The 71,487-nt window shown below is 46.4% G+C and overlaps 2 protein-coding genes across 6 annotated transcripts; both read left to right on the top strand.

The window, feature by feature from the left end:
• The first annotated feature begins 3,242 nt into the window (after positions 1-3,242).
• On the top strand, positions 3,243-30,563 carry atp2b2 (ATPase plasma membrane Ca2+ transporting 2). 3 transcript variants are annotated; one of them, XM_062459443.1, is made up of 23 exons: positions 3,243-3,435; positions 6,381-6,638; positions 6,833-6,958; positions 7,544-7,672; positions 8,213-8,245; positions 9,556-9,645; positions 11,473-11,514; positions 12,665-12,829; positions 13,055-13,269; positions 13,589-13,831; positions 20,439-20,680; positions 20,789-21,023; positions 22,961-23,140; positions 23,274-23,361; positions 23,584-23,690; positions 24,629-24,820; positions 25,285-25,498; positions 25,818-26,029; positions 26,305-26,412; positions 26,561-26,743; positions 27,562-27,654; positions 28,227-28,276; positions 30,426-30,563. In XM_062459443.1, the coding sequence occupies exons 1-22, from the start codon at positions 3,384-3,386 to the stop codon at positions 28,266-28,268; spliced, it is 3,249 nt and encodes a 1,082-aa protein (XP_062315427.1). In that variant the 5' UTR covers positions 3,243-3,383; the 3' UTR covers positions 28,269-28,276; positions 30,426-30,563. The 3 variants fall into 3 exon arrangements, with proteins under 3 accessions (XP_062315427.1, XP_062315419.1, XP_062315411.1); XM_062459435.1 differs by having other exon boundaries at positions 27,562-27,736; positions 30,426-30,515; XM_062459427.1 differs by lacking the exons at positions 28,227-28,276; positions 30,426-30,563 and having other exon boundaries at positions 27,562-27,855.
• Positions 30,564-42,222: 11,659 nt separating this feature from the next.
• Positions 42,223-56,215, top strand: slc6a11b (solute carrier family 6 member 11b). Of its 3 annotated transcripts, none has more exons than XM_062459456.1 (15): positions 42,228-42,494; positions 42,979-43,203; positions 43,653-43,787; positions 43,898-44,038; positions 44,213-44,294; positions 45,677-45,809; positions 48,528-48,662; positions 51,461-51,564; positions 51,918-52,042; positions 52,555-52,667; positions 53,255-53,392; positions 54,295-54,397; positions 55,240-55,340; positions 55,547-55,717; positions 55,939-56,215. In XM_062459456.1, exons 2-15 carry the CDS (start codon positions 42,993-42,995, stop codon positions 56,083-56,085), a joined length of 1,839 nt encoding a protein of 612 aa, XP_062315440.1. In that variant the 5' UTR covers positions 42,228-42,494; positions 42,979-42,992; the 3' UTR covers positions 56,086-56,215. The 3 variants fall into 3 exon arrangements, with proteins under 3 accessions (XP_062315458.1, XP_062315440.1, XP_062315449.1); XM_062459465.1 differs by lacking the exon at positions 42,228-42,494 and adding an exon at positions 42,578-42,643; XM_062459474.1 differs by lacking the exons at positions 45,677-45,809; positions 48,528-48,662; positions 51,461-51,564; ... (5 more) ...; positions 55,547-55,717; positions 55,939-56,215 and having other exon boundaries at positions 42,223-42,494; positions 44,213-44,298.
• The last annotated feature ends 15,272 nt before the right edge of the window (positions 56,216-71,487 follow it).

The raw sequence follows: 71,487 nt of genomic DNA on the forward strand, positions 1-71,487 counted from the left end.
TCAATGGGAGAGCCGGCTCGATCCTCACACAGAGACAATTAAAAGGGAATTTTTAATGAGTCTATTTATAGCCCGTCTGTTTTTATTTGCAACCCGGGGCATTCTTATACGACACGCGGGGACGGTTTCTCTGTGGCCCCTCTGTCCTCCTACTCCCCAGCACCAGTGTGCTTCTCCCTAGCTCGCTCTCTTTCTCTTTTTTCCCCGCTCTCTCTTTTCTCTATCTATCTCTGTTTTCCTCTCTACAGTGTATCTCTCCTCCCCTCTCTCTATCTGCCCCATCTCTCTCTCCTTCTCTATCTTGCACTCTCTCTGTCTCTCTCTCTCTCTCTCTCTCTCTCTCTCTCTCTCTCTCTCTCTCTCTCTCTCTCTCTCTCTCTCTCTCTCTGTTTCAATCTGTGTCTTCTCCCTCTGTCTCTATCTCTCTCTCTCTTCTTTCTCTGTCTCTATCTCTCTCCCCCCCATCTCTAGCCATCTCACTTCCCGCTGGGCTAGCTGGGTGTCTGCTGTCATAATGTTAAGCATTATCTGTCACCACAGTAACACACCCGCAGCATTCCTTCTTATCATCAGTTTAGGAAGCAAATCAGGGGGAAAATCCTTCCAGTGACTCGCCATGCAGAATATAGTGACATACCAGTTAAGGAAAAGGCTGTAATCTGAGATCTGAAAAAAAGGTTTTCATGATTATGATAATTCATTTCTTAGACACGAACAAATGTTATCATGGATGTACCGTCGATGACAATTGTTGTCGTGCTTTCCCCTCTAAAGTTGAAGTACTGCTGAACTTGCGTCTTTTTTTTTCGAGTGACAAATTGGCCAGGGACGAGAGCGTGTCTGTCTCTCTTATGTCTGATGGTATGCAGTAAACACAAACGTTACCAAACTAATACCCCTGATCCCTGAGCTGTGTGGAAGTTAGCAGCTGACATGGATCTGAACTGGGCCTGCTTCCTGCCTCTGGCATCCAGGATCTGGCCCCAGATCAGTAGCTGATAGGATGAAACCACCCAAACAGAACACACACTCCCAAACCCATGTACACACGGTAGACACCCATACATACATATTGCACATGCCTGCACACACACAGGTGCAAATACATGTACAGTACCAGTCAAAAGTTTGGACACATGGGAAAATGTGTCCAAACTTTTGACTGGTACTGTACAAAGTGCACACACACATACACGCAAACACACACGCACACAATATTTAGAAATCCTGCCAATCCTGTTTACCCAGCAGGTGGCTAGTATAAAGGTCTGGCAGCAGATCTTGAGATCTGTCCCAATATGGGAGGCTACTGGGCCGTGTCACTGCTGTTTTCATCAACAAGTGGCAAACCACTGGCATCATTGTATTACATTTGTGTGGACAACAATGTGCTCCCTGGTCTCCAATTACAGGAAATGACATTCACACATAGAAATATTAAAATTTTTACAAGTTATTATAGACAATTCCCAGATTTGTGAGTGTCTCTCCTCCACGGGTGCTGCTCACGGGTGCTGAAAGTGAGAACATTTGCTTATGCTGCTGGCTGTACTGTAAATGCTGTACTGTTCAGTAGTAAATTAGTCAGTTTAATCGTACTTGCTGTCAGGACAGCATCTTACTGTAGCATTGCTGCAGTGTTCCTAAAAGGAACATTGCTCCCTGGGTTCTGTTATGTTCTGTAAGGAAACTGGCAGTGATGAAGTCCCAGGGTAAGAGTACAATACAGAACCTTCTAGATGTTACGGTTAAAGCTAATGAACGGATGTTTTCTTCCATGCGTCAGGAAGACACTCACCATGTTGCTGCTTGTTTACGTCGGCTCATTCATCTTCCTTCCAGGAGGAGTAATCCTGGTTTATTGCTAAACAAATATTTGAAAAAGCAAAGTGTGGAATGCAAAGCATGCCGGAAACAAGACAATGACTTATGCCACGCTATGTGGTCCTGCGGCAAGCAGAGCCGATCTTACGTTCGGATAAATGTCTCAAAATTGACCGACGCTTTAATTTTCGATGCCTTTTTAAGATGAAACAACATTTGCGTAATAGCCATCATCCCCCCTGGAAGATAGACCGTAACACAACCACAGTGGGAGTCAGAAACAAACGCAGAACGGTCGTACAACACGAACAGAGTTGGTTCTGACCATCTGAAGGCGAGAACGCAGCAGCAGACAGTGTGCCGAGGTGATGCTTGTCACTTATGCTGTCAAATCAGCGTGTGAAGATTTCCAGTATTTTAATTAGATTGCCAGTCAGGCACAATGTGTGTCACTGGCGCTATAATGATGCCTGCAGCTGACTGTCATCTGTGTGCTTTGAAGTTCTACCGCCTCAGCTGGCTTTGTCCATTTGTTGATGTTTGGATGATAAACTCGAGCTATCTACATCTAAATCGGCTGGAGATGGGGGAAGTGTGGAAAAAAGGAATATCAACCTATGAATATACAGGCAAACTGTCTTTGTAGAAGGCCCACACGATATGAAAAGAAGCAACAACCAAAAAAACACTTTGTTTGCACGCAACCGTTTATATTCTGACATTTCTCTGCCATTTTGATCCCATCGACGAGGCCATTTATTTGACGTCGGAGCGTTTTTTTGATGCAAAAGGTCAGCCTAAATATATAACGCCTCCCTTCGGAGGCTCTGCCTCTGTCTTTGAGGGATTACTCTGCCATCGCATTGGCACGCCATCAGTGGAGTAGCCAGCTGGATCTGTGGCTGGCAGCGAGGACCGCGTCGGTGCCATGCGTCGGTGCCATGCGTCTGTGTGGCAGCCCCGGCACAGGAGCTGTGGCTGCAGTCTGGAGCGGGAGAGCTCATGTCAGAATCATTTGCACGGTGTGTGGTGCGTGGTGCGTGAGGAGGAGTGGAGGCCAGAGGCCCGAGGCCCGCTTCTCTCTCAAACTGCCTTACGTAAGTTGGAAGAAAAGGCTGTCGGTGACTCGGGCAGAGTAATTGGAGGCCGTGGGGGAGAGGGGGGGGGGTCTGAGGCTCCGAGAGAGATGTTCTGGGTCGTTCTGTTGTGGTGACGCTCCTTTCTCCGCCTCTTCTCCCGCAGTAGAAGGTAGAACGCTAGAACATGCGAGGCCTGTTTGCCGGGAATAGAGGGTGCCATTTTCAGTTCATCTTTTCCTTTTTATGGTTAAAATCCCCCCCCCCCCCGCTCCCTCGTGAACGAAGGATTGAACAAGTGAATGACAATTGTCTCTTCTGTCATTGTTTTCCGCAGGTTTGACAGGAGATCCGGCCGACTTAGAAAAAAGAATAGAACTCTACGGGCAAAACCTTATACCTCCAAAGAAGCCAAAAACATTCTTACAGTTAGTATGGGAAGCCCTACAAGATGTGACCCTCATCATCCTGGAGATTGCAGCCATGATCTCCCTGGGGCTGTCCTTCTACCAGCCTCCTGGAGAGGGCAGCGAGTGTGAGTACCACTGACATCACTTCCTTTTACCCAGCCCCTCCGCTTCCTGTCATGGTTCCAACACGGTAAATGCTGGTAAATATGCTAACATGTTATCGATCTTCAATAAGATGCCATTGGCCTATACCATATCATAGAGGGCCTGTACAATGATCTTATTTTTTTTAGCCTTGGTCATCCCAGACGGAGAATTGACCAGGCAAAATCGAGTCCTTCAAACGGCAGAGGTGACGAGTCACATCCCTCGCCATCCCACCGCTGCCTCTTTGAAGACGTGACTTATTCAGCTGTGGCCATAATGAGTGCGTGCGTGTAGACATCCGCCTCGTAGGAGCTAAACAGCCTCACTTAGGGTCTTGTTAACAAGAATGACGGTGCAGTCTGAGCTGCCTCAAACGAGGCGGGGCAGCGGGGGTACCCAGCGAAGGGAGTGGTTTCCGAGGGGGGGGGGGGGGGTTTAATGAAGTGTGCCACAGAGGAATAACCTTTAGGGGAAGGCCATACATCAAGCTGCTCGGCTGTAAAACGTGAAATGAAGACACAGCCATTAAGCATGGGGGTAGAGAAGATGCTGAGTAAGTCGTATCCATCATCATAAGCGTCGGGAATTCAATTACACATCCGATGGAAAATGATCTTTAGATCTCAACATATTTAGAGGGGAGCACTTTCAGGTTGGCCCCCGAGCTCGGGGGAGAGTGATCTCCTCCGGCTCTCCCCTCTCACTCTGCGTGTCTCTCCAGCACAGATGAATCCTGCAGCGAATGGCATGAATCAGCTCCACGGGCCACCTAAATAAAAGAGCCAAATGCCAATGGAATCGTTATTATGCAAATCGCTGCGTCCATCTGCGGATAGATAATCACAGTTCCATTTTAGTGAAGCGAGACTAACGCGCCGAGTCCGTACTCCTCACGTCGGAATCGAAATCCCCCATGTTTTAACGCGGGAGATTTTCTCAAGGCTTCACTCACAAACGGGAACACGTTCGAATCGTCCAATGATGAACAAGAGTTGAGTTCTTCCGGCGCCACAGGCGTGAACATCACATTTGGAATACATCACGTTTTATTGTCATCGTGAACAGTTCTTGGAACTTGTGAGCCTTGGGCACAGTAAACGTCCAAACCATCTAGAAACGCGACAGGGCGTACCATTTAGTCTTTTTTTTTTTTTTTGTCATTTAGTCAGTACCAGCGTTTTTGTTGTTGCATTGTGGTCGCTGCCAGTGTTGACGCAGGGTGTCTGTGGCCCTCGCTACGAGTGACATTGTCTGTGTCTCCAGAGACAGATTAATGACAGTGTCTGTCTGTGTTTCCAGACATCCCCAATGTTGTCGAGATTGAATTAGAGCCCTCCAGGTCTCCAGGCCTCCAAGCCTGCCTCCCCGCCGGGCCAGATAAGCGAGCCCAGCACCCCTGCACCATCACTAGGAACCCCAGCTGAACGCTCTCTCTGCACGAGGCCAGCGGGGGAGGGGCGACGTGTGGGGCAGCCTCCAACCGCACGCTTTCAAATTGTATTTATAGGTCAAAAGCCTACGAGAGTGAGCGAGAGGAGGATGGAGGGGTGTGGTCGGATTTATTCCGATTTGCACATGAAAGGACTGGCAGTGGTAAAGGAGAGCGTTTTTAATTGTTTTCATATCAAACGACGCAGGGATGAAACCAGCACAGCCAAATAGCCGAATAACTGTAATGTTGATGAAAGCTAAAACAAGTCTCCCCTGTCATATTTGCATTTCAGTGAGCCAAATGGCTGCCAGCCTAATACATTTTGTTACTTACTTCAGATATACAGCATCAGTTGCTCTGGCTTGTTCTGTTTTATAGAGGGAACGCCTGCCTCTGTGTGACAAGCTGTATTTCATCCAAATGAGCAGCAGTATTTAGTGCGTTTCAGTTGCTTGAGTGCGCTGCTATGAAACTTCGAAGCGGTTAGCGTTGGCAGTTCAGGACCACGGACAGCTTCAAATCATCTGCATGGCGTTACACACTGCCCATGTGCCGCAGGTGACGAAGCCGAAACCGCATCCATTTGAATTCGATTCAACCGAGAATCAAGCCGTTTGAAGTAGATCTCAGGAAGATTTGCTCGATCGATTTACTTCAGGTGGCATAGTTTGTGTATCGACTTTGGCAGAATAACAGCTCCCTCCTCTCTCCTCAGAGAGTTGCTGCTTTACTGAAAGTCACAGTGTGCATCCACTCCACTCTAGGACCAGCAGCACACCAGCCTCACTGCTCAGTGGATCGGTAAATGGTTTGGCCACCAGCTCCATCTCAAGACAATTACATTTACAACATGCAGCAATCCACCATGTCCCTGCAGCCAGCAGCCAGCATAGAGAACCAGGACCGGTTAAACCCAGGGGTTCCCCCTGCTCAACTAACACCAGGCCTGGATCCTAACGAGCCTCTCCTTCCCCTCAGTGGTTCCCTGCCCTACTGAGGCCTGCTAGACCCTCCAGAACAGGCCTGCAGGGACCGACACGTGGTCGATCTGGCTGATTGCAGCGGCGTTCCATTGGAGTTAGTGCTTTTCTACTGAGACGTAATGGCTCTACTGAGGGCTGTAGAGCCTGTTCTGCCTGTGTGAAGGCAGAACGCCTTCCAGAGAAATAGATGGAGCAATATTAGCCTGTAATTAATGTTTATCCATTACGAAATAGACTGCAATCTGTCACACAGGACTGAGAAGGGTTAGGGGAAGAATAAAACCTGAAGGTCATTCCTCTGCCGGGCAACGTCAAAATGTTTGGGACCAGTTTTGCAGTATGTCATTGGGGGGAAAATACACGTTCAATCATTCCTCTCGTAGCCATGCAGAGCAGACTGTGGGTGCCCGCGTGTCTCTGTGTGAACCGAAAGACCCGCGCCCCAGCCCTCTCCCAGGGGTCCCCCTGGACGCGCGTGACCCCCCCGTGTGTCCTCTCCGTCCCGCAGTCTGCGGCAGTGCCGAAGCCGGGGCGGAAGACGAGGGCGAGGCGGAGGCCGGCTGGATCGAGGGCGCCGCCATCTTGCTGTCGGTCGTGTGCGTGGTGCTGGTGACGGCCTTCAACGACTGGAGCAAGGAGAAGCAGTTCAGGGGTTTACAGAACCGCATCGAGCAGGAGCAGAAGTTCCAGGTGGTGCGCGGCGCGCAGATCATACAGCTACCCGTAGCTGACATAGTGGTCGGGGACATCGCCCAGATCAAGTATGGTACGTGTGTCCGGGAGCTCCAAATGGCTGGTGGATGATTCCCAAATGGAAGATTCAGTCAGTTTAATGCTGCAGTATAACTGTGGAAAGTTCTAGAAACGGAAGAATTGTACTTTCATGTGAGGATGTCCTTCATGCGTTCCTGAACAGATGCCAGGCATGTCAGGGGCAGCTCTTCCTCTCTTGTTCCCCAGGTGACCTGCTCCCCGCTGACGGGATCTTGATACAAGGGAACGATGTGAAGATTGACGAGAGCTCTCTGACCGGAGAGTCGGACCACGTCAAGAAGGCTGCGGACAAGGACCCCATGCTGCTGTCTGGTAGGTTCCTGCCCTTCTGGGCTGCAGAAGAAAGGGATTTGATTTTCTCTTGAGACACACTGGACAGTACAGGCATGAGGAAAGGAGGTCATTAGAGGGGAAGTCAGTGTTTCTAATGCTCGATGAAGTCTATTATTCCAGCCTGTCATTTTCAGGGTAAAGAAGGTTCTTAATTATGATTTGAATATCAATGCAAAGAGAAACATGATTCATCTTGAAATTCTGTGTTCTATTAATTTTGTTCTCTCGCTTTGTCGCTTTCCCATATACAGCCAGATAATTAATGTATGCCGTAGGATTCAGGGCAATTTTATTTGACATCTGTCACCAGTTATTTTATTCCGGGTGATAATTTTCCTATCTGCCATGTGCTCTAATTGCTATTTTTTTTCTCTTTTTAATCTTACATCGCTTAGCCTTCCAATTCATTGTATCTTCAGTGTTTGTTGGGTTTGCATTATTCAGGCTGAAAATGCTGTGGTTTTATCCTATTAGACTTGTGTCAGTGTTTTAACCGGTTTTCTCTTCCCATCTGCCCCTCCCCCCCCCCCCCCTCCGCCCCCATCCCCTCTTCCCACCGCCCAGGTACCCATGTGATGGAGGGGTCAGGCCGCATGGTCGTGACAGCCGTCGGGGTCAACTCTCAGACCGGCATCATTTTCACTCTGCTGGGCGCAGGAGAGATAGGGGAGGAGGAGAAGAAAGAGAAGAAAGGTGTGTGTGTGCTGTGCTCCAACATGACCTGCTGTTAAGACTGTACACACACACACACATACGTCTTCACAAGCAGGAACGTGTACACTAACACACACTAACACACTCACGCGCACGCACGCACACACACACACAGAAAGACACAACAAACTACTTATGTGGGTTCTAAAAGTGTGTTTCTCAAAGGGTGCTGTGTCGTATCTATAATGCTGTATTTCTAACAGAGATTTTAACCGTAGCATTTTCTCCATACCACCCTATATGAATCTGAAAAGATGACGTTTAAATTCACCAACCGTCATTATAGACATCGACCTTCGCCACGGAATAGTGTTTCCAGAAGGTCGTCGTCGTATCGCGAGAACCGCACGCCTGAGCCCGTTCCCTTTGCTCCAGTGTATCACTGTGGGGGCTGTGGGGGGGGGGCTGTGGGGGGGGCTGTGGGGGGGGCTGTGGGGGGGGCTGTGGGGGACGAGGCCACGTGGCCGACAGGTGGCTTCTTCTCCTTACTGTCTCCTCATTCTGACGATCACTATGCAGGTCAGACAGTGGAGGATGGCCACCTGAACGCAGGTAGAGTATGACGCTCTCGGTCCCTCCAGAAGCAGCTCCTCGTTTCACCGGGAACGGCTCTGTGACCCCTCTACTGACCCTACTAAATCCCTCCTCCTCCCCCGCCGCACCCCGCACCCCGCACCCCACACCCCTCCTCCTTGAACCTGCACCCCAGGCTCTGCCAGGGCCCTCGGGCCGCAACGCCGATTCACTTAAAAAGAGGAGCTTGAGCACCAACGCATCTTTTTAAGTATTGAATGACACATCTTTTTATCCATATCCGACCCTTACATAGACATGCTGAGTGGGGCTGAGACTGCCGAAAAGGCTACGCCATCTTCATAGAAGAGTAGGGTTTACCCAAAGGATAGCAGTCGATGTGAAGACAGCTTGCGGAATTGTGTATTCCCACCTTAACTGAGCGTCTGTGTACTGCCTGTCCCAGTTCAAGCTCTTTGAACAGCACTTTTAAGATGCTGCCAGGCCAGACAGCCTCTTCCAGGGTGCTGCATTATGGATAACAGACCCGACTGCAGTCTAAACAGTGTATGCAGTCGTTTGAAGCTTTTTCGAACCGCACTGGTTCCTTTGACCTGTCATACCATACTAGGTTGGTTTCATGGACACAGATCAGGCCGAGGACTAGACCAGGTCTTTAAGTATAGGATCTGATGATGCTTGTCAGCTGTGGGCTTCATCTGGGAACCATGAAACAGGACGATCAAGTACACTTTACAGCTAACTTGTGTGAGGTGTGAAGTGTATGCGTATGTTAATTGCCAACTAAACAAGCGGATAACCACAATGCTGATTTCTGTTCGAATTACAATACCTCGGTTATGATTTTCTAATGCTGAATGACATGATATGAATAACATGGTTGAGATAAACGAACCTAATCGATGTACTTTGTTGATATCTCTTGGTAGTACTTTGAATGCGTCAAATATACTCCCATTATGACATGGAGTTGTTGTCTTAATTTAAACGTTAAACCTTTTCACTTTAATCAATCTCCAGCTAAATTTCCTGTTTTAGTTTTTTTGGGGGGGAAAATTGGTATTCATTATCTTTCTGACCTATTGATCATTGTGTTATTTGGGGTATGGGGATTTAGTTAACGTTTTGATCATAAACCTTTTTATTGTTGCATATTGAATGTTACAACATAATCCAGTACCTTGCATCCCTCATGCCCATACAGCAGGAAGCAGGATGCTACAAAAACATTAACTGTGGTCTCACTGAACCATGTTATAACCATGTTATTTATTCACTGTTGTGCCCTGTATTTTATTTTTATTTTTTACCCATTATGACTTTGCTAGACTCCCATCCCTCTACCAACCCCATCGCCACTATAACTACTGATGGTGCGGCAGGCGCAAATGCCCCTGGTAATGCCAGCCTAGTCAATGGTAGGTTGACATGACGACCTGAGCTCCGTTGTCACCTTCTCCATGGGTGCCCACTTCCCTCTCCGACTGTCTTGACCTCCCTATCTGCCAACTCTATAAACCTCACCTAAATGCATGTCTCCCTCAGGTTGTGAACGATCCGCTTCCTGTTTCCTGTCCTGTTCCCTGTCTTATTTTCCTTCTTTTTCTTAAGTCTGAATCACTGAGTGAGGGATGTTGTAGTGGGGAACCAGAACTGATCCTCTGTTGTACAGCGTCACAGGCTTTGTGAAGCGTGTGTGTACACATTGTTCATGAGGCCTTCACCGATGCTCGTCGGGTGATCTGAAACCGCATTCTCGTGAAATCGTGCTCCACGAAACGCGGCTAACGTGTTCTCTACAGATTGTGTTTGTGACAGTGAGGGTTTGCTATCATTCCCGTGACGTAGTACGTTTGCTCACACGCGATCTTTTCCCCTACATGTGGAGTGTTTACGGACGGGTCCATAAAGTTACAGTATACCTCGCCGAGAGTGGGGATTGCATTGCTCTTACGGAGACTCTCTGTTGATCTGACACCTGTGTGCTGTGTGTGGGAGTGCGCTGGGCGCTGGGGTCATTTGAGTGTAGGGTCAGCGGGGGTTAATCCACCAGATCCATGGTCCATTACAGTGTTTCGTGACTGATAACTAAAGGGGAATCATCCGCTGCGCTCGCCCATTGTGGCCTGTTCAGCAGGCTTTTGTAAGCCCAGGGAGTAATCTTATAAAGCACTTTAGAGGGTCAGTGACGGGTCGTTGTTTTGCTCAGAACACCTAGCGCTGTGTTCCGACTGTTTACCGACAATGTGCTGGCGACAGTGATGTGCTAAACGTGGCGACGTGAATGGGCGGATGAAGAAAAAAAAAACGCTCGCATTGCGCGAGCTTGGTTACGAGCGTCGACACATGCTCAGTCAGAATCCCAGTCGTCCCACCTCGAAACTCAGGCTTATCTGGTCCCGGCGTTCCATCCAACTATCGTCCCTCTGGCTTTCCCCCTGACAACGTTTACATTCCAGCCTTCCTCCCTAACCCCGTGTGTCCCTCGCATGCTCATTCTGACGTGCGTGTCCCTCTGCATGCTGCGTGTCGTTACCGTGTGTGTCTGCGTGGCTCTAGCACTCATTGTTGGTGTGTTGACTTTGTGATACTGCTGTACCTGTGTCATGATACCCCCGTGACAATTTTCTGTGGGTTTTTGTGTACTGTTGATATGTGGAATTTTCCTGTAACCATTCATGTGAGTATGTCACTGACATCAATTCCAAAAGAGCACGCCCACATGTAGAACACATTCAAATACAACCGTACATTATTACAATAACTGTAGAGGACTTCTGACGCACAAAACTGCACACACAAGCACACACACGCACACACACACACACACGCACACACACAGGGAGAGAGTAGATTCCGGCATAACACAATGTCTCACTGCAGTCTAACTGTATACAGTCTATGACATTGGAAATATGACTTCCACTAATCTTATGTTTAATGTTTCTCTAAACATTTGCCAATCACATGACTGTATTTACTCAGTTTGTGAGTTGTTATCGTTTTCTAGTGGTCAGAACCACAAGTACAGAGTACTCCTACACATATTATAACACTGCATTCCTGAAAACAGAGTACCAGTATGTGCAGCTTCTCTGTTATGTGACTGTCACAGAGATGTTGAATAAAACTCATTTTTCTGTCTTCCTTTTTATTTTTGATTTGACTGTAAATGTCCTTGTCATGAATGTTTTTTTGTCTGCTGTGTTTATTTTTGTTATGTGTCTTGTATGTCTCCATCATAGGTAAAATGCAGGATGGCAATATGGAGAACAACCAGACCAAAGGTAACCAACCCACTTTCACTCTTCCCCCCTCTGGTTCCTCCTCCTCCTTTCCTCCTCCTCTCTGGTCTGGCCCGTAGGCTAGCTCAGACCACAGTCCCACCATCCGGCCTGACTGCCTGTCTGTCTACAGTGTCGTCACTGTTGTGTTGTGGCTGTGTCCTGTTCACTGCTAGCTTGTCTCAGTCCCTCAGCTAGCTGCCTCTGAGGCCCCTCCCCCACCCCCCTGATCTCCCCTGATCTTCACTTGTGTTCCAGTGGTAACGCAGTACACCACAGCCTTGGCGTGGAAACCATTTATGTTGTGAGGTTGGAAGTGTTTATCGGTGAAATGGTTAAGTAAAAGGCTGACACTACCTTCATTGCGTTGATCCAAAACAGGGAGAATTACTGTTGATAATGGATTGCAGTCATGAAGCACTGTGTGTCTAAAGTGTTAAAGTGATATAGGTTTGTATTGTTTAAGAGTAAGCGAGGGCAAAATGATTTGTGACTGTTGTGCATTTGTGAACTCCCTGAAAGTAACTGAACGAACATCGAAATTTAGATACGACAATTGAAGCAGGGTCGTTAAAATGTTAAGAGTTTAGCAATACAACCTGTAGAATAGTCAATCCCAGAACAGACTCCAGTATGTATAGTAATGTTCAGTAGAGGGCTCAGTGATGTGAAGATCTATAGCTGTCAGATGTGGTGCACATATCTTTATTACAGTTCATTACAGTTGTGGGGAATTGTTTTCTGGCTGAATGCTGAAATTGACTGTTAACTTGACCACTGGACTGTGAGATCTAGAGCTGTTTGATGGATTTCCACTTTTCTGCACAGGACTCATCTCTTGTAATATACCATCCCTCTCCCAGACTGTAACGCTAAGCACAAACGTATGTAGTAGCGTGTTACTGCCCCTTAAGACTGTTTTATATGTCCTTGAGATAATCGGAAATAACATTTTGATAAAGTATCCAAAAAAGGTACAGGCTTTGGGAAGTTGGGATGTTATGTTACTGTCTGACAGGATCAGCCAATCAGGATCCAATGACATGTCCGGTTCTTCCTCTTTCCCTGTGATCCCGACCCTCCTCGGTCCTCCCCGGTACGATACTCCGGAGCCATTCACAGAGCCAGGGTGTGTGTCTTCTCCTTGTTGCAGTCAAAAAGCAGGACGGCGCCGCCGCCATGGAGATGCAGCCCCTGAAGAGCGCCGAGGGCGGAGAGACGGAGGAGAAGGAGAAGAAGAAAGCCAACGTCTCCAAGAAAGAGAAGTCGGTCCTGCAGGGGAAGCTCACCAAGCTGGCCGTCCAGATCGGCAAAGCAGGTAAAGGGTGGTGTTCTGGAGTTTTAATTACTACGCATGTCTTTGAGAGAGAGAGAGAGATGAGGAGAGAGAGAGAGAGAGAGCGAGAACTTTCTAGTATGGGACTTGGGTTCATCATTCATGACGCTCTTCTGAGACTGTATGACATCAGTTTTTTCCGAGGTCATATGTGCACCATTTTCCCTCTAAGCTACAAGCTAAACCCTCCCTGATTGGTCCTGGCAGGTCTGGTGATGTCAGCCATCACGGTCATCATCCTGGTGCTGTACTTTGCCATCGACAACTTTGTGCTCCAGAAGAGACCGTGGATGCCCGAGTGCACGCCGGTCTACATCCAGTACTTTGTCAAGTTCTTCATCATCGGTGTCACCGTGCTGGTGGTGGCTGTACCTGAAGGCCTGCCACTGGCTGTCACCATCTCCCTGGCCTACTCAGTCAAGGTGCAGCGCCTTTAGCCTCTTTCAGCATACACATGTGACCGTAATTACGCCGATAATCCTTTTTGGCCTTTTTCGATTTTCATTTGCATTAGCTGGCAAGTAACTGGCTTCACTTTTGACGTTGAACTCTCTCAAAGGATCACATTTGATGCATTCCCAAGTCTATTGTCCGGTTTCGCCTACGATACACACAGCCGGCCTCCTTTGGCCATCCTGCCTCCAGCAATCGAAGGAGGCAGGGCAGGACGGCCAACTCCTTCGCGTTCACGCCATCGCTTCAAATTCATTTGTGTTTCCGTCCTTCTCATTTCATCCCCAGAAAATGATGAAGGATAACAACTTGGTACGCCATCTGGACGCTTGCGAGACGATGGGCAACGCCACGGCGATCTGCTCCGACAAGACGGGCACCCTGACCACCAACCGCATGACGGTAGTCCAGGCGTACGTAGGCGACGTCCACCACAAGGCGGTCCCTGACCCCAGCAGCCTGCCGCCCAAGACACTGGAGATTCTGATCAACGCCATAGCCCTGAACAGCGCCTACACCACCAAGATACTGGTCAGTTGAATGGTCCCTTCATTACTGTGCGTGCTGTGGATCCATTTGGACTGATTTTGACTTCTCGGCCCCAGTTTCTCAGAGACGGATTAAACCTAGTCCTGAAGTAAGAGGACATTTCAGTGAATGATCTCCTATGAAAAGGTTTGGAATCTAGGACTAGGCTTAATCCAGGTCTGGGGAAACTGGGCCCTTATCTTTAGGGTGTATCTAGATCCTACGAAGAAGATCTAGATACACTTGATGTGGTTAGTAGTGCTGTGTGTTTCAGCTGGGGCAGGAGCAGGAATATCTTAAACAGGGTCCCAACTGGGGCGCTCCAGCATCGTCTTAATGAAATAAACCTTGTTTGACTACCGTAGGGCATGGACGGAGCCTCTGTACCACCACACAACTTCTACCAACCACAAGTCCTTCACGTCGTTTTAATATAAGAGTCACCCCTTAATTAAACATGGCTCTCTCAAAACCCCATTAGAAAGTCAAATGTATGTGCAGATGCTAATGCGATTAGGCCCCAGAGCTTTAGAACGTTAGAACAGACAGTAGATGAAGGTTTAGCGCTAGCCACGATGCACCGCAACGAGCCACAAAATGGAAGCTGGCCTACATTTAGCAGCCGGCACAAAATGGTGCTAATTGGAGTGATGGTTTCCTCGCCATCTGCCTCCCAATTTAGAGTGTCAAGTCATATACTGGGGAGGCAGAAATCATTAAAAACCCATCGTCCTAAATAGTCTGCGAGTTCCATGAGTGCTCAAAGACATTCATCCGCCGTTCATTCAGTTACCTTAGTGTGAATGTATGTCTTGAGACTTGCTGTAGGCTTATGTTGACGATTTTGAATAGAGACGTCACTTATGCCAGATGCAATTACTTTATCTTCTCCCAGTGGGGAACATGTGTTTTGCAGTCATGATCCATTAAATTAAATATGAGTTAAAATAGACAGAGATTAAACCCAAGCGAAGGGAAGCGTGACAGAGAATGTAATGTGTTGTGGTAGAAGACAACAGAAGGTGTGTGTGGAGGCCTGCAGGTTGGCGGAGCCTCAGTCTTACTTGTCCAGCTGGTCTCAGACAGGTAAGCCCAGGCTGACCAGCGAACTGGCTTGCCAGAATGAAGACCCTCACAGTTCACACGTAGTCAGAATAATCCTCTTACTGGCACTACCCAAATGAAACACACACCATCTGCCTAACTGGCATCTGCCCTACCTTACCTGCTCTACCATACCTGGGTGAACAGTACCTGCTTGCATGTTCCGTACTGTAAATTGGTTTAGAGTGACACCAGCGATTGAGTGTACTCTTCTAGATCAAATGGATTCACTTTACTCTACCTCGTATTTATGTTTCTGGGGGAATTATAAAAAGGAAAACAAGATATTCAGTGTTGTAAAGTCACAAAAACATTCTAGGAAATGTCTGTTATATCATGACACGGGACTTGTAACTGCTGAACTGGATGGAAACAATTGGCTAGGATCAGAGTGGCAGTAAAGAAAGCAGCTTAGGTCCGAGAGAAGGAAAAATGCAAGTGGGTTTAATGAAAGGATTTGTAATTTTAATCTCCTTATACTGTACATACAAAAAGATGTTGCATCATGAAGCTGAGTGGTCTAGCCAGTCCTACAGTAGAGGTATGCAAGGCACAACCTTATGGTTATAACATATACAAACTTGTGCATGCGCTACATAAGGTTTGCCACAAGGAAGAATGTGAGCCTTTAAAATACCTTCAAATGCTTGGTATGCGTGTTAACTGGATTGTCTGGAGTGATGAAGCCAACTGGGAGAAATCGCCACCCTCTCCATGCAGAATGAATCTGTTCACTGTATGTTTTGGTGTCGCACATCTTAGCTGTGTTTTACGTGTGTAGACTCGAGCATCATCCATCAGAGAACAGACGAAATGGAGAATCTCCTTAAGGTGTCCTCTACTCTACAAGCCCCGGCTCTCTCTCTCTCCCTCTCTCTCCATTTCTCTGCCTCTCCCCCCTCTCTCCCTCTGAGTCCTCCCCCCCTTCTCCATTACTCTCTCTCCTCCTCTCCCTTTCGCATCCTCTGTCGTCTTCTGTCTTCCTCTCTCTCTCTCTCTCTCTCGCTCTCTCTCTCTCTCTCTCTCTCTCTCTCTCTCTCTCTCCCCCTTTGTCTCTCTCCCCCCCTTTGTCTCTCTCTTCCCATCTCCCCCTCTCTCCATCCCGCTGCATTGATCCGTTTTGGCTTAAGAATTCAACAGTGGCCTCCTTAACACTCCCCCACCCCCCCCCCCCCCCCTTCCCATCCCCCCAGGATCGCTGGGCTGGGATTACGTAACACCGCTGGTTCTCCTGGGACCGCCACAGAAGCCTTTGATAACCAGCAAACAAAGAAAGGCTTTGATATCTATCTCATTTCAGTTTCCCTCTCATGGTTAATGGAGCCGGACCATTTCTGGGCACGTGCACCCCACGTGTGGGATTGCACCACATGCGATCCCACACCCCTTCCTCCACCACACACACACACACACACACACACACACACACACACACTCACACACACACAGTCTTCTATCCCACACCCCTCCCCCCAACCACACATACACACACACACATTCTCTCCGTGTCTGTCTCTAATTACTCTGTGAACCTCTGCTCACACACAGCTCTGCATGAGCCTCATGGTAGGTAGTGCTACCTCAGTTAGCCTCATCTGTCTCCTGACTGGCCTGCGCGATGAGCTGTACATGACTACGCTAACTGGGATGATGGAAATGACACTAACATTTCTTGCGCTTCCCAAAAATACACCTGCGTTTCCCCCCCCACAGAATTGGTCTTCTTTTCAACCGACTGCGCCGCTAGCATTTTCTTTCTCATCTCAATGCCCATTTCCTGTCTAACATAACTCATGACCTCGAACCCGACACTGGAACTGGATCCCGGCTCTGAGACGGAGAGATGGTGTGGATGTAGCTAAGCCAGCCACCGCGTGTCGTGTTGTCAGACATCACCGATACCATAGGAGATGCTATCCAGATCTGTGCTCTCTCTTCCTCCAGGGCCACTCTCATGTTGCCTCCGCCACCTGCTCTACTGACCTCCGTGGTCACAGGCCGGAAAGGTCATTGCTTCTGACACCGGCGGCATGCTGCCCCGGACCCTATGACTGACTCGTGACATCAGGGCCAGTGCCACTGAGAGCATGTGGTAACAAGAAGCCACGTTGCATTAGTGCTGTTTGACACGATCACTGCACTTTGGTAGGGAGGGCGTGTTTTTGTGCTGTTACCTGAGTGGTGGCTCAGGTTTGGTTCAGTGTGCCTGCCTCCAAGCTCAGGGAGATAAGAGACGGGAGAGGCAGGTGACGCAGGAGAGACAGGGGGCAGGAGAGGCAGGCGAGACAGGAGGCAGGAGAGAGAGGAGAGGCAGGAGAGGCTGGAGGCAGGAGAGACTGGAGGCAGGAGAGACTGGAGGCAGGAGAGACTGGAGGCAGGAGAGACTGGAGGCAGGAGAGACTGGACAGAGGCTCCTCAGTGCGCACCTAGCCCGTCTCAGACCGGAAGACTTAGTGAGGCTCCGTGTGCCAATGGCCAGGCTTAAGATCAGCAGGCTAGCGCAGTCTTGCGGTGTGTAGGATAGCGCTTTGTCACCCTGCCGAGAGAGAGCAGGCGGGGGAGAGGGAGAGACCCCAGGCTTAAGAGGAAGTGCGGATGCCAGATCTCCCCTCGGCATATGTCCCTGCCCGTGGGAGTGCCCAATGACCAGGGAGACGGCAGCTGTTTCCCCGCCTCACCCACGCCAGAGTGGGCCAGCTCTGCCGCTAGTACGCCACGTCCACGTCAACACTCCGACCAGAGGGGCCTCCGGAGGACTTGAACTTGATCTTGAACTACAGAACGTCACGTCAACCTTCCAGTGCTAAGCTCACCTTGTGGTGTGGGTAAGCCTGAATACTTCCAACACTGTCAAAATAGTATTATGACGGGGACTTGTCAGGCTTCCCTAAGGTATTAAAGTTGCAGTTAGAACTTTTTCCGTGAGGAAAACAAAGCATTTGGACCAGTAGTTTACATAACCTACTACTAACAACATTATCACCTTATCACCTTACCGTGTACGCTCTTTGGTAACAGACTTATACCAAAGCAGCCAAAGAGGACACATGACACATAGCCAGTGTATTTGACCTTAGCCTGAGAATAACCCTGATTATTCAGGTAGTGCACACTGCAGCCAGTGAAGCCACCAGGGCATGTTTTAATCTGTCTATGCATCCCTTCAGGGACCGATACAGGCCCACTAATGAAATAACCATAGACCCAATGGTCCAAGAAATCACATCTGGAAATGGAGGGGTAATGACAGCAGACAGGAGAAAAACATATTTTTAGAGTCTGCTTCCTGGACTTAGATTATGCATTATACCTCGGCGAAAAATAACCCTCTGACTTCTCATTGGTCGCGGCCCAGGATTGGCTCTGTGTTTCCATTTGTTTAATTATTGGACTGATGCCAGGATTCAGACTGGAGGGCATTTCTCCATCTCTGTCAGGTAGAGCCCTCGTCCGTACCCACAGTGTCTTGCAGGTCCTCTGGAAGGGGATGTTTTGAACGCCGGCTGTTGCTAGGAGATCCTGCCTACTGGGAACCATTTAGGAGGCGTTCAGATGAGGCCATTAATACGATACTCTCATTAAGGAAAGACAGGTAATGTCTTAATGTAATGCGCTCATTAAGAAAAAGACTGCTTATTCTATTTGCTGCCGCAAACATGTCGTTAAGGATGTGTAATCCTGCCGGTCTGTTACGTACGTACATTCTAACACTATCCAGACACGTCTCATTATAAGACCAGTCCACAGATGATTTGATTTGAATGATTAATGACATTTTAAACAACTCCTCTACCTTCTTGAGCCGGACCCAGCAGCCTCGAAGAATAACTTGTTTTAACACCAGCGACCTGCATGTAGGCTTAGAGATCTCCAAGCTGTTGTTATTCATTTGATATCAATTCCAGTCGGGCTGTGGCTGCTTCCTGAGGAAATGCTCTTTTGAAATCAAGGAAATGAACTAATCTCAGATGTTCAGAGTACAAACTTTCTGTCGATATTTCTGGGGTTCGTGTGATACTTCTTCTAATCAGTTGCTAGGTGCTGTTGTTTCTCAGAAGTACCTTTGGTGTGTGTGTGTGTTCCTGTGTAAGTGCGTACATGTGATTGACCAGAGAGCCACGAAGATGTTTATGAGATAGTCTTTCGAAGTTCCTCCAATAAACCTCAATATTTGCTGGAGCGCCTTAGAGAAAGTACAGTGAGCACCCAATGAGCTCTGTTCCAACCGCTCAGAGTGGGATCTCTTACTTCTCACTTTCTGTCAACCACCAAACATTTACAGGATTATTTGAAACATGCAAATTCAAAAATATATATTTTTTTTTTACGTCCGCAGCATGTAGTGCAGACTGAGGTTGGTTTGCGCAGATTCCTTTTGAGGTTTGTGGTTTGCCTGGTAGCATGATCGTGGGTCCTACAGCCCTGAACATCTATTTTAAGGCCCACAACAGCGGAGTTGTCTTGTTAGCTAGCAGTACGTCAGAACCACACGGCTCGCAGAGCTGACAGGCTGTGCTTTAAACACAGGTGAAAGACACAGGCAATTTTGTCGAGAGTCTGCAGTAGAATGGTATGGAGAAAAACATGGGAAGGGAAGGAATAAGGAATTTGTACCACTTACATCGGTACAAATGCATCGAACATGCCTGTAACGATTTTTCATGACAGAATGTCGCATGGTCTACATAATATGATATCCCCCCGATAAGAGAAAGGTAGTATGGCTCTGCAGTATTACAATGCTACCATGCAATATTATGATGGGATAAGAAAGATATAAGAGTATCTTATAAGACGATCTTATATCTTATAAGAGTATATGTGATAGAGGAGTAGAGATTCAGGGGAATAGGTGAGTGGAATAAAAGGGCTAGAGAGAGAGAGATGTTTGAACGAGAAAGAGGACAGAGGGAGGACAGATAAAAAAAAAGAGAAGGCGAGAGGAGTGAGAGAGAGAGGGAGAGAGAGAGAGAAATCCTCTCACTGGAGAGCCCCCTCTCTTCTCCACGTCACTCTGCGGTCGGCCCGGCGTTTCCACGGCAACGGCGGAGTCAGAGCGCCGTTCCGCAGGCTGGCCTCGTGGAACAGCCCAGGAGAAACTGGAGTCACATTCTCCACCTCCAGCCTCGTCCCCCCCCCGTCCCCTGTCCCCGCCCCCGCCTCCTGATCGGCTCCCCGTCCCGGCAGACGCTCAGTTTGAACGTGTGGACGTACTGGAGATAGATGGCAGTGTTCCGCTTCGATGACGGCGCGGCAGTCATCAGTGCCGTCAACAGTGCAAGAACCATATGAGTGGTTCATCAGTGCCGTCAACAGTGCAAGAACCATATGAGTGAAATGAATTAAATGACCACAACCGTTTCTTTTTGACTTCAAGGAGACACCACATTTTCCAGCTCAGAGTTCCTCCTCCTCCTCCCACTTGCCCCCACTCTCCCCGCTGCTCCTCAAACCTTGCCCATATCGATTCATTGACACCTTGTCGAACGCCCTTGTGTGTCCACAGCCTCCCGACAAGGAGGGAGGTCTCCCCAAGCAGGTGGGCAACAAGACGGAGTGCGGCCTGCTGGGCCTGATCATGGACCTGAAGAGGGACTACCAGCCCATCAGGAACCAGATCCCTGAGGAGAAGCTCTACAAGGTCTATACCTTCAACTCCGTCCGGAAGTCCATGAGCACCGTCATCAAGCTGCCCAACGGGACCTTCCGCATGTACAGCAAGGGAGCCTCCGAGATCGTCCTCAAGAAGTGAGTCGACCCTGCGTGTGTCCACGTCCTGCGTCCGTGACCCCCCCCCCCGTGGTAGACGTCACTAAGCCCCTCCTCCACTCCTCTGCCCCCCCCCCCTTTTTCCAGGTGCACCTGGATCCTGAACGAGGTCGGCGAGCCCCGCGTGTTCCGCCCCAGGGACAAGGACGAGATGGTGAAGAAGGTGATCGAGCCGATGGCGTGCGACGGCCTGAGGACCATCTGCGTCGGCTACCGCGACTTCCCCGCCGAGCCCGAGCCCAACTGGGACGACGAGAACGGCATCCTGAACGAGCTGACGGCCGTGTGCGTCGTGGGGATCGAGGACCCGGTCAGACCAGAGGTAAGACAAAGTCCGGTAGCACAACCCCCACGCAGAATGGTGTCACGCACTACAGCACGGCCTTCGCGTCGAATTCGGGAGGGAGACCGAGAATTGGCATCGCCTTGACAGACACGGAGCTCAATTAGATGCTTCGTGTCAAAAACGATGCGACAGTGGGAATGTGCTAAATTGAGCTGCTTCAGTCCGGTGCGCGTGATGAGAGAGAGCAGCTGTGTAGGTAATGTTATAAATAGATTTTGGAAATTGATTCAAAATTTGTTTTTTACATATCCATAACAGTCTCTGGTGCAGGAGATAGCGTATACAGGAAGAGGTGTCCTTAACTGGCAGTTATTTTGCACCCAGCAAGGAAGACAGAAAAAAACCCAACCTCCTGCATAATTCAACCAGCTCATTTTATCTTTTTCCATTTCCCTTACCTCTCTCTCTCTTTCTCTCTCCCTCTCTCTTTCTCTCTCTCTCTCGGTTTTTCTCTCTCTCTCTCTCTGGGGCAACATTGTAAAACTGACAGTTTGTGAAAGGCATATCCAGAAAACATCTCCTGAGCATGAAATACAAGAAAATAAAGTACCTATCATGTTTACCAATCGGTGACCTTTACACAGGCAAAGTAATCCTGTTTCTAAAAGTCTTGTACCAAATACCACTAGTTGATTTAACTTTGCAACAACACATTTGCATAGATGGAGTTGGATAGAGTACTTTTTAAAGCAGAGAGGGAAATACCAAGACGACTGACAAAGACACAGATTGGCAGGGACAGATAAAGAGAGAGAGAGAAGATAGAGGGATGAGAGAGAGAGGAGGCGAGAGAGAGAGAGAGAGAGAGAGAGAGAGAGAGAGAGAGAGAGAGAGAGAGAGAGAGAGAGAGGAGAGAGAGAGAGATAAATACTGTTACTGACTCACCTTTAACCTCTGGCCCCGAACCCCACAGTTGACCATAAAAGGAGACTCTCCCTCTCCCTCCTTGTGTATTTCATGAAGTAAACTTTTTTCTCCCTTTGGCTATCTCTGATCTTGTGGATAAACATCTCCGATACCGCCTGGGAGACGGTCTACTGAACTATCCAAAGATTTCCTTCCACTTCCCCTAGCTCCTTCTCATTTAATTTTCACTTCAAAACCTCCAATGTGCAGGAGTGAGATTCAGCTGATATTTGCATGAAACACATTCCTGGTCTCCATGGAATAAATTATACATATTATTACACCGAAAGCGGGGCAAACGTCAGTCAGCTCCCTGCTTCCACCTGTTGTTGAAAGTGTTCCGAGTCAAGCCTTCTCAATGTGGACTTCTCCTCGTGTTGCTTGGCTGGTTCCAGATTACCCCCCGGCGACGGCATCTCTAAATGATTGTTTACTTTGTAGATTCATTAACTTTGTTTTCATGCTAAGGTAGTCGAAGCCCGCCCAACCCCCAACTTTATGGATCTCATTGTGTAAACCGCCCCCTCGTTCTGTCTCTCAACGTGTAAATGAGTGTGTGTGTGTGTGTGTGTAGGACATCTAGCCTGTTTGATGTGTTATGTATGCATACGCATTGCGGTGGTGTGCTCATTTAGCGGTGGATCCTGTGATCGGCCCGGTGAGTAGCAGGGTGCGTGGGTTTGGAGAGCAAGCTCGCCCACGTTGACCTTCGCATTCAGAGGAGCGACACAGTGCTCAGAATTAATGCCCTGCTCAGTCTCTCCTATGGATCCATCTGGAGCTCTGGGCCTGGAGACATGACGCTACGCTGCAGCAGAAACAATGGCCGTCCCAGATCCGTGTTCCTCAAACGCTTTCAGAAAGTTGCTTCTCGGAAACTGCTACGGAGTCATTGGGTGCGTTTTAACGCTGCCATTCAAGTTAACAATGGTCCTATGCGTGTGTGTGTGTGTGTTTGCACGCGTGTGTGTGTGTGTGTGTGTGGCGTTCGTGTGGCCCCCCCGCAGGTGCCCGACGCCATCAAGAGGTGCCAGCGCGCGGGCATCACAGTGCGCATGGTGACCGGCGACAACATCAACACGGCCCGCGCTATCGCCATCAAGTGTGGCATCATCCACCCCGGAGAGGACTTCCTGTGCATCGACGGGAAAGAGTTCAACAGGAGGATCCGCAACGAGAAAGGAGAGGTAGGGGAAACGACGGAGAGCGAGATGTGCCCGTCCCCGTGGACTCCATTCAAACCTAACGGACGCGGGCTGTTGAAAGGTCGCGGGCGGGCAGGCGGGCGGGATTCAAACGTTCTCTCACCGTCCTCTGCAGGTTGAGCAGGAGCGTATTGACAAGGTGTGGCCCAAGCTGCGAGTCCTGGCCCGGTCCTCTCCTACTGACAAACACACACTGGTCAAAGGTGAGCCTGGACAGAGTAGTCTCTCAGGACTACAGTATATCTACTCCCTGTTCCGTTTCCTGATTTCTTTACTACTATATATGGATATGTTTGGTGTGTTGTAGGCTTGTGCTACGGTAAACACAGCACATACATGACCTGTTCCACACAGTGAACTGAGAGCCAGTCTTCTCTCTCATGTCACACGAACTTGAATGTGGGACGTGTGCGTGTTTGTGTCAGGTATAATTGACAGCTGTCTGGGAGACCAGAGGCAGGTCGTGGCTGTGACAGGAGATGGGACCAACGACGGGCCCGCTCTGAAGAAAGCGGACGTGGGCTTCGCTATGGTAGGAACATCACGACCACATGGGCACTTCGCCTATCACCTGGCACATCTTCAATGTCGGAGGGATAAGGTTGAAATGGGAAAAAACACTTTTTTTTTTTCTTGAACACTGCAATGCTTGGGTTGCCATTCCTTGCATGTGATGTCGGTTTAGCAACATGCTGCCGTTATTGTCGATTGTAAAAATGTTTTGCAGTAACACAACACTATAGGTGTGCTGTAGTATGACAGTAACTAACCCGTCCAACTTGACTGCTTTTCAGTCACCACTGGGCAACCTTCAATGGAACAAGGTCGCCCCCTAATGCTCAAAAATGGTTTCCAAAATCTCTTACACTGAGTCAGCGAGTTAGCGTAAATGAACTAAAACCTATTTATCAGTGCATAGAAAGGGTAACATTTGCATTGTATTCATTTAGCAGACGCTTTTATGATTCCCCCACTCCACTAGATAGCAATTGTTCATTCATTTTAATTAAACTGGTTGTGTTAACGCATACATTAACACATACTTAGTCACAAGTCTGGATTTAGCTTTATTCTGACACTTCACACAGTACTCTTCTATGTTCTATTTTTACAAGCCTGCACTGAACCTTCATTAAAGATAGCTGTTTTTTTCTGCACTTCAAACACACCTTGCTTTGCCTGAAGCTCCTCTCGTGAGCAGAGCGGTATGTTGACAAGCTTGCAGCCAGCCAGGCAGGCAGGCAAGCAGGCAGCAGGCAGGAAAACAGTCAGAAAGGTGGACAAGCAGGCAAGTGGCAGACAAGCAAGCAATACCGCAGGGGAATGAAATCTCAAAGGCGAGTCTTTGTTATTAATAGAGAAGCCCTGGGGATTGGCTTGCACAAAAAACACACGCACAAACACTCACCGAAGACATAGGTCCTAGCTTTGTCCACTGAGCAAGGGTCTGTTTTACCTTCCTACCAATAGGGAATCGCTGGGACAGACGTGGCCAAGGAGGCCTCTGACATCATCCTGACGGACGACAACTTCTCCAGCATCGTCAAGGCCGTGATGTGGGGGAGGAACGTGTACGACAGCATCTCCAAGTTCCTGCAGTTCCAGCTCACCGTCAACGTGGTGGCCGTCATCGTGGCCTTCACTGGGGCCTGCATCACACAGGTATAGCCTTCACTGGGGCCTGCATCACACAGGTATAGCCTTCACTGAGGCCTGCATCACACAGGTATAGCCTTCACTCAGGCCTGCATCACACAGGTATAGCCTTCACTCAGGCCTGCATCACACAGGTATAGCCTTCACTCAGGCCTGCATCACACAGGTATAGCCTTCACTGGGGCCTGCATCACACAGGTAAAGAAGGGGCTGTGTTTGAATTTAGTTTAGTTTATTTGTGTGTTTGTATGTGGTGTGTGTGTTTTAATGTGGTGTTTGTATGGGGTGTGTGTGTGTTTGTACGTGGTGTGTGTTCGATTGATTGAATGCAGTATGTTGTATTCACTAGCTCAGCAGACTTAGTTGACAACCATAGGCAGAGTTGCACTCAAGAAGACAACTGGCAGTGAGTGAACCTATTGGAAGGGTTTCCTGGCGCTCTAACAGTACAACGTTGTGTGGGCCTGCAGGACTCTCCTCTGAAGGCAGTGCAGATGTTGTGGGTGAACCTGATCATGGATACCTTCGCCTCTCTGGCCCTGGCCACAGAGCCCCCCACAGAGTCCCTCCTAATGAGGAAGCCCTACGGCCGCAACAAGGCCCTCATCTCCAGCACCATGACCAAGAACATTCTGGGCCACGGTATCTACCAGCTCATTATCATCTTCACCCTGCTCTTCGCGGGTATGTATAGTACAGTACCACACCGCTGCCGGACTTTCAAATCAATATAAGCACTGAGTTTATGGTCCATAGGGACTAGACCAGTGTTTCCCAACCTACTGTCCTCAGGGCTGGGTGGTTCAGATGTTTAGACTTCTACAGAGCTGGATGACAATCCGTTCATTTGAATCAGGTATATTGGAGCAGGGAAATTGCATATACAGGACTAGTGGGCCCTGAGGACCAGTGTTGAGAAACATGGGACTAGACCAACCTATGATAATGGGAATTCATCAGACAAAGACACTGATTGGCTTGCTGTTGCCGTCCACCTCCGCAGGCGAGGTGATCTTTGACATCGACAGCGGCAGGAACGCCCCCCTCCATTCCCCTCCGTCGGAGCACTACACCATCATCTTCAACACCTTTGTCATGATGCAGCTGTTCAACGAGATCAACGCCCGGAAGATCCACGGCGAGAGGAACGTCTTCGACGGCATCTTCCGGAACCCCATCTTCTGTTCCATCGTGTTCGGAACGTTCGCCATCCAGGTAGGACCGCAAAAGAGGACGCGAGTCCGCGGAGCCACGAGCGGTTTAGACGGGCCGTCACCAAGCGTGATTCGTGTTTTCTCTCCGGTCATGTGTGTTCCGGGTCTCCCTGCGTCTACGACTTTTCTGACCTTCTTATTTACGATAACGGCTCAGCGAGCAGGGATTTGAAAACAAACAGACCAAAAATGAGACGAAAATGAAAGGTCTGATGCCGTTGGGACAGGTGAGCGAGTGACTTGACTGCTCCGTTTGTCTCCCGACCGCGTTTCCAGATTGTCATTGTGCAGTTTGGAGGAAAACCGTTCAGCTGCTCCCCCCTGAACGCGGAGAAGTGGTTGTGGTGTGTGTTCCTCGGCCTGGGAGAGCTTGTCTGGGGACAGGTAACACAACCTCATCACACCTGGCCCCCCACACACAGCAGTAACGACACTGTGTGTCCTATCCATTTACACATCAACTACACACAGGAAGACAATGGCCAAAAAAACATACAAAATCCCTTCCCCCCTGTCTCTTTCCGCTTGTCAGGTGATAGCCAGTGTACCCAATAGCAAGCTGCGATTCCTGAGGGGGGCGGGCCGTCTGACCCGTAAGGACGAGATGCCCGAGGAGGACGTGAACGAGGACAACGAGGAAATCGACCACGCGGAGAGAGAGCTGCGTCGCGGACAGATCCTCTGGTTCCGTGGCCTCAACCGGATCCAGACCCAGGTGAATCCCCCCGGGCTGATTCCTACAGGGAGCAGGGAGGGACATACAGGCAAAGAGACCCCCTCCAGGGCCACCTAACAGACTGACTGTTGACAAAACCGGCTGACCAACTGACTTTTCATACGGTCCATATTTTGCATGTGAATGTACTGAATGCTTTAACAGTCATTATCGTTTCCCCCTCCTAATGGTAAAGAAAAAATGAAGGAAATGGATTATCGTGGAAAAATGGGTTGTGGTAATTGCATGTGTACAGACTTCCACAGCCCCTCTGGTGTGTAGACACTGTGGACTGTGCATCAAGGTGCGGGGAGGAGTGCTCCAGGCTAGGCTGTCCTGCGCATCCTGTCTCCAGAGGGAGACGTGCTCTGAGGCTCTAGCAGCGACCCAACTCTACCCCACCTCCAGGGGCTCTGCAGGGGGCCTGGGAGGCAGGCTGCACCCCGACATGGTTCTTCTTCTCTGGCCTTCTTTGTCGACCCACGGCCTGTTCCCCCCCCCCCCTCCACACAGACCGTGACCACTGTGACAGACTTCCTGTAGGTTCTCCCTCAGCGAACCAGGCCCCGGGCTCCCGCTGTTCGACGGGTACCCTGAGAGAAGCTGACCTAGGGGCCCGTTCACCCTGCACTGGGATTGGGGGTGAGGGTGGGGTGGGGTGGGGGGCTATGTCTCTGTATCTGGGCCGGGTGGACCGTGAAGAGGCGGGTCCTCCTTACTGTCGTCTAGCCTGGTGGAGTGTCCCTACCAGCCCGATGTCTTTCTGAGCCCCCCCTCTCCCCCCCCCCCCTGTCCTGTTCTCTCCCTCCTCTCCGCAGATCGATGTGGTGAACACGTTCAAGAGCGGCACCTCCTTTCAGGGGGCGGGGGCTCTGAGGCGCCAGTCGTCCACCACCAGCCAGAACCAGGATGTAACCAATGTTTCTAGTCCTAGTCACGTGTCCTTGTCCAATGCCCTTTCTTCTCCTACCAGTACTGCTGCTCCTACTGGCCGTGAGTCAGATCTCTGTCTGTCTTCTCTGTCCGTCTGTCAGTTCCCTTCAGAGATGCCTCCCCCCCCCCCACACACACACACACGCACACATTGTACACAGTAACACCCAAGTAAGGACGTGCACATGTTTCGAAACGCTTTAAACACATACATCTAATTACGATTCGAGTGTGTTCAATTTAGTAGAGACAGTATGTATATGGACCACTAAACTTAAACATGCTGGGGTATATATAACATACAACAGGGGTTCCACCAAGCAAAGCTTGGGTCTCGTTCTCTTTGTGACGCTTGTGATACCATCATTATTTCAGCTCCGACGATTCTGCAGAGCGTCGTGGCCACGTTCAGGGGGTGGCATTTCTGAAGTTTCTTTTTCTTGCTTTCCGCCTCATTAGTTTCCTCTTACACGTGTCAGTTTACACATTGTGGTCACCGCTCCGGGGAGAGGACTGTTGTCTCATTGTTCAATGTGTTTGTTTTTCTCAGAGTGCTAAGAGCCCTGGACAAAGGGTGCAACACACGGCGTGACATTTCAGGTTGTGAGTCCTCTGTCATTTGTCTGACAACATTGATGTGAACTAATACAACCAACTCACCAGGCTGGGTAAACATTCAAGTATAAGCCAATCACTCGCATCTCTGACTGTACCACAGAGTGTGTACTGCCTCTGCTACACGCCGATGCCTCCCATGGCTACAGAAACCTAGTGCAACTCTTGCGGGGGGGGGGGGGGGGGGGGGCGGGGGGAATGTCCAGGTTTTCTCTCTCTGCTCAGCGGTGAAGAAAGCAGTGGAGAGACGTCCCCCCCCCTCGCTCTCCCTCATAAGTCTGTGTGTTATCTGTTGTCTGTCAGGTGTATTCCGGGCCCCCGGGGGGCTGTGCTGGGGCCACCCGTCCTGTCCCGGCTCTCTTTGCTGTGGGCCACGATAGCAATGAAGTCGCTGACTCAGCGTCGTGGCGACCGACTGTGGCTGCCCGGCCAGCCCCCTGACCCCCGCCTTGCCCCCCCCCCCCCCCCCCATCGATGTTACTCGTTCAGACATCTTGTCTCATTCGTCATTCTGCCCAGTCCAACATTATTTTATCTATGTTTTTTAGTTTTTTTTCCCTGTGCTGATATTCTTACTGAAATGATAAATAAGCAGGTCAAAGATAGGAATTCAAAAAAAATTGTGTTAGTGTTCTGTACTTTTTACAGTAATATTCAGATAAAATACTTTATTTGCCGGCCTTAAACATTGCGTAAAAAATTATATTTACTTTCCTGAATGTACAGTAGCTGATTACTGTACGGATGGTAGTTAGACCACTGGTAATCGACATGTCACATAATCACTGGGTTCATAACAAACTTATACAGATTCCACATTATACTATACAGTATATTGTCACTGATAAGAGATGCAGATTTTAACATCACATGAAATTCTCCTTCTCTTTTATGAAACTTACCTTATTAGATTACAAAGACTAGAATAGGTTCAAGTTTGAGACATTAATGTACTATCCACCTTGAGGATAGTACTGGAAGCATCAACAACAGACAATAAAACAAAAATACATAAATTACATAAATAATGTTGAGGAAAACATCTTGGGAAAAGAAAGCATCAGGATTGAATTTTAATCAATTTTAATCAATTAATCTAAACCTGTTTTTAACCGTCCGCTTTTAACCGTACAGTGTATTTGACAGTCCTTTGATACCTTGAACTGATGAACAAATCAATAAAGGGTCACAGCTCTTTGGAGGCCTATACTTGAGTGTTTACCTAGATGTGCATGGAGTTGAGCTTGCTCCAAGGAACAGACTTTTGCCAAAAATCTTGTTCTGTTGTCTAGCTGTCTGTGTGCCTGTGCTCATCACTGCAGCATTCCGTACATGGTGTTGTCTTTGTTGCATGTTCCATGTTGTGGTTACCGTTGTCCGGTTGGCTGTGTCAAGCTTTTGGTCTGCCTCCATTGGGTTGTGGAAAACACTGTGCCGTGTGGCAGCACCAAACACCCCTTTTCCCCCATCGTCCTGTTTGGACCATCCCAGCTCCCGCCCTGTGCTCTCTGTGCCCATACACAGTCTCTGTGGGTGTCCAGTCTGCTACAGCAGACTCTGTCTGTCTGTCCTCCCCATCCACCCTCATTGGTTCTCCGATATAATATCTTCCTCCTATACTGACCTACCTACCGAGACCTCTCCAACCTGCATGTCTTATTTTGGTGTGAGTGCATTTGTTTATTAACGTGGCTTGTTTCTAGGTATACAGCAGATTGGACCCTACCGTATACTTACAACGAGCGTTGCCTTTTTCTTGAGTTGCTTTTGAACCATTTTGGTTGACCTTTGTGTGTGTGTGTGTGTGTGTGTGTGTGTGTGTGCGTATAATTGTGTTTCCCCACAATGTTTCAATGCACGCTAGTTGAGTGAGTAGTGTACTGTACTTGTCTCGTGAAGCAGACCACAGACTGCGGTTTAAACTCCTGTGTCCCTCCATCCCTCTGCCTCTCTCTCTCTCTCTCTCTCTCTCTCTCTCTCTCTCTCTCTCTCTCTCTCTCTCTCTCTCTCTCTCTCTCTCTCTCTCTCTCTCTCTCTCTCTCTCTCTCCAACTCAGAGGGGCCCCTCACGCCCTGACGTCGACCAGCCTGACAGAGCCTCTTACTTTGTCCTCCATTTTGTCTTCTTGTCCCAGATCCGTGTCGTGAATGCATTCCGCAGCTCCCTTTATGAAGGATTGGAAAAACCTGAATCCAGAACCTCCATTCACAACTTCATGACGCACCCTGAGTTTAGGATAGAGGACTCCACGCCCCACATCCCCCTCATCGACGATACGGACATGGAGGAGGACGCGGCGCGCCGGAAGAACTCCAGCCAGCCGTCCTCGCCCAACAAGAACAACAACGCCATCGATAGTGGCATCAACCTGACCACCGACACCAGTAAATCCGCTGCCTCCTCCAGTCCTGGAAGCCCCCTGCACAGTCTGGAGACCTCCCTCTAGCCCCTAGAGTACCCCCCCCCCCCGCCCCTCATCTTTTACCCGGAGCCTCCCCCTAGCCACAGCCCTCTAGCCCCTATAGTAGCCCCCCCCCCTCCCCATCTGATACCTGGAGGTCCTCTGCACAGTGAAAGTCTCCCTCGAGCCACCAGCCCTCAACCCCTACAGTAGCCCCCCCCCCCCCCCCCAGCTGGCACCTGGATGGAGAAAATAATACATAATGAAAACTATACAATCAAAAAGCGCTACAATGCCAACGCACATGACCGTGTGTGTGTGTGGTGCGTGTGTGTGGTATTTGTCCTGCCAACTGGGCATAACGTGTTCTGAACTGTACCTTTAGAATCGAGAGGTGGTGGAGGAGGAGAAGGAGGAGGAAGATCTCTGATGAGTGACTTGGCAAACAGGACAACGTACATAAACCACCACCCCCTCTGCTCCCCTCTCTTCAGAATAACAATGACTATATTGATGATAGTTTAAATTAAATTGAAAGCATTATTATTATTATTATTATTATTATTGCTCCTGCATGAATGTACATTACCCAAGTTTTTATTTAAATTGTTTTACTTTTATTGGAATTATTTGATTTGATTGGGTGGAGAAATGCCGTGGACTGCTATTTTAAGACAAGCTTATCCGATTCACTGGTCTGTGAGTGTCCTGTGTGGCATGTAATTAACTGTAAAGATTTGTTTGATTAATAAATGAAAAGTGTAACAAGGTTGTAGGGCTCAACTTGCACAGTAGATTGCACCTGTTGGAAAAGAGGAACCCATAAATTATAGAACTTAATAAATATATTATATATAAATACATATAAATATATACAGTATAGAGAGAGTTTATCTTTGTTTGTTGGCATGTTGCCTTGTTTCTGCTTCAATGGCTCTATCTACTTTAACTTATTTATGTCCTAAAGAGAATGTAATTTGTTTACAAATCCCGTAGATTCTTCCTGGTTTATTTGTAGGGTTCAAAACCACACAGCAGATGTGGGTAGATGGAACATCTCCCGTCGGTGTTTTATTACAGACTGTGTGCTGGAACTTGCCTGCTATCATGTCAAATATTGTAGATATTTTTAGAGGATAACAAAAAGAAACCAAAATATAATGGGATATATAATAAATGTGGCATCTTAGTATTATACGATTGTTGGGATCAACTCTGAACGGCTTCCTTTGTTTCCAAACAGAGATCTTAAGAAGAAGGGGTTTTATTTCTTTAATTACTCTTTCTCTTTTTTTTTTATTCAATGCTTGAAATTGACTTGAGGTCAGTCTCCAAACTGAGAGGGCCGTTCAGGACTTCTATGATGAACTGTCTTCTATATAAAACTGCTTGTTTAAAGGAAAATGTTTTAAATTATGTGTGACCATCAAAGGCTGCGATGGATTTATATTAGAAATTGCAAACTAAGTTATATTTGGCTTATCTGTATGGAAATCAAAAAGTTGTGTTGAAATCTTGTGATATATTGTGTTGATTATTTTTTTATTTCTTGATTTTGTTTTTCCTTAAAAGAAAGAACTTTCAGCCCAAAAAGCTGTTGGCATTTTGAACAACTAAAAAAAAAAAAACAACAAAATGGAATGTTGCTTTGACTCTTTTTCTATATAAAAAAGATGATCCTTTTCTGCACTATCCGGATATGAATGAAAAACTCTGTGGTGTAATTTTAGATGTGCTTTTGTGTGTTTTAACCAAGCTTGTCTTCCTGCTGTCACTCAATATACTCACGCATCTCAACAGTATTCACTAGTTGTTAACTATTTATTGTGCTTTGAAAATGAGAGGTTATCAGAGAAGCGGATATGGAAGGCACGTCCACACTCTAAAGACACATGGATAGCAATGGCCCTGAAATCCTATTGTACTAGTATTGTTATTTCTATAACCAATTGGGAACCTTGAAAAGCATGATGTAAAATGCTCAATATGCAAGTGAAACCAATCCAGTTTTCTACTCTAAATCCTATATCTCAAATTTGTTTTCTCTTTTTCTCGTGTCATTTATTGAGCAGATCTTTCATCACGAGAGGGTGCACGAGCGTCAGCAGTTAGCTTAGGCCTGTGTAAAAGCTAATGGACCATTTTAGGTATCTCTTTATTTAATGCTGAAATGATCTGGATCCTGCCGTTGCTTAGATTCTTTTCCCTTGACGTTTTACCTTGGCGTTGTGTTCTGTAAGCATTGTTTTCTTTTTTTCCAAACGACTTCAGCCAACATTCTCATAGCATTTTCACATTCACACAACATTCAACTTTAAGACGATAACCAGTGAACCAGTAGAGTATTCTTTGTAAATAGAGGAACAGTCCTCCATGCAAGTCCTGTGTGAAACAGAAACTCTCGTGACTCCTCTAGACTCCAAGCTCTCATCCCGGAGGTCATAGTTCAGTGGTCATGTCAGCCTCATCATCACCACAGGTTTTACTGCCAGCTCACTTGTCTGTCCAGTCTCGGGCACTCGCATCGCTGTTCCATCGAAACGACTACAAAATGGAAACAAAAATAAATAACGATGATGATGAAAATGATGATGATGACGATATTAATAATGATACTTCTTGCAATATATCACCTGCTTCTATGTACTGTACTTAGCAGCATGCATTTTTTTGTGGAACAAAGAAAATGAGAGATGCCAACAGAAAATGTGGCATTCGAACCATCTATGGGTAAATGATGTGTTCATCCATCTTGTTTTTATGAATTTTTTTATCTATACAATAATTGTAAATAAAGAACTCAATGTCTTTGTTCATTTAATACTATGCAAAAAGTCATGCTTTCTGATTGTTACCCACCCCTCCTAGAGTGTGTTGCCGGAATGTTTGTGGTCTCAAAAGTCAGTTAACAATGTGATGTAAATTATTTTCTAGCTTGACGAAAGTTATATGATGAACTGTGACTCTTGCTGCTTAACTGTCCCATTACCCAAACTCCAGACAGGAGCGCAAGTGAAAAACATAATAAACAAAAAATGAAAAAGCACTAAATAAATTTCCCAGAGCAGCATGACCCAGAATGGTGTCTATTGACCCGTGTGGCGTCTGTGTTTCCTTTGGTCTTCAACACCAGTCTCTGAGCAGAGGGACCTGTCCTCTGCTAACTGTACCACTATGCACATGTGCTACAATATCACTGCAAAGCGAGGGAGGTCCACGGCAATGGATGGATACACCTCGCCTCGTATATCCATCCATTTGTTCCTACTTTTCAGGAAAAGATGTCTGGAGAACACACAGCTTTTGTTCTTTCCTCTGGTGACGACACAGTCAGTCCCATTTCCTTTTAAGGATCCATGCTATCAGCTCGGTTATGCCCTGTACATTTAAACCCCAGCCTGTCCATGTGCAGTGATTAACAAGGGATTTGGTATTGATTTGGAGTATCTACAGTGTAGTAGTTCTCTATAACAGACACCAGGGGGAGCTATATGATGATATTTGAAGCCATTTGCAATGTTCAGATCATCAGTACACTGGTTCGTGAAATAGGCAATGATGGTGTTAAAGGCCAACAAAGATTTTTATTGTAGCAAATTCTTTCAAAGCTGTACTCTGAAAATGAAACACTATTAGGCCACAGTGCCCCTGAGATGCTATGATTTCGTTTTCCACAGATACTGGTTCCGTCCGAGCTAATGTCAGACACGTATGAGAAGGTAACCTCCTCCGATGTAAACCTGCCCTTGATTAGACCACTGGTCCTATCATGTAGCTGCAGAGGAGTCATAATGTGTTTCCAGTTCAGTGTGGATTTCAGCATGATCGTCTCACAACAATCAGCAGTTCCAATGTGTGTTTTTCAAACTTGCAGTAGTAGATGAAGCCACATGATAGCTAATGAGGTGGTTGAGCATGTTTTCCCCTCCAGCAGAGTCAGGATGAGATGTGCAGACAGAAAGGCAGGCAGATAGACAAACAAACAGATGGGCTGATGATAGTATCTGACTTGGCTTCGAGCGTCGACCTTCAGTAACACTGTGTCCTGGTCATAAATGACAGACAAAACAACGAGTTGTGAGAAAAGCACAGTCCCAAACAGGTGTATTTGGAAGGAACCTGACTGGATAATAAGAATAACCCTAAATGTTCAACAACGTCCATCTCTACGGTGTGAGAGTGTTTCATTGGGATGATTCTGCTTGTGCTCACAGTTTGCTCTTTAGTTTCAGTGGGAAAGTGGATTCTCTCTGCTCCAGGGATTTACTGGGTGTCAACACGTTTTGTTGACTTTGAGAGGTGAAAATTAGCTCGCAACCAAATGTATGTCAATAAAGCTGTTGTCTTTGTACAAAGGGACCATGAGGAAGGCTAGGGAAGGTGTTGCAGTTGAGACTGTCCTCTCAAACAAACTAGCATCCCTGACTTTCAGACGATCCCTAAAAAATAAAAGGGCAAGAAGGATGAGTTACCAAGACAAGTGTTTTCACATTTAACTGACACCTAATACAATTTGAGACAGTTGAATTGAAATTGAAGAAGTGGCACAGAGAGCATTGGCAGATAAAGGCTTGCCGACGTCAGGAATGTGGCATTAGCATGCGGTGATGTGCCTGGTACGGCTGATGAATATTGAGTGGGCTCCCACAGCCCTGCTCAGATTAATGCAGAATGAATTCAGGTCCATGCGCCGGCTGATTTCCCCAAAGAATGGCCCTCTATTGGGGCCCAGTTGAATCATGCTGCTTTCCTTTCAGGGAATAGAGGTGGAGGTAATTGACAGTCCTTTAGAAACAGCCAACACTGGTGGAGTTTTTTTTTTTTTAAGGATTGATTTTGAAATTACTTTGCCCCTGGGTCCTTAAAGATGGTAGAAGAAAAGCAGTCTTTAGTAATTGTTCTAATGGGATCAGAGTACCTATGGTTTCTGTTGGGAGAGAATGGGTTTGGGAATGACATGGGAATCTTAGGGAGAAAACCACACACACACACACACAGACACACACATGAGTTCTCATTTTAACTCACTCAAAAACATTTGATGAATGATATAGATTATGGTAAGTGGTCAAAGGGCCCCCATGTGGTTTTCCCTTCCCATGTTAGTATGAGGATAACCTCAGTAGCGGGCCTCGGGGTGAAACTCTCTGACTAACACTGTCACTTAACTGTTGTAGAGGTCAAACCCACACATAGGGAGGGCTTTGAATGTGGAATACCGAGGTCACAGAACGCCACCGCAACATGAACATACCTTTTTGTCATCTAATTCTGTGACAAAGTGTGTCGCTGAAGGGTGAATAAGATGACCTCTTTCCATTTGTCACCATTAGTGGGATTAAGTCCAAACTCGTATGGTTCTATGTACAAATGTGATGTGGGGTTCAGATGTGTTATGCTGGGCAGCCTGTCTCTGAAACGGTTGTTGAAGCCGATCACATCAGTTTACGACGACAAAATCTAGAGCATTCTGTGCATTCCAATACAGTATTTACATGTTACTTTTAGGCCTTGACATTGAAGTCTTGGTTTGGAGTCAAAATATCAAAGGGCAAGGGGTCAATCTACATATTGCTTTATAATGCAAAGTTCAGTTGCACGCCCTTACAATACCTCTGTACTATAGACATCAAAGATGTGCAGTTCTCCTCTCATGCACAGGACAGCAAGAGGGGGAGATCAAATGAAACTGGTCAGGCTTGACTATTCACTCACAGCTGTGTCTGCTCATTTGTACAAGGATGCCATACTATTTGTTTTTGCTTTCCACTTCCTGTTGCCGCAAAAAGCTCCCATTGGCAGCAGCTCCATGATAAATCCTGCTTTTCTTCTGCCTCTACAAACAACATTCAGCTGCTCCTCTACATGACTAATGAGTCAATGAGCCTCTGGTCCTTTGGGCACCATTAAATATTACTTTCCTGAGAAATAGGAAAAGATTGAATTATTTTCTATCCGTTCACGAAACCATGCCAGCTGAATACGGTTAGTAGTTTCACCTGTAGGAATAACGAGACTGGATAAATGGAAGATCGAATGAATGAGGGACTCAGGTGTGTCATGGATGTGACTGACTGGTGATCTGGTGTGTTGTCCAGAGAAGACAGGTGACAGTAATGGTGTGGTCTTCTCCTTTCAAACATGGACTCTAACCCTATTTATTGACATGCTATTACTTGTAATACTTATATTTTATTTCCTTGTACATGCCAGGAAGGGTCATACAAACCATATCTAATGACAAGCATGGTAGACTTAAATTTTTATTGATAAACCAAGACCTACCACTGTTCCCACAGTGAAAACATACTTCTTTTGACAGGCACATAATGCACTGTAGGGTACAATGTAATTCTAAAATAACCTTAAACCAATGAAGAATTGCTTGAGAAGAAAGAGTATTATGCATCATTATCAGACAAACTTTCAGCCATAAAAAAATGCATTTAAACATAGAAAAGACCACTGGAACATATTAATCAGTTAGCTACTGCCTACATCACGATGAATACCACCATGATAACAGATTATCTCTATGACACCTATTGAAGCTGCATGTCTATCCAATATTACCAGAAGAAGAGCAGTATATTAATGGGTTTATTTGAATTATTAATTAAATGTACATAATCTGAGTGTACATAAATTCCGTCCCGCAGTACATAAAGGACCATCTCTTGTTGTCTGTTGCCAGTTGACAGAACCTGCTTTGGGGAAGGTCAGTAGATTCCTCGCATGGAACGGTCTAGACAGCTGATGTCCAGGCGTCCCTCCAGTGGACAGGCTGCTTCCCTGACTCTATAATGAGCTACCCACTCAGGGCTTGTCTCAGCATGTCCCCTCGGACAACACTGGACGACGGCCAATACGTTCATCTTGTCTTCCCTCTGGCTACGGCCGAACAATGACTACTCACTGTTGGCAGCAGGAGATACTGGAAACTGGACATCTTGTCATTTGCTGAATGGCTGCCTAACAGAGTAGTGTCGGGCCTATATCATTTTTTGGTATGAGGACTCAGGGCCCTACGAATTACGGGTTACTGGTCACTGAGGCGAAATTGACTGTATTGCAGTCAGTGTTTCCAAGCCACTTCATTCATTTATAAGAAACTTCATTCTACTTTCTCTGCCCTGGCAAATCCTCAGCATGGATTAATAAGGTAATAAAGAAGTGAATGTCTTGTTCCTTCCCCGGTAACAAGATGTGTCCTAAAGAGATAACACTGGGTAATGTGGGTAATGGTGCCACAGAAAAATCATTTGCCAGCAAACACCCCCACACACGGACGCACAAACACACTCCTGCATGCATGCACACACACACACACACACACCCACGCGCACACACACACACACACACACACAAGCTATCCCCATATGACCGGTAAGGGAGACAGGTTTTTGATTGCTGTCACACCTTCCACCACAATGGTAATGGCTTTCTTACCACTGAGTGTGCTTTTAGCCCTCTCATTTCACTTTGTGAATTGGGAAGTGTCAACCTCATAAACGAAATGACAGACTCAGAAGAGGAAGACACAGGGCCACATTTCCTGCCTTAATAAAGTGCCAATCTACAGAGAGGCAGAGATGAGAAGGGGAAATTTGATCGATTGCAACAGGCCCCTCAGTCCAGAGACAGCAGACCACCAACCACCCAAGCAGCACTTCCTGTTTATCTTCATTAGTCTTGTCCAACGCTTCCAGGAACAACTAATAGCTCATGCATCAAAATACATTTGACAGCTCAGCTCGGAGATTGAGATCTATGAATAGTTAACTGCATAATTGCACATCAGTTATCCCACTTGTGAAGTATTCCCAAGGTGGAATACTGACAGAATTTCTAATTAAAACACTCAGAATGCCTTGCTGCCAGTATCATTGAAATATGATACTGGCAGCAATGGCATGATTTCAATAAATCCATTGAAAACCATTTGTGAGTCACTTAGTAACTACCGGTATATTTGGAGACTCTAATGTCCTCAAAAGTTGCCCTCACATAATATTGGCTAATGAGACTTCATCAACAGTTCATCACAAGGACTTGGCTACCATGGCCAACCCATTCGACCACTGATGATTGACTTGTGAGATCTGCTAACCACCAACATCAAAGCATATTCCTCAATCATCTGTTACTGGCTTTCGAGGTACTCTCAACATCCCAATCACTTCAAAAAGCCTATCCTAACCATACTTATGCTCATGTACGCTAAGTCACACTGTTTGTTGGCAAATGTTTTTGCTACAAATATGCATCATTCTTGATTTAAAAGTTGAACCTTATTGTCATGTTATATCTGTGGCAAATAATTTCTGAATTACAATATTTCCCAATTTCCCCCCAAAATCATATATCCACGCATTACTATTGAGCTTTCCCTTTGCACCCTTTACACTCCATTTATTTCTCTCTTTCCTCCCCAACACTCTCACTTTCACTCTCACTCTCTCTCTCTCTCTCTCTCTCTCTCTCTCTCTCTCTCTCTCTCTCTCTCTCTCTCTCTCTCTCTCTCTCTCTCTCTCTCTCTCTCTCTCTCTCTCTCTCTCTCTCTCTCTCTCTCTCTCTTTCTTCTTTCTCCTTCTCCCACACAACGGTGAAGAATGAGCTTACACAAGGGCCAGTTATATTCCCCTCCCTGGAACTAACATTACCATAGAGTCTCCTGCTGTTTGTATTGCTTAACCTTGTTTTCAACTTTGTATCTTTCCAACCATTTCGAAAAGCTGCTTTGCATGCTTAGCAAGGGGCCACCTTTTCTGTGTCACAGTCTATGGTGATGTATGTGCGGTTTGACTTTCCTTCAGACACAGATATGTCGGGGGGGGGGGGGGGGGGGCACAGTCTCACTTGTTTGACCCCCTCAATTCATTCTATAGAAAGTCAGAATAGTACATTTTCTAAAGCGCAGACAACATAACACAAGAACAAAATAACTCCAAAAACTTCCAAAACGTTTTGGGAATCTTTTTCCATCTTCACTAATGCCCGGTTCTCTGACAGCTGACATATTCTGATATTCCGTGGTTCAGTGACGTGAGGATATCCACCTTTAAATGAGGTGAGGGTGTTTGGCTGTCTCTGCCCCGAGGCTGGGCAGAGGGGGCCATTTTAATATGCAGCCCTATCCCACTAGTGTTCACGGTTCCCTTGGCATCTTCCACCCTAACTTGGCATGGCTGCACTTACTTGTGGGTGGTCTGTTTGCTATCCACTCAACACTCTCTTTGGCAGAGGGATGCCATTGGCTCCTCTGCAGATGGAAACGGGAAGGTGGGGTCCGTGTGTGACACTCGGTGAATACTTCATGAGAGGCGGTTCACCAGGCTGGCCTCTGCTGTTTGTTGAAGCTGGGTTTGGGCTTGTATCGCCACTGTCTTTGTCCCCCGTTTCCTCTCTCTCTTTGTCTCCACATTTGCTTTTTTACATAGATTTCTGAATTAATTCAGGCCTAAAGCATCTTTGTGAAGTGGCCGATGCTTGATTGTTCTGGAAGATGTTGCGTTGATTTAGAGGGACAAATTGAAAGTCGTGTCAGCCAGTTGACTGACATCTTCATCAAGTTCAGCTGCTGGTTTCATACACTATGCATAAGAGAATGTGGGGTGAGAATGATTGAATCTGTTTACAACAACTCTTTCCTCTTCTTTCCTGGGCTCTATGTTGATAATAATTTATAACATGAGATTCATACGAAAAGGGGTATTGTTTTAATTCTCACTGCAAGAGGATTGTAATTGTCATGTGATAACTTTAACTTGAAAAAGGTGAAGCACTATAAACATGGTTTTAACCTACAATCCCATAACTAACAGAAATCAGTGATGAATGCCTTTTATGCAGTAATACATCAAACACTGATATACCATTTAACTTCAAATCTGGTACAGAAATGTTGTGAGCTGTAATATTTATAAATGAGTGATAATCTGTGAAGACATGCAGAGACAACACACTCTGCCCCAAAACCTCCTTCTCGAGTACCTCGTAAAAGAGTGATGACAGGTATCCTAGCAACGCTTCAGTCTAGCATCCTGACTGGACAGCGATGAGGCTCTCTCCCTCAGGCATCCAGCAGCCAATGGGAACACAGCGGAAGAGGAAGAAGACCTTTACTGTCATGCTAACAGGTGTTGTAGATTCTCAGAACACCACCCGTGTCTGCTTGGAATGTGTCATGAGCCCAAAACACCAGCTTGACAACAAAGCAACAACCTGCCATTGGTAGATTTGCATCGATTTTATCCAGGTTTGTCTTTGACAAAATACAAAGTTGACTTATTGCAGGAACTTAAATGATACAAAATCATATATTTTCACCTTAATGACACAATGACACTTAAGGTGCATTAAAGAAAGAAATGTTAACCCCTAAACTACGGTATTATAGGATGGAAATAGTTAAGATTTGTAGGAGTGTAAAATGTTACTATAAGAAATAATAGAGGCTTGTGTTAGTGACAGAGGTTCAGTGAGTGCCTGCCAGCGACTCTGGTGGCCATACTTCTCATGCAGAACACTTCCTTTAACTTCTAATGACTACTGACCCTTATGTGAGGAGATGTTTACAGAGCAGGACACTCATTCACCACCCCTGGGAGTTCCCATTGCATTCAGTCTGCCCAGTTAGGAAACTGCATGATTAACTACTCTATGAACAATTGTAAAAAGTCATTAAGTCATAACACACCTTTGTACAGCAACAGCATGAAGTTATTAGACATTATGATTAAGTTGCTCATACATCATCTCTGTGAAAAAAAGCAGCCCTGAGTTGTTAGGAGTTTGAGATGTCAGTCACTCCAATGAGTGTAGTGTGACTTTTCAAAGGCATGAAAGGTTTGTTTTGGTATGCTGTATGCAGAACCCCCAGAGCCCAAGTGCCTACAAAGAGACCACAAAAGAAACGAGACCAGTGACATCAATTCATAAATCAACGGTCCAGTTCTGTTCTTTGAAGATTAAGCCGGACCTTCTACAGACCCCTGGCATAAGGTAAAACACAAATACTATTTCAACTTCAAAATGTGTTAAGGAAATCTGATTCATAAAGCATTTATTTACAGGTGAGTATAGTTGCAGTCTTCATTATGCTACGAGACTTCAGCAAATTTTAGAAAAGTATGGTAGCCTAACCTAAGTTTTAACTTACTGTTCTTTATGTGAGAAATACGGCTGCTTACGACATCATAGACTAGTATGTCGTGCAGTTATATATCTGGGTTGTTCTTTAGATTTTAAATGTGTCTTTTTATTTTATTTTATTATTTGTTATTCGGCATGTTTTCAATATTATTTTAATAGCGGGTGTGGCAGATGTAAAACTATACCCTGGGTTAATAAATGTGTCAAAAGACTCACAGAATCTAGCGAGTCTAAAATATTTGATGCAGTTTTGATATGAGCTTAATCAGATCTACAGTATTGGCCACCTCGTTCACTCTTTCTGCGTCTCCGTCTTCTGTACTGTGTAGCGTATGGCATTGCAAGATGCGAGGTAGTTGGCTACCACATGGCTGTTTTCCAATGAGAGGCGGTTGTGATCAGATTGCGGAGACTGTGACAGGGCAGTCAGTTGCATGTTATCTATTGCCTTGTGCGAGATAGCATCACCTCCTCTGGGAGCTTCCTTTATATAGCGAGAGACAAACAAAACAACCACATTCAACGGCGAATAGAATTGTCTTTTTTTCTTCTCTCGCGCCGGGTTAGGCTTAATCATCCCTTGTCTTGTAAAGCCAAGTGCGGATAATCATCGCGTGAGCCAAACAGGTTTACAGTACAACCACATTGGTGAGTAGGTCTTAATCACATTTTCACTGTGTTGGACTAGAATCTAGAATCTAGATTTCTACCAGATGTTGTGTTTCTCTTCATCAGAATAGTTTAGTTTTAGGTCTAGCACCTCAGGTGTTTCTAGAGGTGCTCTGCTAGTTGACTTTGTAAGTGAGCACTTTCATGATCAACAAGTGCATTTGTCTACCATAGTGTGTGTCTATGGCATCTACTGTAGCCTTGAGTTAACAAGCAGTAACACTAACATGTTTGTTGACAGAATCTGTCTACTCTGGACTCTTTTTTTCTTTTACTGTCTAATAACAATACAACCATTTGCATTTCCTTTAATCAACTGCCTGAGATGGTCTCTCAGTTCCAATCTTTAGAGGTTTAATGATGAATGAAACACCCTGCTATTCAAGAAATGCTAATGAGCATTCTGCATGGTATTGGCTTCGGCTATAATCTTAACCAGAGGTGTGTGATCCATTTGTTTCAGGCTGTTAAAACGTCATGACAGCCGAAAAGACAATTCCCATTATAAATGGAAAACCGGAGGACGCCCTGGATCCAGAGGCTTCCGCCGTGGTGAGCAACAAGTCGGAGGTGAACGAGAGAGGTCACTGGAATAACAAGATCGAGTTTTTCCTGTCTGTCGCTGGAGAGATCATTGGACTTGGAAATGTGTGGAGGTTTCCCTACCTGTGTTATAAAAATGGAGGAGGTAAGATGTTCTGACAGAATTCGATTTTGATATCGTGGGGTGCAGCAACACCTCACCTGCTGTATTTCCAACACTTCCTTGGTAACTGTGTACTACAGCACAGCCACTCCAAAACCACCTCCAACACCACCAACTACCACCACAGCACCATGGCTACAGTAACACTGGTTGGACGGTAGCTTTATCAACCTTGCAACCTTTTCTACCTGTCTCCTGTAATACAGCTCCAGACTATCAAACCTTTTACTATCACAGAAGTAGCAGAGTAGGAGAATGCCAATGGAGTGCAGGATCTCACACAGAATGAATTTGAATTCTCCATAAAAAAAAAAAAAGATTTAAGGAGACTGAACTCTAATAAGTGGAACTTAGACTGAACGAATGCTCAACTGAGTGGGACTCAGACGGGGAAGTGAGGATTCAACTGGTTGTTTCTGTCTCTTTGCCAGGTGCTTTCTTCGTGCCCTATGTCATCTTCTTCGTGTGCTGTGGCATTCCCGTGTTCTTCTTGGAGACGGCGCTGGGTCAGTTCACCAGCGAAGGAGGCATCACATGCTGGAGGAAAGTGTGTCCACTTTTTGAGGGTAACGCCGCACGCTTTGATTCCCCTTGTTGAATGAGTGCATGATTAGAGGTCCTCATGTGCTGTCCAAGCATCACCCCCCACTTCACCATCTCACATCCGTTTTCTCAGGTATTGGATACGCAACTCAAGTCATTGAAGCACATCTAAATGTGTATTATGTGGTCATATTGGCGTGGGCTATCTTCTACCTTTTCAACTGCTTTACAACCGAGCTGCCTTGGGCAGCATGTGGCCATGAGTGGAACACAGGTGAGTGGCATGGTTTCACTTTAAAGGTGCAGTCTTACTGTACCATTTGAAACACACTTCAATGACACTATCTGATCTTGGTAATAGCTGGTAGTGTTAGTGAACATGGTCCCATGGGCAAATTATTCTTCGGTATATCCTCTTGATAACGTTTGTCCACCTTTGTTTACATAGAAAACTGTGTTGATTTCCATGGAGCAAATAGCACCAACTTCACCAACCCCAATGCTACATCACCAGTGATTGAGTTCTGGGAGTAAGTGCATATTTCTTGTAAACTGTAGTTACTGTATGACCGAACAAGTCTCTATGACTGAGCAAATCTATGGTGTACGGTTGTCTTACTGGCTCGGCAAAAGTTTGTGGTCAAACCAGCCCACCTTACTGAAAAGCGCTTTGCCCAACCTTAACCCTGCTAATAAACCAACCCGGACAATTTGTCGTCCCCTTTCAGTGATCTGTGTCTACATGCTGCAGAAGGGCAGTTGCACAGCCAGAGATGTTGTGGACACAAATGTGGCGATGTCAGCGTGTTATGTTGTGCAGATCCTGTATCACTGCCAAAGACAGGCATGAAGGAAATGCCTACTAGAGCATCACCATGATTCTGGCAACAATAACTGACCAGTCCTAAGATTGATGCCAAACACTCATTTGCTGTACTGTATCTTAGTCATGCTACTACTGTACAGTATCTATAAATAGGCTATCAAATTAGATAACGAAGGCGGAATTCATTTTATATCGTAGTATCCATCAATACAGTTTACAAACTGTACAATAACAAGCTATTGCTTACATGGCAGTGTTTTGATCTTTCAGTCGACTTGATGTAGGGTGAATTCGGAGCTTCCTGATTAACTAGTGCCCTGACCCTTTCTGTGTCACCACACCAATCACGTTTTGTGATTTCAGTCACATAACATCAATGCTAAACCTAGAGTCAAAGTTCTGTGGACTAGACATTGTCATAGCAGGTAAGAAAACGCTCTGGAGTTTAGGTGTCCCACATTACCCAATGTCCCAGATTACCCAAATTCACCCTACTGCAGAAGAGTAAATATGTGTTCCTTCACATCAACCAGTGTCTCTGGCCCGGTTTACTTGAGCCAGCGTTCATGTCGATTTGCCCTACCTTCTCAGATTTCCCTAGCGTAGTACAAAACTGCAAGGCCAACCCTAACCTAAGTACGCACTGGTACGACAAGTTGACAGGTTCTGGAATAACAAGTCTGGAATATTATTAACGTCCCTTAGGGCCGTACACCGGTGCTTGATATTCTGTGAGGATGTGTGGTTCTGGCCCAGACTCAGCTGCTTCAAGGCAGAGCCCCAGCAGCACTGGCCTGGATAGTAGCTCTTCCTCTCTATGCTGTCCACTAGTAAAAGGAATAGCTGGCCTTGCCCAGACTGAGGAACACACCCAAGAACATGTCAGAAATGATCAATGGAGTATGGAGCATTGGGGGGACTTTTGTTGCAAGTTGTTCTGGGTTCTCGTCTCGTCTCATGCTGTTGCCTGGTCCTTCGATTAGTGAGAAGTCATGGAAGCTAATTAGGTTCAAGCGTTTCCCTGTGAAGACTCTGTTGTCATGGGGGAAGTAATGGTGTTTTGATATGACATGTTTCGCCCAACAGGCGCAGAGTTCTCAACATATCTAGTGGGATTGAGCACATTGGGAAGTTGCGCTGGGAACTTGCCCTATGCCTGGCTCTGGCCTGGTTTATATGCTACTTCTGCATATGGAAAGGCCCAAAATCAACAGGAAAGGTAATAACACAATTTATTTGGATATTACATGCACCTGATTACTCATCCAGTTCAATAAAAGTCATCACAATAATCCCTTTTTTTTGCTAACTTTTTAAAGCCAACTGCCAAGCTAGCTCTATAAAAATATATACTACTCTTCTGGCTCAAAAATGTATAGGAAATGTTAAAAAGCTAATTTTGTATCTACATACCTAGGTGTCTCTCTGGTAACATAGGTGGCTCTGATATGTTTTACACCCACGTTGGGTACGATGCTGAGGGGAAGTGTGTGTGTATGTGTGTAAAGACAAAGCGTAGCGTAGGGGACAAAACCAATGCGACACTGACAGTGTTTCAGTTCAAACACTTCTTATTCTCCAAACAACCTTAAAGCGAGCTCGGTGTGTTCTTTCTGTGTTCAGGAACACAAAAGGGGCCCCTGGTTATCCTCTCCATCTGCTTTCTACCCAGAATCCTTCTCTTTCGAGTGTCCCCGGACCCTCTGCCAGCAGCCAGTGCTCTGTCGCTAGTCTTCCCCTCTGGATGCTTCTCGCTTAGCAGTCTTTAAGAACGTCTTACAGATTCAATGAGCCAGAATGAGCAGGGAGAGAAAGGAAGAGAGATGTGTGAAGAAAAATTAATGGGCTCACATTGTACAGATCCGGGCGAAAAGAATTAGGCAGAAATGCCTATATCTCCTGAAGTGGCTTTTGTTCGGACATGAAGCAACAGGGAAGAATGCTCCTTCATGGCAAGGCTTTAGCAGCCAGTCCAAGATTGATTTCTGCATTCACTGGAGGAAAGCAGAGCGATCATGAGGAGCATGCAGAGTTCCCACTCCAGCCTCTCTCTCTACCCCGCTAGGAGGAATTACTGCTGTTAGCCAGATGCTTTTCTTCTCCGTCTCACCCCTATACACAGCACAGAGCATTCAGGCCATTTGCTAAGCTGTTTGCTTTTGTGGGCCTGTTTGCAAGAGATTCTCATAAGCTGGCGTGAGATTTATGGTCGGGGAGTTTGATCAGTCAAATTCAGGAGGGTTCAACTTTGTCCTGTGGTGAGCTGGAGGGGAGTTTGCGAGTGTTGCGAGTTGCATGGGGAGATGAATCTTCGGCCTTTTCCTTGTCCTGAAACCTTGTGCATGCAACTGAGGGGAAAGCCGGAGTCTGGGCTGTTGGGGTGCGAGAGGGATAACCATAGCCTTGGATGTGTAATCGTTTTATTAGACTAATTGAGGGATATCTGAATCAAAGAGAAAGGAATGGTTCCCACTCTCACACTGTAGGCCATGGTAGGATTAAAGGAGCTTAGTTTAGGGTTTATTCAATTTCAGTTACTCTTGTCAGTGTTGACTTGAAAATGTTTTTTCCCGGAAGTCGATTGTGTTGGTTTCTTGTTATGGTCGGTGAACTGAGTCAAATGAAACAGAATATTCTGTGGACAAAAATGGACTGTTTACCACCTTGGCAACAGTACCCTTTTAAAAAGCCTGACAGGTTCTTCACCATAGTCGTTAGTATCAATTGTATTGGGGTGGTTCAATTAACAAGCTTTCACCATTTTGAAAGTACTTGAGCGGACACCAGGTATTTGTTGTACGACAAGCCAGGCCTTTTTTTTTTTTTACTTCATTCATGGAGCTGCTGTTGAAAGTACAGTAGAATGAGAAGGGTCACCTGAGAGGCTCCTAGTAATTGGATGGTGGTGTGCTGCACATTTTCCCACACTGCCAACGTCACTCAACTGGGCTCCGCCCGCCTTGGGGGAGCCCTGGCCTGAAGCCTGTTCAATCCAGACTCTGTCTTGTCCTCAATTGGTCTTGACTTGATGCCAATGCAACAGGGACTTACAGCCACTACCCCCAAGAGACGTTTTGTTCTTGGGACTGAAAGGACCTCAAAATGCTAATTTATGAGGACCTTTCATAGCTCAATCAGAATGTTTTAGCTGCTGTGAGAGATAGCTGAAGTGGGCTACCTATCCCACTGTGTGAAGGAGTCATTCTGACAGTATTTGAAGAGCAAGCGTTTTACTACTGCATTCAGACAGCTAGTCTGGGCTTCTGACTATTCTGTGTTTGAGAGAAACATTTCCCCCATATCCCAGAGGATTCTGGTCTGGCAGACTGGTGTGTGGAGGACTGCTGATGATCCAGACAGTGAACATCATGCTGACAAGCCTGGACACAGGAACAGCCACACAATTCTATTTTAGTCCTCTCTCTTGGTGACATGGTTGTGTTCTGCAAGAGCGCTCTCTCCAGACAAACCTCTGGCTTACAGCTCACTACTTCTTCCTTCCCCGAGAGAGTAAACGATTCAATCTGCTTTCAATTAGGCTTTTCAGAACTGAAACCTGGCCACTTGTCAGCGATTCAGACTGATCGCTCCTGTAACCCCTTCCGTGCTTCTTATGAACAAAGACAGGCCCCCAGGCCACCACTACTAAACGTGTCTTAATAAAAATCATTTCCTGGCAAATTCATGTCAGCATCACTCTCAAGTTCCAGTAGGTCAAACCAGCAACATGTAAGCCCAAGAAAATGGCTGCGGTCCAAAAAATGCATACTGTAGCCTGGATCCAGATGCCAAGAGGAGTTTTCACATTTCATACGACAGTTTGACCATCGGTAGTTGAAAATACAAATACATAGTGGTGTGTTAGTACAATTGTCAGAGCAGCGATCCACGTAGAGGTACAGGTAAAGGTACAGTGACGTGTTCTCCCTGTGTGCAGGTGGTGTACGTGACCGCTACCTTCCCCTACGCCATGCTGCTCATCCTGCTCATCCGAGGGGTGACGCTGCCAGGCGCGTCCGAAGGGATCAAGTTCTACCTCTACCCCGACATCTCCCGCCTCTCCGACCCCCAGGTAAGCTGCCGTGCGGAGCGCTGGGATGACCTTGAGGGGCCCGTTGGCTCGGCCTGCCTGTCTGTCCTAGTAGACCCTCATAGTGGGAGGAGGAGGATGGTGACCAGACTGGCCAGGTTTGTAGATGGGTGTGAGGAAGCCCGTTGGCTGACAGAAGGAGCAGATGGTTGGCTGGCGGAGGGCAGGGGGTGCAGGGGATGAGGCGGGATGAGGCGGGGATGACGCCCGTGTGAGAGATGAGCAAGCAGGCCTGGTCTTGAAGGAGCGTGCGCTGTCATCCAACTGATCCCGAGGCAGCAGACCTCCGAGGTCGCTAGGCAACACTGTTGATCCGATGCCAGCATTTGGAAGTGTCATGCCGCCATGGAAAGGATGATGTCACACGTTCAGGCGGTCTGTTACTGATGTACAAAAATCTGGCTGTTTGGCACGCTTAGCTGGTGTGAAATATCCAAGCAATGAGATGCGCCGAGTGGAAGGATTACTGTGTGTGTCGTAGACAAATCAAACCAGGCTCCATGCTGACACCTTGACAATTTTTGATTCATTATCGATTACGTGCTAGTGGAAGTCTGTGTTTTTCTTTTCTTAAAAAATTGCATAATATTCTGCTTAAAAAGGCACCTCCAAGCTTGACTGAAGGAGAGGATAAATGGAGAGGTAATGGAGAAAGTTTTCAAAAACAGTGCCAAGAAAAGCGGAGAGAGAGACAGATAGGAGGAAACAGAGTGAAAAGTGAGAGAAAGAGAACAAAAGAGAGAGAGAGATAAAGAGTGACTGTTAGGCAGAGGGAGACATTGCTCTGACACCAATGTGGAATAAGCTGTTGGGGAGACAATCAGGGGTCTGTTCCCCAGCTTCTGTGGACTGTTGTGTGTCACCCACCCACCCTCTCTCACTCTACCTCCTTTCATCAACCCCCCCCCTCCCAACCTCATCCACCACTGCCTCTGGCCTGCTTCCCTCGCCCTCCCTCACTCCATCCAGCTCTCCCTCCATCACTATTCCCTCCTTCCCTCCCTCCTTTACAAACTATCGGCTCCTTGCTCGCCCTTCCTCGCCCCGTCCTCTTCCTCCGCCACCTTCTTTCTCTTCGTGCATTCCTGGTCCCTGTGCCCTCCGACCCGCAACCCTGCCCTCCTCCCCCACTGCTGGGGCTGGACTCTCCACCTCTGACCTCTCCTCCCCTACCTTACTGTAGGCCTCCATTGGCGGGTGTGAACGTATATCCCTGGTACTCTGGGCCTGACTACGGAGGAAGAAAAAAGAACAAACGCGAGACCTTGTAGATTGCGTGGGGGCCGAAGACAGTTATATATGAAAGAATACATGTTTTATATTTCAAAGAAAGAAGTTGGATTGAGGTTGCATCCTGCTGTCTCAACATGACCAAACAGGCCATCCAAATTAGACACAACATCAACAGGCGATGTCTGGACCTGGGCCTTCTTCTTCGCTAACGTTCACTCCGAGCCAAGTGAAAAGCATCGGCTGCAGTCGTGTGTGAAATGAAAGGAACATTAAGGCACATCGCCATAGAAAGGATGTTCTTGGAGAGGGAGATGGGTTTGTGTTTGTGCGGTCACAGGAGTTTCCCTGGAAACTCTCTGAGGGGAGAGAAAACCGTGAGTTGTCGATTGTTTCCCAAGTAAATGAGATTAGTGCCTCAATGGTTATGTGGGAGTGTTTTCTAAAAAGTACGCTGCATTAAACACAAATTCACCTTTGTGCCTGCTCGCTAGATCCTGCTCCAGGGCTTTCTTCGCACTTGTTATGAAATGTTTTCTCACTGATATTAAAATGTGTGCTGGACAGTACTGCATCCCCTCCTGTCAGCTGACAGTTTGGGAATGTAGTGCGTTACCAGAGTGATTCAAATGTAAAACTACAGTTACTGTAAGTTGTGTGGCAACACTTTACATTAAGGTTACATTAACTACGGTGTAATCACATATTAATACCTACTGTAACAACACTGTAGTTACATAGGAACGGATATGTCGTCAATACATTTTCGCAGTTTAAATTACTACACAATTGTAATTTGGGAGATGTTGGGTGTGCACATTTTGGGGGTTTCACAAATGACACTTATCCCCCTTCCACCCCTCCCCCATACTTACACTTTTTACACTGTTGTTATAACCTATACCGCCAACACTTCAATCACATAGCAATTACTGTGTACCTACAGATTGAATAGTGTATCCTCCGAGGGAGGGAAGAGGAGGTGAGCTTTGAGCCCGAAGTTTGTCTGGAGAGAGCACTCCACAACCATAATATGATGTACCCCATATGTTTTTACTATATGTGTTGCTATGTAGTTATGTGGTAGTAAATGTAATCTTAATGTAAAGCGTTGACGGATGTGTTACTGTACTTGCGTAATACAGTATAATCAATTTGATATGCAGTCAAAATAGTCTGGAACAATCCCTTGAGTACCACGTGGGAAGCCGGGTCACGCAGAGTTGATTCTTCTGTGCACAATTTACAGATTGGAAGCCATTCTACTGTCGAGATAATGTAAAGGCATGCATGATTTAGCTGTCTGCATGAGTAGATCTGGGATGGGGTCCGATGGTCGAGCTGAAACCAGGAAAAACGCTGCTAGGGAGAAGCTGAACCAAGAACATCTCAAGCATCTCAGACCTAGAACTTTGTCCTTTGGCCCAGTGTGAACGTCACTCGTCTCATCGATGCGTGTGTATGTGTGTGTGTGTGTGTATGCCTGTGTATGTGTGTGTGGTGTATGCCTGTGTATGTGTGTGTGTGTGTGTTTGTGGTGTATCCTGCAGGTCTGGGTGGATGCCGGGACCCAGATCTTCTTCTCCTATGCCATCTGTCTGGGCTGTCTGACTGCCCTGGGGAGCTACAACGCCTACAACAACAACTGCTACCGGTGAGCTGCAGAACCTCTCCCATGTAGCCTAGCTTGTGGGTTTGGGCTTGTGCTAATCCTGCTGGACGCCAGAGTCCATATCCAGCTGCCGATGAGACTTCATCACAGTGACCCCACCTTTTCTTTCTCTGAGTGGAGAAACAAAAAAACTGAAAAGCTGTAGAAATAAGCTCAGTGGTAGAGCATCTGAATGCAGAGCTAGAGGTCTCAGGTTCAAATCCCCCTCTGGGCATCCCTTTGGATAAAAGAGTCCACTAAATCATCATCATTATGAAGTGTACAAACTAGCAGGGGTGAAGCGATCAATGACAGACCTCAGCCGGTAACTCTGCCTCCTCTCTCTACTCCCTCAGGGACTGTTTGATGCTGTGCTGTCTGAACAGCGGGACCAGCTTCGTGGCCGGCTTTGCCATCTTCTCTGTCCTGGGCTTCATGGCCTATGAACAGGGGGTGCCCATTGAGGCGGTGGCAGAATCGGGTGAGAATCGCAGCCCTTCCATCCATTAGACGGGAGAACCCAATAGAATGACTGTTACGTAACTTCCCGCGTTGAAGCTCTTAGCCGGCTACAACTCCACCGTATCACTTATTCACCTGGGACATGCATAATGTAGCAGGGCTATGCATGGCAGAGTTAAGAGTTGAATACTTTGTTTCACACAGGACACGCCTGCTAAAATTGCAGACAGGATATGCCTGCTGATATTGCAGACAGGATATGCCTGCTGATATTGCAGACAGGATATGCCTGCTGACATTGCAGACAGGATATGCCTGCTGATATTCAGCCTGCTGTTTTTGTGCTGAAGAGAATTCTGATTGTGTCGAGTTGAAGTGTGTCTGTTTCCGACCTTTCCCCCTCGATATGTCTTTGCGTGAAGCCTTGTCTAAGCAACACCAAGCACCCCCTACATATCAAATGTTGATTGCTGTGATGTAAGCTGGTGAAACAGAGCCTTCGCTAGGTTAAGCTTTGCTTGTGTCCAACAGGCCCAGGCCTGGCCTTCATAGCCTATCCTAAGGCTGTGACCATGATGCCGTTGTCTCCTCTGTGGGCCTGTCTCTTCTTCATGATGCTTATCTTCCTGGGCCTGGACAGCCAGGTAAGGACAGTCCCTCATGGACAGCCAGGTAAGGACAGTCCCTCCTGGACAGCCAGGTAAGGACAGTCCCTCCTGGACAGCCAGGTAAGGACAGTCCCTCCTGGACAGCCAGGTAAGGACAGTCCCTCCTGGACAGCCAGGTAAGGACAGTCCCTCCTGGACAGCCAGGTAAGGACAGTCCCTCCTGGACAGCCAGGTAAGGACAGTCCCTCCTGGACAGCCAGGTAAGGACAGTCCCTCCTGGACAGCCAGGTAAGGACAGTCCCTCCTGGACAGCCAGGTAAGGACAGTCCCTCCTGGACAGCCAGGTAAGGACAGTCCCGCCACTCAGGGAGGGATGGAATGGGATCGGCTCAGTGGTAGAGCATTTGACCACAGATCAGGAAGCTGCAGGTTCAGATCCCTTTCCTGTACTCTTCATTGGATAAAAGTATGTGCTAAGTTAATACAAAGTTATAAGAGGGGGTTGAGACTGAGGGGTTAACAGGATGGTTTGTTCCGACTTCTTGACCTAACTCAGCACATAATGGGAAAGGATATCGTGATTTCTGTCGATTTTTCAACAAGCTGTGTGTGTGTTGCTGTAGTTTGTGTGCGTGGAGAGCCTGGTGACTGCGGTCGTGGACATGTACCCCGAAACCTTCAGGAGGGGCTACCGCCGAGAGCTGCTCATCCTGGGCATGTCTATCGCTTCCTTCTTCGTCGGACTCATCATGCTTACAGAGGTACCTCCAGGATTCCTTACCATCTATCGACTGTATCTCTCCATCTGACACTAACCCTATCGTGTAGCATCGGTCAACATCTGCTTAGGGTCCATAGTCATAGTCATAGTCTGTTTTTTGAGCCAAATATTGACACTGTCATAAAAAAGCCATGCCAAAGTTTCCTAAAAGGAACACGAAAGGGGTCATCATACTGCTCTGCTAGTAGTAAACACTACTGAGTGGTATTGGAGTGGCTAACCTGGACCCTATGAAGCACGTCTAATGCTTCGTTCTTTACACATGGACTGGTTATTCCATACTTCCTGAAACAACCACACTTGCCACTGTAGAAGTACAGTAGGACTACCGGTGCCCCGCTTGGTGCTCTTGCAGAGTGGGCTTTTAAGTCCTATCAGGAAGGTGTATTAATAGGACAGGATGCTGCTTCACATCGGCCGAAAAGGCTGTCTCCCTGCTGAACCCTCTGAAAGCTTGTTCCGGTGGAATTTCTCCACGGAATGGTCCATCATGAATAAATCTCCCACGGAGCTGACGGTGAAATGTTGTCATGGAGGAAACCGCTACCTGAATCCCAGTGTTCAGATTTGAGACTTCCAGAGGCTTCCTTTGGTTCAGCAGCCCGTAACTAAGGCTGGTCCACCTATGGAAGTCCTACCATTCCCAGGAAGGTATTATAACCCAGCAACCGGGCAGACAGACCGATTTAGCTGACCTTGGATTTCCTAATTACACGTCTCACCCGTGATTAAACCCTTCAGTAAACTGGCCAGGCGGGGCTCCTCATAGAGCTTTGTGTTAGCCAGCCCTGGGGATGATGGAGGGGGGATGAAGGGGTTGATGTGGATGTGTTGGCTGATGTCTAGTCACAGTAACCAGGATCCCCTCTCATGTCTTGCCAGGGTGGTATGTATGTCTTCCAGCTGTTTGACTCCTACGCGGCCAGCGGGATGTGCTTGCTGTTTGTGGCCATCTTTGAGTGCATATGTATTGGCTGGGTCTACGGTAAGTAAATATCTATCGAGCAGCTCGTTATCTTAGAATGGGTTGTTCTAATGAGCTATGTGGGAGGAAGGGTCGTCCATCTCCACTGGGACGAAGGGACGGTCGGTTCAGGGTATGGGGTTGGAAGTATTGAACAACCAGCTGACTGGAGAGAGATTTGACGCGCACCTCGACGAGAACGATGACCCGTTAATACACTCGGAGGTCGTAGCGACGTTTCTCTCTCAGAGGGATGTAAATGGAAATCGCAGTCCCTGGAGCAAAACAAAGATAACAGACAGCCAACAGATGTTCAGTAGTATTCTCAGGCCGACCCATGACCGTCATCAGTATACAATATACTGTAGGCTACAAAAAGAACACGTACAGCATATAGGAGTGAACAAGATAGAATACATGAACAAAGGATAGGGCAATAGTTGATCTACTGATTGTGATTAGCGTTAGCAAATAGAAAATCCTACACTTCTCCCACTGCTATCCCCCTGTACTATAGTGTGGGAGCTGTGTCATCCATGGATTTGCAGTACCTTACCCTGTCTACTAATAACTCCTGACAAATTATTATTACACCTGTGCCCCCTGCTGGAGATGGACCTCCAGCACACACTTACAGTCCCACACTGTAGGTACAGTACACACTGTAGGTATAGTACACACTGCTGTGTCATAGGCAGGCCTTGGTTTAGAGTAGCTAGCACACGGTGTCATCATTCGCTCGGTCATATGGTACGTTTGGGCTTCTGCGGCATTGTGATATTTACCTTGCTTTCATGTTTAAGGGTGGGAATGACTAACCCACTAATATCATGTGTTTGACCACCTGGCATGTTTCGTTTCAGGAAGTGACAGGTTCTACATGAACATTGAGGATATGATTGGCTACAAGCCTGTGTTCTTCATTAAGTGGTGCTGGATGATTCTGACCCCAGGCATCTGTGCTGTGAGTGGACCATGAATAACAACTACCACAACGGGAACAACATCTAGCACAGATGACCGCATGAGAGAAAGATGCATTGATACAAACTGTTGTTTCAATGTCATCATGTTTTGTTTTTATCGTATTACTTTGAAGTGTCCTCCCGACACTGCCATGAAGCAATCCAACCCCCAAGTGTAACCCTAACCCTTCCTGTTTGTCTGTAGGCGACCTTCCTCTTCTTCCTGATCAAGTACAAGCCCCTGAAGTACAACAACGTGTACACCTACCCAGACTGGGGCTACGGTATCGGGTGGATGATGGCCATGTCATCCATGGTCTGCATCCCACTGGGCATCATCGTGCAGGTCTGGAAGACCGAAGGCACCTTCACTGAGGTACGACCAGGGAGACGACATCACTGCCCACCTGCACTGCTCCCGTGCTCTGTAGCTCGGGAGACGCTTTGCTTTGTTGTCGAAACATCACACATTGTACTGTATTCATTCAGCAAATGCTTTCATGTCATTATTAGTATGACACGCGAATAGTGCATGTAGAAAGGACAACATACGTTGCGTTGTTATGTCGTTGCGACCGCCTGTCTCTGCCCCAACAGAGGATAAAGAAGCTGACCACCCCCAGCCCTGACCTGAAGATGCGAGGCAAGCTAGCAGGAGTCACCAGCCCCTACGCCATCAACGACGCAAAACTGAAGGCTGATGGGAAGATATCAACCGTCACGGAAAAGGAGACACATTTTTAATCAGGCACTGAGCGAGCCGTCACGGTCTACAAACCACCACCACAAAATGGAAGATAAATGACTCCAGTGTTTCTTGTAAAAAAAAGGAAAAGCTATCACCTGATTGTAGTGTTGCTTTGGTTTGCACAAACTATGATAACACCTTCATTTTTATGTTAACCTTGTGACTAAAACTGTTCATTCTCTGCATTAATATTTAAAACTCTATACTGATGAATGAAGAAGCTGTGTTATCACGTCGATAAGTGTTATGCTAGTGTTTGCTGTACCTCTAGAACAATGCCAATGTGTCATGTGCTGTAAACATCGATTCTGTACTTGGCTTGGCAATGTGCTGTACTCTACATTTTAGGTACTAGGTACGCACTGTATATCTATCTAATCTGTAGCAGTTTGGGGGTGACCTGGAGTAGGACTGTGTGCTGAGAGAGGACCCTGGAGGAGGCTGGAGGGCAGTGTGTTGTTGCATGCCTGGTCACAGGCTCAGTGCTCCTACAAATAGCTTGAACTTGCGGGCCAAGTTTCAAGGCTTCACCCTGCCTCCTCAGAGTCCTCTTGGAAGATGTGGATCTGCGTCATTTCACAGCAATGACTCAGAGTCTGATCCGGAGTGACAGATGTGACGACGTCCGTTTTCTCATCTGCTTCAGCTGTGAGGAGAGATGGACCTCCCAACGAGCGCCTCCGAATCCTCCGTGTCCCTTATCCTCCTCAGCCTTTACTTCTGGTCCGTCTCTCCTTCCCCCGTCCTGGTTTCTTGTCAGAATACACTAGCGTTCTGTCACTAACCAAGGGCTCGTGCAGCTGTGACCAGCGTTCCCGGATGCTAGTTCTGATTAGGCTTGTTTTCTGGAGCTGGGTGCTTGGAGTCAGGTGGCTGTGGTCTGAAGTATGGGCAGAGTGAGCTGGTCTCATCCTAACTATCTCCACCCCTAGCGGCTCATCCAATCAGCAGGCATCACGGCCCTGTCTTTTACAGAGTGAAGCCGTCACCACACACGCGCACGGTCCCCTCCAGCTCTCGATCTCCTCACTGCCACTCTCCAGTTTGTGCCAGTAAATCTGAGCATTTAAATAGCCTGTTTAACATTTCGAAATTGATGTATATTTTGACATCCCTTTTTAGAGATTTTTTTTGTCTATTTCATGAGATGAAAACAAAAGTGTTAAAAATGCTCTTTTTTTTAAGATTCTTGTATCATTGAAGAATTTTGATATACCGCTCATCCAATCGTGCTAGACGTATGAGGAAAGTGTGGAACTATTATGAACTGTTTTACACTGATGTTGGTATTCACGGAGCACAAGAACCGTCTGCTTACTCATTTTTAAAAATAAAATATTGGAAATTGAAGAAGCGAAGCCTCTGACTTTTCATGGAGCATCAACATTACTTGGACAAAGTGTGTAACACTTTTCTCTGTCACGCTCCAAAAAAGTTTTGTTTCTTGGCTCGGAGGCAGCATCTCGCGCTGATCCGATAGATGACATGAAATAAATTGCTTTGTAGTTGCATCAGCTATTATCAACGCCGCTGGCTGCCGCTGCCCTCAACATTTCCAGCAGAAGCAGCCTCTACCCTGGGGTAGAAAAAAAGGAAGGCACAGCATAGTTAGGGAATCACATGCAAGTGAGCTGCGCTTCAGGACAGAACTAATATAGACACACACAACATGAGGCCACCCCAAATCTCGGATTGGCCCAAAGACCATTGCAACCTAGATTTTGAAACCTGATCTTTTATTTCACAAGGGAAACAGAATATACAGATTGCATGACTTCATGTAACTGTATAGATGGTGGCAGAGAGATGCTCGATCGTTGGCAGTTTGGCAGAGGTAAATGAAAGCCATGGTATTGCTTGTTACTATCAAACGGGTACAGTCTTATGTTCCCTGATAAGGTTTGGTCCTATTTTGGCTTTAGAGGTACACTGTACTACAGCATGCCAACAGCACAATGAAACTCAATTCAGAAGAAATATATTTCAGTCTTTTTTTCTCTTTTTGACAGTGTGCGTGTGTCTGTGTGCGTGTCTGTGCGGAACGTATGTATGTATGCATGCCTCCAGTCTGCGGGCGAGGCGGGCATTTGCAAGCAGAATGAGAAGGCACGGGCACTGGCTAGGGCACTCAGGCTGGCGAGATGGCACAGCTAGGATGAACTCTAATAGAACGCAAATGACAGCTAGCATAGCTGATAAGGAGAGCCTGAGGCAGCTCGGGGCCAGGGAGGAGGGGCTTGCTGGCTGTCATGGACTCGCACACAGGCCGACGTGGCTCCGAGTTGTGTGATAGCCCTCCAGCCCGAGTAAAGAGACTGGGAAGGGAGAACGAGAGATAGAGAAAGACCGAGATAGACAGTAGATAGAGACAGACACAGACAGATAGAGACAGAGAAATAAAGAAAAAGATGAGGTGTAGTGAGTTTGAAGCCAGTATTTGCAGAGATAGTGCCTTTGGAGATAGAGGTTCCAGTTACTCAGCGCAGGCCAGATCGACAGATGAAGAAAGTGTTTTTTGCTCTGTGAAAAAATCAAAAAACGGCGTCCTTCTTGTTTCAGAAGAATTGCTATTTAACATCATCATTATTCAGCGTTAATCTTATCATGACAGACAGTCTTCACGTTACAGCAAAAACGGTTATTGATATTTCACATCTCACACTGAATGTACATAGTATATTGGAGACATACATGTCATCACAATACATGTTTGCAAGTAGCCAATATGTGCCATCTAAGTTATTGAATATAGCAGCAGAGGGCAGCAGAATCAAAACGACCATTTCTGCAGGAAGAGGAGATAAGGAGATTCCACACAAGAGGCTGAAGGAGCCTGGAAAAGGCAACATCAAAGAATCCAATTTACATGCTGTTGCCATGTGACACTCCCTGTATGTATTCTGTTTGGCATGAAAGAGCGTCTGGACATACAGCACACCGCTAATATGAGACACCGCACACCGCCATGCGAAATGTGGAACCTGGCCCACAAGGTTGCTATAGAAACCACTCTCTGTTGTTATAGGTAGTAAATGGTTCGAAAACACTTCAGTCCTGAATTGATCTAATCTAGCCTTCTACAAGGGACTGTCCGACTCATTCTCCTATATCCAGTGTGTCTGTTGAAGTAGACAATATCACTCTATATCTCAGCATTCAAGCTCTCAGTTTCAAGGTATCAGCGATGGTTTCTATGTAGGATTTGCACGGGATTGTTCTATCTAAGGAGCATGTATGTTTGGATGCTGTGAAACACGGCTGGGATTAGCTGTCGTCTCATTCCAGTGGGGTTCCTGCTGGCCTGGAGCTTATCATATGTTCTCCTTGGTCTGGTTTCTATAGTAACAGTAGAATGCCGGAGAGGGGGGACAGAGGAGGCAATCTACGGTGTAATGGAAAGAGGTTAAAGAAAGAAAATAGTTTCGAGAACCAGCGAGAGAGCACCTGGAGAGGAATATGAAGGTCAAGAGGGCCGCCATTGTTCCTGCGAGAATGGAAATGGATGGAAAGCCTATTTTCAAAAAGTGGTTTTCACCGTACTTGTCTAATAATATTCCCGAAAAAAAGAGACATCCGACTGAATATAATGCAGCACTTCCCCCCCACATTTGCTTGTATACACTGAATTACAGTATGTCTACAGCATTGCCTTTTGTGTTAATTCTCTGGTCGACTGTTTATTTTGCCTTTCATTTTCAGTTAATGAAAGCTATTATGCATTCATCTGAACCCTCGGTCCTCGTGTCAGCACTGCGGCATATGAGGAAGACTGAATGTATTGGCCCATTAGACACCAGTGGTGACCCAGCTGCCTCTCTGGTGTGGGGGTAGGGAGTGTGGGGAGGTTGGGGACTTGGCCACCCTCTCAGAGTACTTAGTTCATGGGTCAGAGAGGCAAAAGGCCCTCAGGATTTCTCTATGCCCTCCACTGCAGTGCATTATCATGACAACTAGGAACCATTATGAAAGAAATGATGTGTGCTGGCCCTGTTTATGGGATGAGATACAGCATTGCTATATGTCAATGGAAACTCAATTATTATTATTATTTTTGTAAAATCATGGACATGTGAATGATCGCCAAGGCATCCAATGATCAGCCAGTCACACCGGTTACACAAGGCTTCTCTCCAGTCCCCGTGTCCTGACCTTAATGGAGCTGAACAACACCACAACCATGATTGTAATAATATTAGCCACTCTCGAGTGCCTCCGATCCTCCCCAGAGACCACCACCACTCTGTGGAATTGGCCAAAGGGCAGAGACCTTCGGATTCCATAGAAGGGATGACATTCCTTCTCTTTTCAGTGGGGAAACGGTATTCTAAGGAAGGTCCCTCGAATCCTCTCAGTCTGGTAGAGACTGTGACAATGTGTGTTTTTGGCTTCAGGAGTAGGCTGTTGATCTCACTGAGGTCGTGGGTGTGTGATTTTCGATAAGCCTGTCAAATTCAGAAGGCTAAAATAAGTATGATGAAATTTGACATAGACCTGCCAATGCAGAAAAATACACGGTTATCACTTTTTCATTATAGAAGGTCTGCTCTTACGTAACATAGAGTAGAAAACTGCCCTCTACCAGATGTATGGTGTCTACGGTAATCATACAATAATAATCCATTGGCCAGATTATCAAATAGATGCCCTGTTGGGGTTATACACTCAGCCTGGTTGGAAGATAGCAGCTCTGTAATAAGCAATGTCAAGGATTTAATCCACTATTTATAAAACGTGTTTGATTATTTGGGAGTTTTCTTCTTGGCACTTTGTGTGGGTGTGTGTGTGTATGCGTTTGTATGTGTGTCCGTGTGTGTATATATATGTGTGTGTGTGAGTATGCGTGTGTGAATGTGTGACTGACGGTGATAGGCACGGTTGTTTACTGTCGAGGTGGAGTAATGGGCTTTGGCAGCTGTGTAATTTCTGTTGATTCAGTGCTGACCTTGGATGCCTCTTATTCAGAAGGGCAGGTGCCTCGCTGTCCTACACCCACACTGACGTCGCTGTGGTAGACACCCAAAATCATCCTGGGAGAATCGAAAACACCCAAGACATGCTCCATTTGCTTCCTGTGCATGCGCAGGCGACATCTTTAAGCCGTCCATTTCATTTCTCTCTGTCTGACCAGATTATTCAAGTGCCCCCCCCCTCCCCCCCCCTTTTCTTCAGATAAATAGCAAAAAGTCTTGGGCCCTGGTGTGACCCCGAGTCCGGTCCTCACCCAGGAGGGCTCTGTAACGGTGGTGGCCACAACACTGTCAGCGCCATGGGCGAGACCCCTCCACCTCTTTATCATAATGGAGCGCCTCGCTTAGGCTCGGCCTGTCACAACCCATAAGACCACAGCCAGAGGAGCAGCTATAACACACACACGTGCACACTCACACACGCACTCACACAAACACGCGAGGGGCTGACAGCACAGACTTCCACGAGAAATCATTGTTACCTAATGTATTTTTAGGCTGGCATTTCACAAAGCTCCATTAGAACTGCTGCCTTCACTGTCAAGTTGAGCCAGTTCTTAGTTCTTGATACGGGTTGATAATAAGCATTTCAAAGGCACTTGAAATGAAAGACAGGAGAACTCTCTTTGCTCTGTAATCTATGGACCACACAGCCAGTGTGAAAAACAGGCTTACCATACGGTCACACTTTCACTGTCAAATGATGTGTTCACTATTCATCCTCCTTTACTAGCCTGATTCTTAGAATTTCATTATTTTAGCTTTTTATCTCGAATAATTTTTTTTCCCTTTGTGTTTCTCACAAAAACAGATTGACACCCTTTGTGACCGAGACGCACAGCACTCAATACGTTCACGCGTTTGACAACCCTGTATTTATCTCATATCGCACCTCTCTTCGCTCTAATGGACTTTATGGTCCCATTCAGGTGCCAGGGCTAAAGCCACCGCAACGGAGAGGAATACGATGATGTTGCAGTAACTCTCCTCTATCCCGGGCCTTTCATCCTTTAATGATATTTCAACTCATGATTGATTGTCTCTGCCACTCAGATGCTTATCTGTGGTTGAAAGGTGCCTTATGCTACCTCTCCAGCCCCTGGCTTTGTGTGGAGGGAGCTGTGAGAACTTAGGGAAGCCTGGGAGCTGATAGGCTGCAGTTGTCTCATTCGTTGTTCCTGCGTGGCACTATTGTGCTCCAGGGCTATTTACACATCAACCACCCAGGAAGAGAGGAATTGGTTATTTTGTTTGCCGATATCAGTCTTGTCAGGTTAGGTGGGAAGGAGCAAAGAGCAGTGAAAAGGCGACAGGACTGGGAAAGACAGCATTTTCTAAAAATCTCCTGGGAGAGATGCAAAAAAGAGAGGATTAGAAAGAGTGACAGAGGGGGGGGGGGTGGTAGCAATGACTCATGTTGCCTGACCACCAGAGGGTCCACTGCTATGTAAAAACAGCATTTTTCATCATGCCAACGACCTCTTGGGCACCTTGTAAAAAAGGGGTAATTGAGGTTAACAGTCAAACGTGACCTTTGAGTGTGTTTCCTCTTGATAAGTTAAAATGGCCATGGTATTTTTTACTATTCTTATCTCGTGCTCTGAAAAGGTCGCTGTTTGACGGGGCATGTAAATGTGACGATTCGCTTAAATTATATACGAAATGGAACTTCACAAACCGAAAGGACTACACATCTCTCTCTCTCTCTCTCTCTCTCTCTCTCTCTCTCCCTCCCTCCCTCCCTCCCTCCCTCCCTCCCTCCCTCCCTCCCTCCCTCCCTCCCTCCCACCCCCTCTCTCTCTCTCTCTCTCTCTCTCTCTCTCTCTCTCTCTCTCTCTCTCTCTCTCTCTCTCTCTCTCTCTCTCTCTCTCTCTCTCCCTCTTCTATTTCTGTCTCTCACACAAGGCTATGTCCATATTACACATTTCAGCCACAAGAGCTGAATGCCAAAGGGCTGCAGCAGTGGAAGGCAGGAGGCCGTGAACAATATGATCAAGTCTCCAGGCCCCTGGAGACCAACATCAGCTTAGTGGCCCTGGGCGCTGAACACCCCAGCCCGCTCCTGGGATTGGACACGCATGTTGATGAGAGACTCCCCAAACTAGCACACCTCCAGTTTTGTCACAGTAGTGTAGTATCAGGGAACCGATGAAAGGTTACAATCAAATCACCAGCAAGAAATCCATTAGCATTTTAATGTTTTACTGCTCTTGGAGGGTTTAAAGGGATCTAGAATTGATTTTTATGAAACCATAACCTACAGAACAAGAGCACAGAGCTGGTGTAGAGCATGTACAGTGCTTCGTCATGTTCGAAAGATCTTCACAATGTAATCAGTTCTTTTTTTACAAGTTCTTTTCTTTTTTTTTTACAAATAGCACACAAGTGTCTGCTATTTAAAGTTAGATTGTCCTCACTCAGTAGAATTTTTAAAGGAATTTTGATTTTATGGTTTGGACAGGAACCTACTGTACAGTTATAGTACACCAAGCCCTTTGTGTTTTACATATCATAACAACATCGTAAGTTTTTACTACTAAAGGAAGGCACTGTCAGCATTTTAATGTTCCTTTGCTTGATAGGATTTTCAAAGAGATTTGGATTTTATGGTTGTGACCAGAACGTTCCATACAAGTTTATAGAGCCGTACCCTCTGTGAATGTTCACAATTTATCACAACATCATAAGCCCATCTTCAACAACGAAAGTAAGAAAGTGTCAGGCATGACATGATCCATTTTTTTGAAGATCTTAAAAGTCCACCCAAAATCTCTCTGCGGAAATGTGTTTTCTAAGTCCTGCAGACAGTATTGAAAACCACGTGCTGTGCATAATCTCACAGAGTGATTAACTCCATCACATTCCCTTTTTCACGTGTGAAATCAGATTAGTATCACAGAGTTTCAGTACCAGAGGCGGGAAGATGAACAACTATATGAAATGGAAGATTTTTAGGAAATAGAAGTTGAACTGTATTGATCACAGGAACCATACCCTTTGTTTGACCTTCCAGTAGCGTTTTAGCCACATACTACTGTAGGTCACTCTAACCCCTTACATAACACTGTAGACCAACCAACTAGTTCTTTAGAATGTGCCACACATTGTAGTAGTGTACATGTAAAGTCGTCCTTTCCTGATGGTGGGCTTGGAAACTTAATGCGATTATGAAGTTACATTAGGTCAATACCCCCAATAAACTTTTAAAGGGATTTTTTTCCTTCCGAATATTAATCTTGTCTTTTGGGATATGGAAGATGATCTAAACCTGAATTTGCAGCTTCTATTGTCCACCCACACTGTCTGTAATCCCTGTGTTATCTGGTCTGGTGTGAGGTGGCGTTCTCAAGAGCCTCCCACCACTATCTAACGTGGAGACATAAGGACATTAAAGTTCTGCATCCTTCTGATGCTTAAGAACGTTATACAGTCAGTGGTGTCTGATGCTGCTCTGCTCGGGAGCCTGACTTCACGTGAGCCGGTAAGCTCAGTGAAACAACTAAAGCCTATAATTCGGTGGAGAGAATCGGCTCACTCTGAAGACCGATATGAAATGTGACAACCCTGTTGACGTTATCTAATTATGGCGACAGCAATCCTATTGAAAGGGATCTGTGTCTTCCGCCGACACCTGGCCTCCAGGTCAGACTGGAGGCCTCCTGGCCTTCAGTGTGTTGGACTGCCCGTGTTTTTAGATCCGTGATGAGAGGACACAGGATGACAGCGCGGAGAGAAAGGAACGTTACTTCCCCCAATGATTCATTTTCCACCTCATTTCCCATCTTTTCCCCTCTCTCTCCCGTTTCCCTGTCTCTCTTTTTCCTCCTCTCCGTCTCTCTCTCTCTCTCTCTCTCGCTCTCTCTCTCTCTCTGTCTCTCTCTCTCTCTCTCTCTTTGTCCCTCTCCTCACCAAAACAGTGAATCACAGAGTGAGGGACTCGTGGGGCGTCTGTGCTACATCAGTGGTTATGTCATGTCAGAAGTCACCTATCACCATCAAATCAAAATAATGAAGGTTATTAGCTGATCCTCGGAGGCCTCAAGATGGCTTTTATTATTGCATTGTATGGATTTTTCTTTTTTTTCTCTCTCTCTCTCTCTCTTTCTGCCTCTCCCTGTGGCTGTGCACGGTTAATATATCACTGAAATCTATGAATCTACATACTGTGCAAATACATTACCCAAGTTCCTTATGCTTAATAGTGTATCAACAGCGATAGACCATTAACATAACAATGTGCCCAGCGATAATGATTGGATTATTTGGCTTAGTACGACATGAGAAACTAAATCTAGATAATATAGAGCTAGATAATTTGGTCCTGGCTGAATGCCGCGGGCGATCTTGTCCATTTTGCTTTGCTTGTTTGATGGGGTTCTTTTCTCCTCTGTGAGCTTTAGGGACACATCTATTTCCGACCTTATGAATGCAGCACGATGGGATGTTGTGACTCCCGTGACAAATCAGTACAAAAGTGAAACTTTCTGTTAATATTACAGTTCAAGTCCAAGCGAGATAGCTTCCTTTATTGTGTTCACCGTGGTCTGCCACAGCAGACAGGTTTAGGAGGAGCTTCTATAATGAGTCCCTCACACATTAGCCACTATTATAGGGAGTCACTGAACCTTGCTGTATTGATCATTCAGCTAGTGTATTGTTCTTGCTGCCATCATTGAGAGAGATGAAAGATGAGGCCTCTTTTGTCATTGATCACAGAGAAATCCAGACAGGCAGCTGCTTCCATGTGGCTTAAAGACTTACATCCTCCTTGTGTTTACTGCCACATCTTGTATCTAGAGGGAGAAAAGGAATGCGCTGTACACAGGCTGGCTTGATAAGAGGGTTGGGGTAAAAGACGGTTTGGGAAACATGCTAATATGAATGTGTGGCCTTCATACAGTACTTGACAACTTACTTTAGTAAGTTGTAGATGTAGACCAGAATACTGTCTATTGCAGGTGTAAATCCACGTGCAATAGACAATCAGTCAATCAGACAATCAGGCAAAGCCAATCAGTGACAACAACATTGCATCATGAGAAACCTTTAGCAACAACCATAAAAGCATTGGCTTAGATTGTTCTTCTAGCACATTATTCTTGGGTTCATTATCAGAAACACAGACCTTTCCATGTTGCTGAATTAATTACATTGAAAATGTAACTTTGGTTAAGGTCACAAATCCATGCTGAGATGTTAATGGTGCTATGTACTATAGTCAGGTCTTTCCCGTATCATGTTAAAAGTTACATGAAGTAATTTTGTATTTCAATAAAGCATAAATCCCACACCGAGCCAACATTCAAATAGATTTTTGATTGTTAAATAATTCATTTAAAGTTCACTGCAGAAAAAAAATTCCTCATTGTTCTCCAGAAGCTGTACTGTCAAGCATGACGGATTGAACAAAATGATTGCACTGAGAAACTGATTAACTTTCAGAGGGATCTATTAGAAAATCTATCCCAGTTATGGGATATATATTTACAGCAAAAGGTAGATAAAACACCAGACAAAAAAGGCTTTATCATCCTCCAACTCTGCATCCAGTAGGTACCCCTATTTCCCTTTTCTAAATGATGGAGTGCTGAACACTTCGACTAATGACTTTGCAGATGCAGTCAGCTGTTAAAACGAATAGCTCTGCTCGTCTCTCTTATCGTCGCCAGCTCCTCCTCCCCCTGTTTGTGAGTAAAGCATGCACACAGCCGTCAGGCAGGCTTGTCAGAACTGGTCATGGTAACCTTTCACTGATGTAGACATGCCATGGCTAGGCCAGCAGCACTGCCTCTCTGTCATCCTCTCCTATCCCTCCTTCCACACTCCTCTCTGTCATCCCTCCATCCCTCCTCCACCACCTCCCCTTCTACTTCACTGTCCCTTCAAACCCCCCCCCCCCCCTTGTCCCTTCATTTTCTCCCGTCTTCCACCACTCCTCGCCTTAATTCCCCATTCCTCACAACATCCCTCGGTTCATTCCTCCTTCCATCCCTCTCTGCATCTTCACCCCCCATTTCTCCCTCGGTGCTGGCTAGAGGCACGCTGCTCTCTGGCGTATGAGAGACACCTCGCTGGGCATCTAGTGAGCCTTCTCCAGATTACACGCTCCTGTAAATTGACCTGAGAGCTGGAGAGAAGGAGTGCGGTGGGGGTGATCCCCCCTCCTGTACAGAGTGTGCCAGTATACCCTACGCTCATTAAAGCGACATTATTGAAATGGGTCAGGGAAGCTACCATGTGGGCCAATCATGAATATGGGAGAGCACAGGAAGCACGTCCTGGGAACAGGAACTTCTCGAATGACACTCGTCCCTCAGACGGCCTACACCCATACCCACACAAGAAGAAGAAAGATATTCTGGCTGTCTGGGAGGTACAGTATGAAAGTGGATGGCAGAACATGTTTGCAGTGATGAGGATTAGCTGAATCGACCCCACTGGATCCTTTTCGTCTATCGTCTCCATCAACGGCATGTGACCTGACTAAACATGAGCCAAGTTCCAATGTGCATTTAGCATTAAATGACCGTTTCACAAATCATTAACCGTTTCCCAACAATTCAATGTGTCCCCGGTTAGCAGTGACATAACGAGTGCTTGTACTTCACCAGTATTCTCCACCCAACAGAGGACTCTGTGCCCGTCAGAGCTCTCAGGCAGCCTCCAGGTCTCAGAGACTTTCGTTCCCTCTGCGCTCAGATGGATCCCCTGTGTGTACCAGCACCTGCTCCGGGTGCTTGGTGTACTAAACACACAGACACTCCCCTTAGAAGTGACATTTTGCATCCCAGCGAGACAGACGAGGTCCCCCCGAGAGCGACACCAGAGCACATCTGCCGTGATAATCAATGTCTGTCTCAGAGCACTGCTGCAGGACCAATAACCAAGCGCATTGTATCAGAGGCACCAGCCATGCCTAACGGCCCCCATTGTCGCTTATCGCGGTTAGATGTCTCTGGGTTTGCTTGGTCTATTTCCAGTAATCAAGCCCTCCTTGATTATTCATATGCATTTTCTTTATTTATGGCATGCAATGACGATGTGAGGTCAAGACCCAGGTCATCCTGGACCTGGCCACTCCCCTGTGTGTGTCCCCAGCTCAGACCACAGTGTGGGGCTTTATGACATTTCCAATACACTTCTGAATGTCAGTGTCATCCATCATAGCTGAGTGTCAAAGCTCTTAAGTCTTTGGTGCAATCGGATGTGGGATGTCCGGTTCTGGATCGGTGGGTAATATAGATAAACTGTGAGCCTCATGGCCAGTCTTCCAACACATGACTTTCAGGGTTGTGTGCAAATATGCACTGAAAGATCATAAAACTGTAGCAGTATAGATCACAGGCAGGAGACGACATTCACTTTTCAAACCATGGTGGAGAATGGTAGAAGTGCAATTAACTGCCATTCCCTCTGATTGATGTCTAGGCTATTTTACATAGATTTTGTGACCAGTAGTAGCAATTGCGCGTCCCCATTTCCCAAAGACGCACTTTACAATCAGTGTATGGACAATTAAAAGTTCAAAGGACCAAAGCTATGGAAATGATTCTGTATCTTTGTGATCTCTCTTGCCTATTACACGTGATCATCTTTGATCAAAGAAAGCCAACCGTTAAATCACTGATAAGATTAGATCAAACTCATATTTTAACTATATTGTACTACACACAAAAAAATCAGTTTACTTTATATTCATCATCAAAACAGACTTTGAAGATTTTGAATATAATGTGTCACATTTTTGCTAAAATTTCACTTTATCACTGGGTTTAAGCCTAAATCTTGACAGTTAGATATGAATCACAGAACAAACGTATTTCCCAAATTGTGAAGCTCTGAACTTCAATGGATAGGGATCGTCTTACTAAATGGAAATAACTTGGAAAAAAATACATTCGTAAAACAGAAGATGCTGCACATGGCTGGCTTTGCAACAGTGACCCATAGATAAAGTGTTTTCCACTCACAACATAGGTAAAACAAACTGTGTAGCACTGTATATTCACATTTTCATATTCACGCATTGCATTGTATAAAAAAAGCCTTTTAATGTACTACACACACTTCTATACAAACACCAAGAGACACATTGATTCGGCCAAAATCAATACTGTGTTTAACACATGCAAAATAGTTTTCCAAATGAGAAGCTCCATTTCCCTTCAGAATGAGTATGTCTTCCTTTTACGCTGGTTTGACAGAAGACACAGCAAGATCAGGATCTCTCTGTTCATGACCTTGTGCAACCAACAAAGTAAGACCAGATGGCCAACCACATCCTATCTTCTGGTCCAAGCAGCCATGCAGGTTGTGTTAGGGATGCGTACAGTTACACACACAGTAATGTTGATGAATGATGATGATTGTATGTTCCTGTGTCACCAAACTCACTCATTAGCTTGGAGGATGTGCATCTAGTCTCTTCCTGGTTCTTCTCCTGAAGGACAGATTGTCAAGATGAGGTCTGCAATTGTCTCAGGCAAAGTGTTAGACAACTATAATTAGAAAGGAGAAGTGGTCGATCATGGTAATCTCTGCATGCCCTTGCCTTGCACTTGCAAAGAGCTGAGGTGCATTATGTAACCACTTAACCGACTGTAGAACACTATGTTGACATCTACAGTGTGGGTCTCAAAGTGTTTCCATTTCTAAAAAGGATAGAGTTACAAAACAAGACAATGTGCAAAATAAAGGAAAAGTTAATGCTGCTGGTGGCAACTACATTGTAGTCCCAGCAACACAGACAATCTTCTGGCAAACACTAACACAAATGTTTCAATCTACAATAGTATGTTGAACAAGTCAGTCCCTGTGGTCATATAAACGCCTAAAATGCAAAACATCTGGTAAAATATGTGATATCTATGAAACAAATCATGCAAGTCATTACATTTGTGAAAAAAACCTTCAGATGAGTACTGTATGAATGTGGTGCAGTGGGGTGGGGAAGGTTGTCAATGAATAAGCAATCTAAACCAGCTACCCAGGTTGAAAATTGACGCTATCGGAATGGAGACTATCACTATCACCTCAAGTGTTTTTGTTTATCTACATTAACACCAATCCTAAACAAAACCCTACCAGTTAAAGTTCAATGTGTACCTTCACCCTTACCAGAGATAATTAAGTTAATAAAACAGAAAAAAGAATCTCTAACTGGCTGTAAGAAGATGTATCGAGTGAACAATCCTGTGTTCTGCCAGAGAATGTTCCAACGTCAACATGTCAACAAAGCAAAAAATGCTTTGGAGACCCTGTTGCCCAACTTGATGTGCAACAACAGCACTGTCACATTGGCTGCTGTCAATCTACTGTAGTTGCTTTACATTTTGAGAACACTTTAGAAATTATTCATCCTCATGTCATGCTATAAATATCAAACCGTTTTCCGCGGTCATTATCAAACTCTGTGCTCTTTCTCTCACGTTAATTTGCAGCCATTATGAAGACACTTACTGGTGGAATGGCACCAATCACCTACTGTAGAAAGCCATCCGGCCCGTTACCATAGTGATGGATGGGGTGAATAGGGGATAAATGGAGAAGCATTGCAGACAGAGATTGCTGACACCTGCTCACACACACATGCAACCCCCTACACACGCACATAAACAGTACACACCAGATACACACACTAAGCACAAACATTATTACATCTATCACAAAGACATACACGCACATTTTTACATTTATACACATACATCATGCATTTAGCAAACCCTGGTTGTAATTTTAAGATGTTTAGAGACAATAATCTGCCAATTAAATCCACAAGCAAGTGTGTGGTGTATGCAAGTGTGTGTATTGAATCAGAACTATACCCAGAAGACCGACACATCGTCCATGACCACACTACATCCATCTGTACCTACACTCCACCATAGTTGAAATGACTGCAGAACCATGTAGCAGCCCAGATCACAGCACAATCACAGCTTGACCACAGCCTGACCAACCACAGCCTGGCCGACCGCCGCTTGACCAATCACAGCTTGACAAACCACAGCCTGGCCACAAGCTGTGTCTGTGGTCTCCCAGTATGGAGACCACATTCCTTCTCTGTGGTTCTCATTAAGGTAACCAATAAAGAGGTCAAGTACAGAGACCTGTGGTTAAGATCTGCAGGTGCAAATCATGAACGGAGGCCAGTGCAGATTGTAAATCCGATATTAGTTGATGCTCCATGTGATAAATCTGAGCTAAAGCTCGGTGACAAAAAGTGTGGCACTCTTACACAACATCCTGCCCATGTCATGTAGCCCACACCAGCTTTGATGCTAAACAATGTAAAGCATTTTAAAGACTTAACCAAATTCAAATTAACCCCAGAACCCTAATCTGAAGACTTAATGGAGATTCTATAAAACTTAATGAAGCCTATTCCCAGCATCTGCCACAGAGGCAACCCACAGGAGAGCACCGACCGAA

Source organism: Osmerus eperlanus, chromosome 1, assembly GCF_963692335.1.
Source record: "Osmerus eperlanus chromosome 1, fOsmEpe2.1, whole genome shotgun sequence".
Taxonomy (NCBI): domain Eukaryota; kingdom Metazoa; phylum Chordata; class Actinopteri; order Osmeriformes; family Osmeridae; genus Osmerus; species Osmerus eperlanus.

Coding starts and splice junctions, on each gene's coding strand:
- slc6a11b (XM_062459456.1), top strand. CDS start 42,993: ATGACAGCCGAAAAGACAATTCCCATTATAAATGGAAAACCGGAGGAC. Junction 44,039..44,212: donor TGGCCATGAGTGGAACACAG/GTGAGTGGCATG, acceptor TTGTTTACATAG/AAAACTGTGTTGATTTCCAT. Junction 55,718..55,938: donor CCGAAGGCACCTTCACTGAG/GTACGACCAGGG, acceptor CTGCCCCAACAG/AGGATAAAGAAGCTGACCAC.
- atp2b2 (XM_062459427.1), top strand. CDS start 3,384: ATGATCTCCCTGGGGCTGTCCTTCTACCAGCCTCCTGGAGAGGGCAGC. Junction 3,436..6,380: donor TCCTGGAGAGGGCAGCGAGT/GTGAGTACCACT, acceptor TCCGTCCCGCAG/TCTGCGGCAGTGCCGAAGCC. Junction 20,681..20,788: donor TCCGAGATCGTCCTCAAGAA/GTGAGTCGACCC, acceptor CCCTTTTTCCAG/GTGCACCTGGATCCTGAACG.